General features: G+C 41.7%; 2 protein-coding genes across 2 annotated transcripts; both read left to right on the top strand.

The window, feature by feature from the left end:
- The first annotated feature begins 28487 nt into the window (after positions 1 to 28487).
- Positions 28488 to 48052, top strand: IFNAR2 (interferon alpha and beta receptor subunit 2). The gene is made up of 10 exons (XM_050900894.1): positions 28488 to 28569; positions 29867 to 30198; positions 31711 to 31807; positions 35147 to 35188; positions 35500 to 35629; positions 35821 to 35984; positions 38331 to 38503; positions 40044 to 40206; positions 41250 to 41368; positions 45988 to 48052. Exons 3-10 carry the CDS (start codon positions 31765 to 31767, stop codon positions 46675 to 46677), a joined length of 1524 nt encoding a protein of 507 aa, XP_050756851.1. The 5' UTR covers positions 28488 to 28569; positions 29867 to 30198; positions 31711 to 31764; the 3' UTR covers positions 46678 to 48052.
- Positions 48053 to 48750: 698 nt separating this feature from the next.
- On the top strand, positions 48751 to 61786 carry IL10RB (interleukin 10 receptor subunit beta). Its single transcript, XM_050911053.1, has 7 exons — positions 48751 to 48804; positions 51217 to 51340; positions 52661 to 52830; positions 55055 to 55221; positions 56893 to 57043; positions 58607 to 58764; positions 61004 to 61786. Exons 1-7 carry the CDS (start codon positions 48756 to 48758, stop codon positions 61214 to 61216), a joined length of 1032 nt encoding a protein of 343 aa, XP_050767010.1. The 5' UTR covers positions 48751 to 48755; the 3' UTR covers positions 61217 to 61786.
- Positions 61787 to 72089: the final 10303 nt, after the last annotated feature.

Genomic DNA, 72089 nt, shown 5'->3' with positions numbered 1-72089 from the left:
TTTCCTACCATTTCTCAGTTTAAAAATTACTCTGATGCTGAAAAATTACAGTCGAGAGCAGGCAGAATCAAGCATGCTGCTAATTTTTGCTTCTTTCTCCTGCTAGATTATTGAGGACAGCAGTCTAAGAATGATTAAGGGACACTGAGCTAAATTCCCGTTCTCCATAGCTAGGCAAAGTGTATAAAGAAAAGGAAGCTTGATCCTTGGTAATTCACCAGCATAACAGATGTTTAAGGTAAATGTTACCTCTCCTACACTGAAGATGCAATTAAGTAGGTTGTCAATAAGAATGCAAACAGCAGTCAAACAAACACCTAAACAGTTTTAAACATGTTATGGAAAGAGGTGTCACTAGAAATCCTGTTCACAGCTCTAAAGTCAGTGAGTAGGACATCCTAAGGGAAGACCTAGGACATTAGCCCTGCCTCTCTCATGTTGAGCAGTACCCACTGTCAGTCGGCAGGGAGGACAACTCCACCTCCCAGAATTAGAGCTGCCTGAATTACAGCCCACCCACAGATAAAGCCGAGGACAGCAGTGATGGTCCCTTACCCAGAACACTCCCTCCCGACCCAGGACACCCCGAGACAATTCCCTTTGCAAGGGAAAGGGATGACGATGCACCTCTTCTAGACACTGAGTGCAAGCTCGAGCCACTGGGCTCTGCCACGTCCTGCACAGTCTTCTCTGCACTCAGCGAGGCAGATGATAGCCTGCTCTGTGCAACACACACACTTACACATCGGCAGGGGGAGAGAAGGGTGTTTTCTCAGTGCAGTTACAGCATTTGGGACAGGAGAAACTAGGATAACTCTCCCTGCTCTACTTAACCTTTAAATAGTTTGCATTATTTATGTTACTCCCTAGAATGCCCAAGTCTGGTCTTTTAGAAGGTGCAGTAGATGCTATTCACCTGGGACCCCAAGTTCCTGGATTCCTGTTATTTTGAGAGGGCTGTATTCATGATCTTCATGCATTGAGCACTTGTCACAACATGAAACAGAGATTCAGATATTTGTTGCCAGAATGCACATTTAAACCGCTGCCAGCCTTCTCTTTAACAAAATATATTACTGCCCACCTTTCCTTTCACATGTCTAGCCCCAGTCTTGGAAGGCCTTACAGTATAGTCCTGAGGGCATTCATCACAGTGGTGGAAGACCCAGGTTCAAGTTCCTTTGGGCACAAGTGGAAGTTACACCAAATTGCTGGCTACTGGAAAAACAGCATTTGCAAGGAAAATAGTAGCTATGCTCTGAGGAAGCCAAGTGAACCATGGCTAGGAAGCAAGACTGGTAGTGAATGACAGATTAATGAGTCTCGGCTCAACATGTCAGACCAAGCACAGAGATTTGGGGACAGCACCATCCAGATCAGAGCAGTGCTAGGCACACTTCTAAGCAGACATTTAGGCAGCTCCAAGGTTAGGCAGCACCCTGGTCATCTAAGACTGTAAGTTTGGGAGCCTATGGGAGCAACTGGCGCCCAAGTCTTCAGGTGGCACAGACTGCCCACCCTCTACTCAGACTGGTCTCTAGCCTATTCGGTGAGACGCTTTGGTGAGAATGGCAGGTACCCACAGTTGTCAGTTATGCTCGCGAAAATAGAGAATTGCAGAGAGACCTTGTGGTGAAGAAAGCAAGCTAGATATATTAACAGATTAATTGAAGACCTTGCCTCACTTTCACCATTAACAAACACTTTCTGAGAGAAAAAGGTATCTAGGCTTTTTTCTAAGGGACATGGTTTAGTGGTGGACTTGGCAATGTTAGTTTTACAGTTGGACTCAATGATCTTAATGGTCTTTTCCAACCTAAATGATTCTATGATTCTATAATTAAACACAGTTGAAAGTTTTGTTGAAAGTTTTGATTGTGTTCTTTGCATGATTACTGCAAAGCGTCATTCAGAAGTCTCCTTGAGGGTAAATCCTCAAGTGGTGTAAGCTGGCATTATTCCCTCAAGAATATGGCTATGAATATTTAAAAACATTTAAAACTTCAAAAATATTTACAAACTCTTGAAGTCATCCACTCATAATTGTTGCACAAAATCTAAGCAGCAGTATGCATTGGAAGGAGAAGTCAGACATTACGGTAAAGGTTGCTAGTATTTTCCTGACACCAATCCACATTTTGCAGTGGTGCTATAGCTTCCAGATGGCGAGGGAAGGCTGAACTTTGGCAATTAAATTCAGCACTGATTTCAAACATGGAAGGTCACCTTCAACCTTTCCTCCACCTAACCTTAGACTCTGGTGACGAAAAAGAATGGGGAAAGCAGTTCTGTCTGCTCAAATGTTTTGTTGGGGAAAAAGAAAAATATTCACAGCCTAAAATCTCAGCAAACACTGAAACGGTAGCTGTAGCACAGAAACTAGCAGAGATCCAGCTGGAGCTTCACATCCTACAGATGCAAGGACAGCAGGAGTGGAAAATGCTGAACACTTCCGAGCATCAGACCTTAAACACGGCACGCTGGCAGAGCCTCTCACCATGTTTCTGTTTTTAACATCCACAACTGCTTTCTTTCAGATTCATATTCCACATACAACAAAGAAGCGTCAGGCGGAATGAATGCATGCAAAAGTTTGAATTTCTGGAAATCACTGCTCTTTAGCAATAAGGAGTGAAGAAATGTGAAATTACACAGTACACATTTTGAGGATGGAAACGGAATAATTTGAAATAGTCCATGAAGACATTTCCTAGAAGTAAATACACAGATGAATGGGTCTCTCAAAAATTATCCTAGTAATTTGTAGGTGACAGCTAACTATTAATATGTAAATTGGTTTTAGTACTTCTTTTCCGCCTAACCAGGGAATGGATCTTCTGTCCAGAGTGAGCACCATTAAGGGTTACATAGTGTCATGGCTGTTCACAGTCAGTGTATGCACCTTTGTGAGGACGAGCTCACCAGCACAAGCCAAACTTCACTCACTCACGCTGATGAGTGCCTGAGCACCAAAGTCCAACTTTACATGAGTCACGACCCTGTTTGCTCTCAGACTGGCAGCTCATTCATCCTCAGTAGTCACGTCATTCACGCTTCCAGTAGAGAATCCACCTGTGCTTTCGGAGCTGCTGCTCACGTCATGTGTGCTGGGCTGGTGCTTCCAGCCCCACGCAGGCCGTTGGGATTGTCTTGCTGGAGTTCATGCAGCTGTTTGCAACATGTTTTTGCAACATGCAGAGCTTCCTGTGGGTCTGACTTTCACAAACTAAATGCCTTCTGACCTCATATTGCTCCCATTCAGACATTTTTTATTCAAACTGTTCGCACTTTGAGTTTCACCCCAGCCTTGCTGACCTCTTCCGGTTAGCAAACTGTAATTCAGTTGCCACTATCTGTGGGTGGCGATGGTTGTCTGCCTGGTTTGTTTTGGATGGATCTTCTGTTTTCATTTCTTTGACCAAATCTCTACCTGGACTCTTAGCGCTGATTTAGCCTCCAAAGGCAACACCCTGCTGTTATAACAAAACCATTTTCACTTTCTCTTTGCAATCGGATTAAAATTATGTTACGAGTCACACTTACATGCTGTGCAGAGCTCCTCTGACATATGTAAAGCATTTCATAGTTCCTTCATTCTCCCAGGTACCCATGGTTTGTAGCTACAGAAGGAAGCACTGTTTCAAAATATTTCTTTTCAGATGTTTCTAAAAATCTTCAGGTCTAAGAGGATTTTTAACTGCTACAGCCTGCTGTTCCAGGTATTTTCTTATTTTGTCTTCATATCTGACACCTTGCATGGAAAAAGAAAAAAATCACCCATAAAATCTGAGAGGTCTGCACCATTCAGTGCTCAGACCATTGCAGACTACAAGAATTGTTCCAACTGGCTAACACAAAAACCTGTTCAAAGCTGCCATTTCCCACAGCAAGACTGAAATCCAACATCTTTTAATCTTTCTTTTCCAAAAAAAAGCTGCCACACTATCCACAACAAGATACTATCGCAGAGATTTTTTTGGAGAACGAAGCTTGTTTGCTTGCAGGCTGAAGGGAAGGATTGTTTGCAGTAGAAGATAAATTTCCATAGGAGTGGTTCCAATGCCTTCAGATTTGCACCTGCCAACAGCTGAGCACCCAGATTAAAATGAAAGCGTTGAATTTGGTCTGTAAGACCTTTCATGGATTGGGGTATTCCTCTTTGAAGGACAGTAGGTTTTATCTGGGCCACGCCAACCCAGCTGCAATCCACTGCATCATCTGTATTGGAGCTACCAGGAAAGTATAAGGGCCTCTCAGCTTCGGTATCTGCATCTCACTGGATCAGTCCTACAGCTTTGAATTCTGCATGTGGCAGAGCCCATCTATTTCAGTAAACTCAGCTATGGGGAGAGAGGAGCTAAGGCCTCATAGAGATATGTTCTTCTAGAGGTTTAAGCTGAAGGGCTGTATTATGTTTTTTAAGAACTCACTGTTTCAGTTTGGGTTTCTTAATGGTGTGTAACTGTAATAAGCTGCCACAGAACTGGTATCTTTGCACCAGAATCCTTGCATACTATTTTAAATCACAAATTCCTAAAACATTTATGCTTCTGCCAGTTCAAGATATTTATTCTGACAAGTGAGGAAATGTCAAAAGAGTTAGTAAAAACTTCTATATCACTCCAATCACTCCGCAAAATCCTGGCCCCACTGAATCCAGTAGCAAAATTACCTGTCTTCCTACTAACCAGCCACACCTCAGTAAATTAGTCTTCACATGTTATGTTCTATTCTGATTCTGAGGGATTCTATTTTAATTAAACAGAGATTTCAAGAGTGACCTCTAAACTTCCTGAAAAATCAACCATGCTGTCCTCCAGTCCAGCAATGACTTTCATATGATGCTTCTCATCTCCTGTAATAAATTCACAGATGGACCATCCTTGTCCTTCCAACGCCTAAGAATAACTCCTAAGTACTGTTCCCAGGGGATTTGATTTAGTTTACACACATCTGCTGAGATACGTGTCTTTGAGCCCAGATTAAGTCTTTGTTTGACTATATTTGAGAATTTGTGAAACTACTTGGCAAGAATGTCCTTATTTTATTCATTCAAAACATGTGCTGATTGTTGCCAGTGTGATCTGAACGCCTCCAACAGAATTGTTGTCTTTTATTTCCAACCTATTCACAGGGAGAAGGAAACCAATCACAGAAAATGGTCAGCTACATTAGCCCTAAAGCTGTGGACCCCCAGAGTCTCTATTCTTAAAAAAAAAAAAAAAAAAAAAAAATCAGTTGTTTTATTTTTGAGCAAATGCATTTCAGACTCAAATCGTTTCCTAACTAGACTAGTAATGTTTTGCTTTATTAGCCCCCTGTCTCAGTTTAATACTTGTTTTGCTCATTACTCTTTGACATGCTGTGTATCAGACGGAGGATGTTTCAGTTAAAGCATTTTATCCTTTGTGGCAGAGAAAGGACTAGGAAACTGCAAAACCTAAGCTCGCGACTGGCTCTCCAGGAGAAAGGTGAGGGTGCCAAGACCATGGATGTAGCTCGCAAAAACAAAACATGTCTTACAAAGAGTACATGACACTTCCAGCTATGTCCCGGACTGCCTCAGCAATATACAACTTAAACCTTCCTTTTTGAGCGTAAACCACCTAGTCTGTCACACAAGACCACAAAGCTGATGCCACCGAACCTGCGGTGAGAGTCTGTGCAGCCCAGCACCTCAGTATATCAGGGCTTGAGGTTACGAAATTGTGTGTTACGCAACTGCATTAACTTGTTGATCTGTTCTCCTCAGTAGGTCTCCTCTTTCCCCACTAGTGTAAGCTCTCTACCTCATGTTACTTCCATGAATTGTGTTATGACACCGACCAGAACCACATTGCCCATGAGAAGCAACTCTTGCGTCTCTCTCTAGGTAATATGGCACATGGTGAGTTATGGCCTTCTTCTGGTGGCTTATCAGGTTACCACAGGCCAGCCCAATGACCTTCCTCATCCTTGGTGTGCAAATAGTTAGCTGCTCATCGCCGCAACATAAAATGTGCCAGCTCAGATCTCTCCTAGCGGGATTATTATTACCATTATTTTCACAGAGAAAAGGGGAGGATCCAGCTGTCTGACACAAGAAGCCAGTTCTTACCCTCTCCTTCAGGAGCAGCTTGTAGTGTAGGTGGATGCAAAAGGGTATTTTGGGGAAAGACAGAATCAGATTCCTCCCCCCCGCTGTGCCCCCACCCACTCCTGAGGTAGGTGGCAGGACAGAGAAACGAGGCTGTAACAGCGTCGGTAAGGGCAGGCTCAAAGCAGTGTCTTCATGGCTGTCCTGACAGATGGGGCTGGTTACTGTTCATGCCCCTCCAAGGCAAGGACAACCCTGGGGTCAGGGCAGTAACCTCCACACTCCGATCCCTGCACTCTCCCGCTGTGGCAACAAGCCTGCTTTGGGCAGATTTATCCCACGCCTAAGGGGCTCCCCATTGCAGAGCTTTTATCAGGACCTAAGCAGCACCTCCAAGCACAGGCACAGACCAGCACCACGCTGCACGAGGTGCTGCACAAGACAAGTCAAAGCAACGGCCTCTCCTCCGAACAGCAAGCAGAGGATACATGCAAATAAACCCACAGGTGGTTGCAGTGCATCTACAGGCCTTCTAGAAAGCTGCTAGATGTTTTGTAGAACAAATGGTTTATGGTTTATAAGTCACGCTTTAAAACCTAACATAGCTGACGTCACAGGAAGCCAGCCAAGGGAAGTCAGAAGCGTTAAGACCTGCATAACCCCTCGCACTTCACCACAAAGAGAAGGCCCAGGCTAGCTGGAGCTTGTTTCACCATACTCTGCTTGCCGCAACTGTGGAAATGAAACTTTGTGTTAGCTTTGTGGGAAGAGCTCTGCCCGGAGACAGAGTTATTCTGACACTTGAGCTGATATTTCTAAGTGCAGATGCAACAAGACCTGCCCCGTTCAAAGCACAGTCCCAGAAGTTTTGGGAAGCATTACCCATACAGGGCTGGTCCCTTCTCAATGCTACTTAAAATTTTGGAACTGAGACATTTTCTTTTTGTTAGCTGTATACGTGCAATACTATGTATTTTTCCTTCCATGCAATATTTGTGTTGCATTTTCCTCTGTTTACAGCACTCCCTACTTAGGAGTGTTAGTAAAGTTCTTCCAAATTTGCTCCTTTGATGTACTTGGTTTCTGTGGGGAATTTCTCATCTCCAGCTCAATCTGGGGACCAACAGTAGTGCCCTCACATTATCCTACCTTTTACTCAGAATTAAAATCAATTTTAAAAAATGAAAAACAACTAAAAGCTCTCCCATTCCAGCATATTCTTAAGCATTCTGGCCAGGAGCTGTGTTGCCAGCAGTAGGTTGACAAGCCCCAGGCAAGACTGTCAAACGGGATGAAATAAAGCTCACTGCTTTCAAAACATTAAAACTTTTTTTATTGTACCTCCCCATCTCCTGGGGTGGCCATCTTCCCTCAGCACAGGGTAACCATGCTGCAACCGTCCCCGTCCCAGCACTCCCACCTTGCACTGGAGGAGAGAAGAGCAGTCAGTTCCCACACTCTATCCAATTTCTGTATGACTTAGATTGCTTTTCTTAGCTCTCCCTTACTATTTTGGTTTAATTACTGCTGGAACAAGCCAAATATCTGCGTACGTATCATAAAGTCAATTTTTAAATAAGGACTTGTTGCATTGAAGTCATTATTTAGTATCACTGAGTCCCCAAGCTCTTCCCCCATAAAGTCCCTCTTCTTCACTGGTAAGTGCTGCTAACAGCAGTCACACCTGGGAGGGGAGAAAGGGGCTTAGAGGGGAAACATGGACACGCTGTGGCCTTGCCAAGGCTCTCTTAAAGTGCAGCTGACAAGTGCTCACTTTTCTGCAACGGTTATGATCTCCTCCAATGTCGCCATCATGTAAGCAGAGCAACAGCAAAGGTGGCTGGGAACCCAGGCATTTTCTAGGTTTTGGGAAGACTGGGATCAGATGCCACAGATTTGGGGTGAGTTGTTATCTGCCCTTACAGTCCCTCAGTTCCTGGCCCCTGAAATGGAGGACAGAACGGTTCTTTACACGCCAGGGCAGATGCTGCAAAGATAAACCTGTAGTTCTTGTGGCAATGGTGACCCATGTGTGAATATGTGTGATGTGCCGAGCTCACTATCACACTTGCACACCAGGTAAACATTTCCCTTCCCATGTCCCTCTCTGGAGCACTAAATGAAACCTATAGCAGATGAGAGACCAGGGTTATAATAAGGAGGTGCCCATATAGCTGCAGCCAGAGGAGACATCAGAGGAAGCAAAGGACACAGGAGCTGCCAGAAGCAGAGCAAGAGGAGCGGATGTTTTGCAAGCGTTCAGCATGCAGCCATAGGGGAGGGTGTTACCCTGCCTTTTATACCAACACATGGCAGTCTCAGTGTGACTCCATGTTGGCTGTTGTGCCTCCAGGAAAGCAGAGAAGGAATGCAAACTCTGGCACACGAGACTACCCGTCCATCCTTTGGAAGAACTGATGGGAGCTTTTTGTACGCCTGCCAAAGGGAAAAAATAGCAACACAATTTACCTGGGAACAGATGGGCCTTCCTAGGCAGCCAGCCTTAATTAACCAACAAGACAACAGCCTCAGGCCGTGGCGCATCGCAGAGGCCTCGCCGGAGCGGCGCAGGGCAGTAGCCCAGCCAGCGAAGAAGCGCCAAGCCAGGAAAAGCCCTGGACTCAGCACAGCAGCGCAGGGGCAGCCGGCGAGTCAAAGATGTCACTTGCTCTTTGCTCTCCCTGCTGCTCCTCCATATCACGCTGCTGACACCGCAGCCTGGGGCCGGTGCTTGGGAGGAGAGGCGGCAACCGAAAAGGCCAAGGACGTTTCCCTTTCAGGACAGGGAGGGGAAGCGGCACGCTGCGGCGCCGAACCTGAAGGCCTGCCAGGAAAATGCCCCCTCCCTGGCTGCTCGAAAGAGGTCACCTGCGGTGCCTTGTGCCGTCTATTTTCTCAGTTTTATCAGAAGTTAAGAGTTGCAAAGTTAATTCAGAAGCGCTCAAAGGCAGATGGGGATGGGTAAAGGGAAGGAGCACAAAGGGATTGCATTCGCAATGCTGGAGGAAGCCTTCTCGCTTGACCAATTAACAATTTTCTCTTCATTTTCCAGCCCGTACGTGGTTCTTCCTCAGCAGCTCTTCCTGCCAGGCTCAAGAGCTATTAGTGAGTCCCCACGTGCCCCTTTCATAACCGTAAATGTTGCTGGTTATCAGACATGGCTGAGACAGTGCCTCCATTTCAGACTCTGCATCTGCTGGCTTTCAAACTCACACATTGACTTTCTTACTCTTGTCTTTAACCTTTTTCTCAGCTTAAGAAAGATAAATCATTTTGAAGAGAGTCTCAAAAACATCCCTTACACATCCGAATTCCTAGACAAGGAAACCAGTGTATTTTTGCTTTTAAAATGATGGCACATACTCCTTTTCTGCACACAACTCAAACTGGCTACATTTAAAATTTTAAAGCTATGCACAGAGTGAAATTGTAAATAACGAAATCTATGTGTGGGACCTGTTGGGAGTTACACAGGGTTTTGCTAAGTCTGCTGTTGGGAACTACAGCCCAAGAGCAATTGTAGGTTAAAGACAAGAGACCAGCGTTGGTTCACAAGTAAGACAATTTGATCTTTTATTTAAATTTCTGTATATACATGTGTCTGTCTAGCTCTGTATACTCAAACACATATGGAGGCTGAGGATCCCACTTCTCCCCTTATTCCCTCCTCCATTTTTAAGAAGTTTTTAAAAACTGTCATAAAAATGCTGCAGATTAGACTTGGATTATTCTGTCTATTCAGCCAGTGAATCACTGACCGTGCAGCACAGGCTGTCTATACTTTAACTTACAGATAATCCAGAAAGCAAGTACAATTCTCCATCTCTATCCTACCATGTGTTGCCGTTCTGCTGGTGCCGTATGTTTGTCTCGGTGGAGGCTATTTCTCTACGCCACATCCGGTTACGTTTGAGGGGTCACATTCCCTTTGACGTGGAACCTTTAACAGCAGTGGGAAACCATTGTTCTCAGCACAGTAATTGTCAGAGTACATCTTTTCCTATAGACTCTGCTTAGCAATACGAAAAGCTCACATCCACACAGCCAAAGCAAAACTAAGAGTAGGTACGCTAGTTTCTGTGATTATTGGATTAATCTTCACGACGTACGAATACAGTAATTTCAGATTCTCTCTTCCTTATGGATGGCTCAGGTATAGTCATAAATGGGTAGCCAGTTAGCTGAAGAATTTTTTTTTCCGATGGAAATCAGACTATTGGGTTTTCAGCTAATCTTCACATTTAACAAGTGTAAACTGCCTTTGAATGTCTGGGATTTTCTGTTAAAGCAAATCAGGAAATTTCCAATATGCTGAGTAAAGGTTAATTAGCTTCTAATTTTTTATATCATTTAAAAGGTGAATATTTCCTCCTCTTTGTTAAATGCAGCTGAGCAGAGCTCTCTTTTACATGATGCGCAGACAGCAGGGCAATGCGAAGATAGTCTTCCTCCCAATCTAAGCAAGTCAAGCCCAGTACTTGTAGGCCAAACACATTCTGGTAGGTTGCAGTCAGCCAAAAATATGAAGAAAACATCATGAAAGGAGAATATATTATTTCTGAGACCCTTTCTTTTCTTCAGATCTCTATTATTGGCCTTGCATTTCAAATAAGCTCATAGCATAAGACTATGGTTAGAGCCTTTGGACAGACCGCTCTGGTCTGGCAATATCAGGAGGGAGCCACATTTAGATGAAAAAGAAACCGTCTTTTAGCATTCCCCACAGCCAGCCTGATGTCCATACCACATGGAGGAGTTTTAGCCCTCCCACTTACCTCCCTCAGGCAACTCTTAAAAAGCAACACACAACTCCTGATCATTAATGATTCATTATCTGTACCCCTCTCTTTCTCTCTTTTGTTCTAACTGTCACAGTGTAATTCTTTGTCTATTTACTGTGTATTATTGGCCAATAACACTTTGTAGAGTCTTTAAAAAGAGCTGTTTACTCAGAGTCAATAACACATTCATCCACGAGGAGTTAATGCTCTCACATACACTAAGGGGGACAGTTTCAGAGGGCTGCACAAATCCCACAGCATTGTTCATGGGGATTTGTGCACAAACTTCTGCTTACCCCTCCTTGGAAATCTACATTTAATTCCGTTGTGTATGGTAATGAGAGTGCAGTGTGCTAACATTTCCATGGCTAGTAACCCGAACAACAAAATATACTTTTTATGTCATTGTCAGTCATTGATCGGGTAGTTGGTTGGCTTTAGTTGATAGGACAAAGGTGAAAGTCTATCTGCAGCTGAAGAATTCCTGATCAGGAGAAGTACTGGAGGAGATATAATCCAACTAGAACAATGCGCTGCAAACAACCAAAGAACATGTGCAGCAACAGCAGCACTCCCGTGCCCGGTAGCAAAGAGAAGCCTCCAGGACTACTTGTACACTGCTTGTGCGATGGATTCAAGACATGCAATCTAATCACTGGGAATCTCCATCAAAAGAGACCTTGCACAACAGCAAACCTGCAAAGTTTGGAAGGACTTTTCAGAACCACGGGAAACAGCACATGAGAAACCTGTATATCCTAGGCACGTATAGAAGACATCTTCAAAGCACTATGCAAATTTTACACCCACTGCAAAGCCCAGTACTTCATTACTGCCCCTACGCAGTAATGAAGCAGCAGTGTTTTGTCTACTCACGCCACACTTCAGGAAGAACTGGGCTAACTGAAGTTACCTTCTCCCTTCAGCATCGTTACCACACAATATATAAACCTACAAACTCACAAAGGGCTTCACAGGGTAGGAGGGCAGATAAAGCTCAGTCACAGTTTATCAGAACACCAAATTGTTGAAATAGCGACCAATACTTTCATTCAGCTCCCTCTTTTGTCAGACAGGAAGTTTAAAATAGAATGACTCAGTCTCTCTCTGGCTCAGTAGGTCCTTACCTGTTTCAAATTTTTTCTCTAAGTCCTTGTCACTAGCCAGTGGTCTCTGGGTTTGAATGAATTTCTAGGCTGTCATTTTAGACAGCCTAGAAAAAGAACCCCAGGATCTTGCCTCTTGTGTGTATTCATGGACTTTCTCCCTAATGCCAGCTGAGGCTGTCAGCACTAACCAACCAAATGGACAGGAGGACAGCAGGTTGTTCTGCTGCTTTCCCAAACCCCTAGGTTGAACACCAAACCTGAGGCAGGTCACATCACACTTATTGAGTGAGCCTGGGAGATCAACAACAATTTTCCCACCTGTGTGATCATCAGTTCTCTCAAATTCACCAGCATAGCCCTGCTTCATCATCACACACAAAGACTGTGAGCACAGCCAACACCACCTTTGGGTTTTTCCTGCTTCTCTGCATTGCAGGTGCTTGTAAAAGCTTGTAGGAGCATTGATGTGTGCCTGGGGCCAGTGCATGGAGACAGGCTGTGCGGTTCAAGGCACGTTTCTTCTGACCCTGTACAAACCAGCCCATATACATTATAGCATTGGCATTTGCAATATCCCAACTGAGCAAATAGGCATGTTGAATGTATATAGCATGATTTGGAGGGCACGAATGCTCCCCTTCTTTCCATGAGTCTACAGATTCCTTTCCCTCCAGGAACAGTCAGGATAGGTGCTCCCTGCACAGTCAGGTTACTGCCTCCTTGGAAGCCGTTCTTGGTGCCTCATTTCCTGGGTGTTCCTCTGTGTTCCCGCCTGTTTGAGAAAGAAGAAGCTGCCACTTCATTTAATGATTGCTAAGTTCTTCCATGCTCCTAGAGATGACTCATTGAAAATCTGTTTTGGATTAAAGCTACTGGAATTTTTTCATGAGTGACCTATATCACACTCATATATGAAAGGCTTTCATTGCACCTTAGAGCTGGCTAGGAACAAAATCCAACGTCACCTGTCTATTTTCAGTGTCACAGAGAAATGTATTTAGTGAACAAATAGCCTGAAAGTCAAAATGTGGTGATCTTTGAGAAAAAAATATATTTATTGTTTCAAGCAAATTATTTGTAGCACAGAGGAAAACAATATTTCATTTCCGCATGACAGCATAACTCTAAACATCTAGTAAGTACCTTAATAAGCTGTCATTTCACTTGAAAAAATTGCATGAGTATGTCTATTTCCCATCTTCTACCTTGATCCAAGGAAGGCTAACATTAGAAATTTGACTTCACCACAGGCAAACTGGAGGCAGAGTTTAGCAAAGGCTATATAGGGATTACTGTAAGAGGACTTAAGGCTTTTAGCCATGGTTTGCACCAGCAATTTAGGTATATCCCACTGGAAAGAGTTGCTGAAAAGGAAAACCAAGGGGAAGCATACCCTCAGAAAAGATAAATCTGAATATTAAATATATATACTATATCAAACTTATTTGATTTAAAGCTTCATACACATGGATTGTCCTGAACACTGTCCCTGTTACATGCCACTGTTAAACTAAACTCATCAAGCCAAAAGCTCGAAATTAATGCTCCAGGAAAGAAGAACTGCTGGAGGACCCACTGTTAAATCCCAAATACAGGGGATTTATCATTAAGCGTTTGAGATCAATTGCATCAAATCCCTCTGATAAATTCAGTGGATTAAAGCTAACACAGAACTATTAGATTTATCAATGGAAAACACAATAAAGGAACTGATAAGGGCTATTTTTAAAGAGGAACCATATTTTAACATACCTCCAAGTTAAAGCCAGTGATCTTTTTGAAGAAAACACGGATTCTGGGCATGATTTGTTCAGGTAGTTACAGCAGAACAAGAAATAATACAATGAAAATTATTTCTTCCCTTATCTTCTGAATTAAAGTATATTTTCCTCCAAGAAAGAAATACAATGTCATAACAGAAAAAGCCATGAAAACAAAATGCAACTAGCGAAACTAATATTTTCTTCCAAAAAATAGCTTTTTCTCTTGAATCCTATGAAGTATTAGAAGTAAAAAGACTATATCACATCCATTTTCTCAAAAAACATGCTGTGCATTGTTTTGAAACTACTTTTTCACAATATGTACTAACATTTTCAATGATCAAAAAACTACTAAATAATATGAGATAAAGTTTCTTTGTTTTGAGCAACACAAGAAGCCACACTTATGTGAACCACTTATGTTATGGATGTGGAGAGGATTAAAAATAAATAGATGATAAAAAGAACGCCTCGATTACAAATACATATTTATGAGACAGGGTAACTCTCACACAGACACTGAGAAATACTTTTATCCCAAAGAAGTTCTAGTGGTGTTACTTTATTTCTACCAAATTTTACATTTTATGGCAGACCTCACCTGATAGAATAGCTGTAAAAATTATTTACAAACCATAACTGGGATCAAACAGAGTTAAAGACAGAAAACTTCTCTTTGAAAGTCAGTATCGTTATTTTCATGTCACATACATAGAAGAAACTGAGGCACATATAAGTACAGATCAGCAAGAAACTTAAGAGAAAGGAACAGACCCAAGGTCTCCCAAGTCCAAGGACACGACACTGGGCTTATCATTACTACACAAAATTCAACAAATATCAAATAACCACCTTAGCTGTCTCTGAAACTTCTGGGGACCCTTTTACAACTTCAAGTTTTCGTCAACTGTAACACAAGGATAATTTGGACAACTTTACAAAGGGATTATCAGAACTGACTGCTTTGTGGTATCCGGCACCATGTTTGCAAGTATAAATATAGATTAAGGTAAAATTTATTTTCAAAGCAAGTAGATGCTAAGGTTTCTCTAAAATAAAGTTTAGGAAATGTGGTTAGTTCATTCTTTTGTAAATCCAGGAGCTGTAAAGCTTTAGCCTTTGAAAATTATCTGTTCCTTCATTTATTTTAATCCTCTCTGGATTTCCATCCATTATTTAGAAGTGTAAAGTGAGTTGTTTATGCAAACAAGGAAAATGATAGTTTTCTGATTTTATATGCACAATCATGACATTCCACTACAATGCATTATTAGCATGATAATACTTTGCACTTTTATAGTGGCTTCCATACAAGGAATTCAGAGTGCTCTGAAGAAATTGCCACTTTGGCCATTCAAATTTATATTGCCAAATGGGCTAGGAAAATATGTTTCTGCAATCTTTCGACTGCTCTCAATTAAATAAACTGTATTTAACATAATGTGAAAGCTTTATAATTCCAACTGGTTCAAAAACTGTTGCTTTCGAATAAATACTATATGCAAATCAACATTTAATTGCATAGTAGTCCCCTGCAGCTCCCTGCATGTTGCAACTTTACAGATGTTCCCAATAGCTCAATGGATTGTATAAAGAAAGATCACGATTAAGGATTGTTTTGCTAAAGGTCTAAATGCACCAGCAGGTCCTGCTAGCTTCCTGTGTACCGTCAGTCCAGCAGAGATTTGATATACATCTGCTTCTCCGAGCCATCTATCCAAAAAAGCCCAACAGGATACTTCCTTGTTTTTCTTTTTAGAATTAAGAAATACTAGGGGTTTTTTTTTTTGTTCTCTAGACAACTGTCCTGTAGCTTGGGAACTGCCAGTTAACTGCAGGCTGTCTACACACAGGAGACACATCTTCAGAGTAGGTGTCTGTGGCAAGCTGCACAGGAGCACTTCCGTTACTCTGCAGCTAGCTATCATTTGTCTGTGCACTGTGGTTGGATGCTATTTTCTTGGCAAGTCGCTGGCCGTAGAGTTACCATTATTGTCTTTGTGAAGCACTAGGTACCATTTACTTCATAACGAAACAAGAAAGCATTGTCAGTGATGCTTACGTAGCCCTCCATCCCATATTTCAGAAGAGAAGGGAAGAAAAGAAGGGGAGATTTTCAAATATGGTTGAGATTAACAACAGGTACCTGACTCATATCTGACTCTCACTGACTTCCACTGGGACCTGAGTGCCCTCTGAGATCTCCCCCATACAAAATACGTATGAGAGCTAGCTCAAAAAGGATTGTAATGTTGACCCCACCAGGCGATCACTTCAACAATGCAAAAAACAGAACGAACAATGGTGACCACAACTCACCACCACAAAAAATGCCAGTACAAAGAGTGACCAACTATCATCCCTGTGACATGGGTCTGTAGGTAACGTTCTGGCAAAGGAATACATTTCTAAGAGCACTTGATAAAGTTTCCTGTGCATTCTTTCAGTTCCTGTATCTACAGCAACAGGATATATATACACAGATGATTTTATTTTTTTTTAATCCGGGCTAATGTAAAAAAAAAAGTAATTTAATTCCTCAGCCTTGCAAGCCTGACGCAGTTTAAGAAGCAGCTTACTCTTGAGACAAAGATGTGAAGGATGTCATGGCTCTGAGTGGCAAGATGCTGCTTTGGGTACTCCTCTTGTCTTAACATCATTGCCTACCCTGTTTCTGCTGCTTTAGAAATCACACAGCAAAAAATCTCACCACAATAACACTGAAATCATCTGCCTTCCCTCCTATACACCAGTCAACCCTTCAGTCACTGAAATGTCACATGCCAGCATAATACTTTTCAGAGTATTCTCAGTTTCTTCCTGTCTCCTTGTGCTACAGTCCTCTCCCTGTATCTCCATCTGTCCCTACTGACATCTGAGTCCCCTCCCTGTCCTCACCAACACATGCCAAACTCAGTTACAATTTTTTCATTTTCTTTTCCTTTCTTTGTTTTTTGTTTAAGACCAGAATATGGATAACCCATACTCCAGATATGGCGGTCCCTATTTTTTCAATTTAGGTAGTAAGCTCTTTGAGCCTGAAACTTTGCCTTATTTCTTTATACAAAGTGGGGTGGGATGCTTACTTGGAGATGCCGTCTGTGGGATGCACCTGCTTTATTACACTACCTGCATTGCACAGGTTCAGTCTCAGCTAGGATCTTCAAAATGCATCTTACGAAGCTAACAAGAGAGACAAACCTCTGGTTCAAAAGTCTTCTGTTCTGAAAAGCTTCTGGGATTCAAAACTGGGGATCCATAGATGGAGTTTGCTAGCTGGTTTCTATTCTCAGTAAAGCCCACCAGTAAAGAGGTTGCCTTGTCCCCCAGGCAGCCAGAACTATAACCATCCATGGGAAGAATTTGGAGATTAAGGACAGCACCTCAAATTCTGGCAGCAAGGAAGAGAGTGACAGGAACAGCACATAACCCATCCCACAGGAGAGCGAGGGAGCACAGACCCACATAGGGGCTTGTGACAGCCAGATCCACGCAATATAGCATTCACTTTTGTCAGGTCTCCCAGGCAGATGTTACTGTCATGTTCAGGTGGATTTGGGCAGCTCCTTCAGGAAGGAGGCCAGCGAGAGGTGCAGCTGAAGGACAGCAGGCTGTTTTCCTGAAGCTGATCCTTTTCCTTCCCCTGAGGTGTCCTGGAAGCCCGTTGCACAAGGAGCTGCTTCTTCCAGCCCTCAATGAGAAGAAAATAGAGAGTTTTCAAATACATACATCAGCAGACTCTGTCAGGCCCTTAAATGTACTCAGGTGGCTACTTCTTCTGAAAGCAATGCAAGTTTTTTGCTCCTAAGCTGATTTAAGGAGCTGGGCTGCACAGTCCTACATTTCCTTCTCTTGCGTTTTAATTTGTTTTGTTTCCTCCTTCCTAAGCCCTATGTCTGTCAGAAGTAGAAGAGTGATCATTTCTCACGTGTGAGAAAACTAAGAAAACTACCAGCAGGAAATGGCTTACACCCACTGCAGTGCTCACTGGTATCTTGACGTTTCCTGTGCCATCATCCAAAGAGACAGAACTACCTCTGTTTAGTACAAAGCAACGACCGAAAGTTAAAATAATTACCTACAAAGAGAGTACATGTTTCTTTCATCTAATTAGATAATATGCCCAGGTGTTTAGCACCAAGGCATCTACTCCTTAATTGGAAAAAGTCAAGGACAGAAACTAATTAGCAGCATTAATCAAAAGCAGAGGTCTAATGATAATTAACAACACATCCCCACTACAAACCCAATCCCTTTATTATGAGGTGTTCCAAATTGTAAAATTAAATGAACAGAGTTTTACAATAAGTGTTTCCAATTGCCATCTTCTGGCAAAACTATGCATTATTTCCCCAAAATAAAGAATACTAATCAGACTAAACAATGTCATTTTTCACACAATGGCTGTAAGCTGTTTGTCCTGTAATTCACAAAAAAAATAAAGAAAAATCAAATTCCTAGGTAACTCCCCATATTATTGCAGCCACTGAGTGCCCAGTGGCCAGACAGGTCTGTGTTCTTGCTGGGGCAAAATGCTACCTACCATACTCAAGGAAGTGCTCACACTAGCAAAAAAAAACATACGAGGGGAAGGGAAACACACTGAGTCTTCCTAAGGTGGTAGTTTTGCTGCTGTCCACAAGCATGGGAGGCTACGGGTCTTAAAAGTGTTGTCAAAGACCTCAAACTTTTGTGAAATAAAGGACTAACGAGCTGCAGCAAAAAATCATGAGACCCACTGCCCTCCTGCAAAAGCCTCTGGAGAAGGCAGGGCTGGAGGGGAAATCCTCCCTTCTCCAGCTCTTCCCTTCAGCCCTGACACTTAGGAAACACTGCAGTTTTCCAAGAGTGTCAACACATTCAGACACATCCCAGAACACAATTTAAGTTTGACTGCTCAGTGGTTTAGGTTCACTGGTGTTCAGTAAACTGAGGCTGCACTGGATTTGCAAGAGGGAGAGACCGCTGGGTTGTCACATTAACTAGACTCCTGTCTTCCCTGGGACTCTCCAGGGTCACTCCTTCCTCCCTCCCTCCACACTTCTACCCAAACTCCTATTTTAACTCTGTTCTTTTCTGGGCTTTCCATTACAAAGCTAATAGAAATGCATCTTCATGGCAAGCTAAAAATTATCATCCCATGTAGAAACATAGTCTGCAGTTGGTTACTGCCAGCTGAGCTGCAAATTACATTATTATAATATTAACAATGATTTTCCTAGGCTCTGACATGCCATTAAGTGATTACTTACAAGAAGGAAAGCATCGAGGGAGGGAAAACATTAAAACAGTGAGGCTCAATGTTTGAGACTGTAGGAGTTACGCTTTCAAGAACAAGATACCCACAGAAAGAGAAATCTCTGCCCACATCTGTGAAGCCTACTTCCCAGGTCCACCACAGCACATTTTGCACATGGGGCCTGCAGCCCTTCACTAGCTGGGTAATTTCTAACACCATTGACTTGCTCTTTTCCCATCTACTCAAACAATCCTGTGAGGCAAAAAATCTTACCTGATTCAAAACTTAAAAGGAGTAGTCAAAACCCAAGGAGAACACCAGAAATCTTTGCACCAGACTAACATGTAGGCCGGTCATTTGCAAGCAAAACATCCAGATCCTGACAGCTTTTGTAGGCTGAAAATCCCACTGCTGGGCAATGGAAGATTTTACACTCTTTCTGTACCATTTTAAGGCCCTTTACTCACACACACTCATGTAAGTATTTAATAATCTCATTTACTTCACTGGGACAATTTGTGTGAGAAAGACCAAGGATGTATATAAATGCTTGCAAGGCTACAGTAACACCCAAGTTTCATCACCTCTATTTAGCAACCATACTGTGGTTTGCGTGCATTTCATGTTAGATGCAGTGCCTGTCAAATACTGAGACAAACTTCCCAGGGATCTAAGCCACCAGCTTTCCAGAAGCTAAAGTTTACAAAAGGGAAAACAGAAATAAAACCCCCTGAGGTACAGTCTTCACATGTCCCTCAAATCAATGTTGTTGGGATTTTTCATTCTTGTGCACCGAAGAGAGCTGCTACACATCATCCTTCTCCCAAAGGACTAAGGCAATGGAGACTGTTACTGAAAAACACCTGATACAAAATAAATCTAACTACTCTGTCAGCCCACTGCAGCTCCAATGCAATCTTTTTATTATTTTGGTATTTCTGTGTTACATCTTAGCGAAGAGACAAAGCAAAACAGGAAAAACATAAGTGTTTGTTTCATTTGGTGTGTGGACTAAGAATAATTGCCATCAATATTGATTAACCCTTGGGGACACCACTGATTTTAAAACCTGCAGACAGTGAAATCCCAGCTGATGCATGCTCTGCTTTGAGTAACAATTATTACATGTTTCTATGTTTATATTTATCTGAGAAAACTGTGAAACTAATGGTACCACACTGGGAATAATATGTTATCATATGCACCAGGACTGTGCAGTTTCTGCAGCTCTCTACCCCTACCAGGTGCTAATCAATGACAGGTTGATTAAAGTTCTTCCAAAGCTGAGTATTCTGAAAAAAACCAAACCATTTCTGAGTGTTTAGCAGCCCCAGAAAGCATTTGATAGTCTTCTAGCTCAGTGCTGGTTTTTAATGAATATAAATCACCAGAGACCAGATTCTGTACCACCCTACTGCAAACCCTACTAGGTTAATTGACTTCACTGAGGTGGCATGAGTTCATGCAGAATTTGGCTTAGCAACTCATTCCTATATTGTTTTAGTTATTGCACTACAGGCAGTGAAAACTATGGGCCAGGTACCAAATTCACTGTTAGTGTGATACCAAATCAGATCCCAACTCAGTTACGGAATATACCAAGGCATCAAAGGCTAGCAGAATCATTTTAATAAAGAGGACAAGTTGTTAGTAATATTAGCCAGGCAAATTAATTCTCTGTAATCTATCTTCCAATTAATAAGTATTAAACCAGAATTTTTTCACATGTATTTTATATTTAAACTGTACAACAATTTCATCCATGGCTTACTCCATGCCTAGAAATGGATGTTTCACTGGGGCTTTGTATGAAGGTTTGCATGGTTGTTTTCATTACACTCAGCGCTGTTACGTGATGATACAATATTGTGTTGAGTAACTGGAAGTACTCATTGCAGTAGACACTTTAACCGTAAGAAAATATTCAGTAAATGTCCTGATTTTTTTTTTGTTTGGGTTTTTTTACTTAAGACTTCTCTGTTTGTATTATAACTACCTCACATGCAGGAGAAAGTATTTAATTAATAGGACGGAAAAGGGCATGCTGTATTCAATCAAGTAACGGAACACTAACGTGATTTTAAATTAAAGCTTCAACCATTAAAAAAGAAGAGATCTAAAGTACTGATCTGTGCATCTGGCTTGCAAACAGCTATGTCCAAAGCACAGAGATGTAGTTACACGGAAAACATTTCATATATTAACTTCTTTGTACAAAAACTGTCTTCATGCAATTAGTACTACTAGTAGTAGTAAAAGTAGATTTGGATTTATTCTACACAACGCACTTAAAGTAAGTTGTAAAAATATGCAGTAATAGGTGAAAAAGCCCTTTGTTGTTACACATAGGAAAAAGTGGCAATTTGGAATTTTTTCCAAGGTTTAGACTTCAGAGACCACCATCTTTAGGAACGGAGGTGCGGTACTTCCTGAAAGGTTGATTTTACACTGGGAAGTGGCCCCATCTTCCCAACCAAAATAAGTGTCCCATCTAGAAGCATAATCATGGACTTCCATTGTGCCATTATAAGGCAAGGATAAGCACTGCTTCCTGCCCACCCATCTGGGAAGTATATATATACATGGTGCTCATGCACACCAACCCCTATAACTATCCTAGAACTGTGAAATACTGGATGAACTATACTTCACTGTACTTGCTTAAAACTTTCTTTTTAATCCCTGACTAGATCTTCAGCCAAAGTTTCAAAGCAAGTATGAGTTATATTTTAAAGTGCTCCCTTTTTCATAAGATCATTGCACTGTGTGCGACAGCCTAAGAGCGGGGCCATGGGCAAGTACTGTCTAGCACTCTTTTCCTCTGTCTGTCATATAAAGTTGCACAGCAATGTAACAAAACTTTTGTTAAGACCGCTTAACAAGCAGTAAGCTGCCAATACTGATTATCCAACCAGAAATGAAAGGCTTATTCAGACTTCCATTTTCAAACACAACCCATAGAGAGCACATAAAAGTCACTATAACACTGAGAAAATGCTTCCCATCTTTAGTTCTTTTCTTCCAGACAAAGACTATGGGACAGATTTTGGGGTGAAAACTATCTATTAGACAACAGGGAGTCACCATGCCTCTTCTACATTTCCCTAGTCCAAGGAGGGAAGTACAACATCATGTTTCCAGTTGTGATTCTCTACATAATAACCCATGTAGAGATCAAATTAAATTTTGCAGATCATGGTAAGCAAGGATTCATTCTAGCACCTGCATGTCCCCTGAGAAAATGATCAAGGTTACTTAAGGCAGCAGTTTTCAGAGAAAAGTTAGCAGGTTCTCTAGAATAAACAGTGTTGAAAGGTAATATTTGTCATTGCTGTTACAGAAGTGTCTCAAAATCCCAGCCAAAGATCAGAAATCAGCAGTAGTCACCTTTTATATGCACATGGCCTGACAGCTATCTTTACCCAGAGAGAGCTCATTACCGACATGACTCGCAATACAACGCAGGCAGGACACAGTGCAAGGCATGTAAGCCAGAAGAAGCAGAACCTGTACAGCAAGGACCTCCACAACCCACATGCAGAGGCTTAGGCAAGGAAAAGATCTGATGGACAATCCATTTCCTGCAAACACGAAACAGAATCTTTCTCTGTGCAGTTGAAATGCCACCAGGTCTACGTAACATTGAGTTTCACATGTCTTGGCATGCCTGCAGATTTTATTTCTTCTGCATGGCAGTTGTATGTAGGAACTCAGCTATATTCCTGGAGCCATTATGCCTGTTAGGTTCATGTGGAGTTTGGAGCCTTCACAGTACCTGAAACTCCACAAGGAACCTCTGGGAGCTCACAGGCACTGAAACAGCCCGTGTTCACAAAATCCTGTTATCCCTAAGTACACCTGGCTTGGATGTCCTGCAGTCTGAGTCTGTCCTCCTGATTCTGCAGCCATAAGGATATAAGCTCAGTCAGACTTCATCATACCTAAAATTCAGTTATACCCGTGTCCTGTCTCATGCAGCAGCCAGCAGCACAGACCTCAGGAATAATGTAAAAATGGGTTAAGCGTCTAGTCCTACCTTAACATTTCATTTCATCTGCCCCTTTATTCTATCCAGTAGCCCAGTGACAGCTGGGAAGTATTGCAAAATATTTCTACCCTGCATAATTTCACACTAGCAGTAAACTTTGTCTGCCTGCTCCCTTTTCCAGGTGATTTCTGAACGTGCTGAACAATGCAGACCCAACACATGCCTATGTGGAAGAAAAACATCCTGCACCCACTGTCTAACCTATCCTAGAGTCCTACATTCCCTCATACTCCAAAAATCACCAAGGGTTGTGCTTGGCACCCCACCAGAAATGTATGGCCTCTCAGGCCCTGCCACCAAAGGCAGTAGGTGACACCTTTCCCCACCCACCCAAGCTGAGGAGGAGGCAAGTTCTCTCCCCCATCAGGATTAATTGGCCTGCAAGGTGAGACACAGGGGTGACACAGGTGACACCTGAAGGTAACAGGCCACATCCTAGAGACATCTAAGACTGGAATTAGATTTCAATCAATCTTTCAAGAAACAAAAGACTTCTTAGTAAAAAGGAGAAGGATGTCACCAGTTTGCTAGGCCTGCAAAGGGACAAGGAATTTGGGCCAAAATTTAGAAATTTGCCTGTATATTACAATTTGAGTCAAAACACAGAGGTGGTAAAAACTGACTGAAATGAGTCATTTGCAAGGGACTGAAGTAATACTGGAAACCTACTCTGTCTTTCGGTTTTGCACAGTGAAATGTTTCAAAACAAATAAACATAAGCATCTTTTGTGGGGACTTGCACAGAAACCACACCTCTCTCCCACCAACAAATCTGAAAGCATGTCAAAGCGTAGGACCAACACAAGAAGACAGATTAAAGACATGCATGAATAATAAAAATAAAACTTAATGGCTCCTATTTTTAGTGTGCTGGTCCATGATATGCTGGAAGTTTTAATAAAGTACTTTTGAGTTCTGCTAAGAGAGGTCTCAGTCTTCCAAAGTGTTGATGAAATCTTATTAACACAACGTCAAAGAGCATAAATAGGTGTATATCTAGTTTTAATGCAAGTACTTTCTACAAGACTTCGAAAGTACTCCTCTTCAATGCCTTTTCCAATACTTTTTCCTAGAGAAACAGCATCACCTTCAGGCCAAAAAAGATCCCATTTTAATTTCTTTAGTCAGGAAAGACTTAAAAATTACTTCTCAAAATCTTGCACATTTTTTACTTCTTTCTGATCCTAGATTGCAAAACATGAACATACAAAAAAAAATTTATAGGCTGTACACAAATTAAAAAAAAAAAATTAGGGGGAAGGGGCAGTCTCTCCTAGTTTTGGATCCACTGAAGTTTCGGAACAGTCCACACAGTTGAGCTCAGAACAAAATAAAGATAGCAAAAACAGAAATAAGATTTAATAGAAATAGATATGTCAGAAGTAAATAATCAGGGAAAGTTATATAAAGATGCCTACACCTGGAATTGTATAACAATGTTCTCCCTAACACTATCACTAAATCAGGTGCACCAGTACTAAATGTTGACAGTAAGCATAGCAATTGGAAGACAAGCTCACAGCACCTTATACTAGTTTTAATTAATTCCCGGCATTTATATACTCAGTGAAACCCTGCCTGTCTAGGGGATCGGCCCTTACTAGAGGTATCAGTGCTGGGAAAGTAACAGGATGTAAGGAGAAGAAATTAAATAATGCAGGACATGGAAAAGTTGAGGATATCTCAATTGGCTGTGTGAGATTAAATGAGTGCCCCGTGAATTCACAAAGAAAATAAGAGCACCTCAGTCCTGTCTTTCTACATCTTTCGTTATTCTCTCTTCCTTTGCAATGGGCCAGTTTTACCAACAAACATATCAGTAGCCAACTACTATAGCAATGATTTTGGAACCTGAAATCCCCAGTAACGATAATACAGTCAAAAATGTCAACATGGTGTATGAATGGCAGAAAACAGGATGTTTCAGGGTGTGCAAGCAGAAGCAGCTATCAGCAGCAATTAGGTCAAGCCAAACAAGACCCACGTGCACACTAGGGGTTTCCTTCATATCAGGGAAAAAAACAGATGTACCAGTGCATAACTTCAGGATAAATACCAGCTTGTTGAGCTATTTTGAAATGATCACTTGAATTATTTTCATGCTACTGCCTGTCCTGGGGTATGGCATACACACATGATTGCCTTTAATAGTAAAAACTATTGAGCACAATTAGGCTGAGCAGCCACAAGAGAGGAGGTGTGACAATGGTCTCTTATTCCAAACAGGTTGGGAACTATCATTCTGTGCCGCACAGTGTGGGGACTGCCATGTGTGTTTAGCTGCTGTGCTTACTCCTCCAGTTCTACAGCAGCAGTCGCACCCACAGACCTGCCCACAGCTAGCAATTCTTTGGCTTGTCTGGATACCACAGTAGCTCCAGAGAGGAACGGGATGATCTTCTTGTCATGTCCCAGGCTGGCTTGTTGTGATACGCTCAGAATACTTTCAACCTCTGAACAATCTCCGTAAGCTTTGGCCTGCGCAGACAGCGATGGTCTGACCTTGTGTCGGTCTGGACTGGTGAGACTTTCCTTCCAGACAGCCCTGCATTCAAAAACTGACATATCCTAAAGTTAAAATATTCAGAGATACCAGAGATCATGAAGTTGGCTTTGAGCATGGGCAAAGGATAACACAGATACCAGCACACAACTGATATGGCAAACCTCAATTTTATTGTAAGAGGTTTACAAACAAGCTTACTCAGCAGTCACTGCACGGATGTAAACGGTTCCCTGTAGCCACTAGCTGAGGACCTATAAAAAGGGAACCTGATCCACTGGATCTTCTGCTACACCTTTTCCGAAAGGCTTCCTTGGAAACATTTTTCAAGGTTTTTCTGGCTTTTTTGCCAATCACTCAGGCTGAAGGCTGGCATCCTTACTTCTCCCAGCAAAATTCTCCCTTTAGCCCTACAAATATTGGCAAATAACAATCTCCCATAACGTGGTCTCCTTTTTGCTGGCTTCCTCATCACAAGGTAGGCAAGCAGGTGAAGGAGTCCCTGCATCAAAGGCAAAGCAGCTGACTCCTGCATGAGCCAAAGCTGCTGAACTCTTTCCCCTCCTGCTATTGCTCACTTTTAAGCTTCTTTCCCCTCACCACTCTCTCTCCCCCCCACGCAACGGAGCCAGTGACTTGAAGGTTGCTTCATCCCTCCTGTACCTAGGCCAGACAGAAGATTCACTGGATGACCAAGTGACAGCATTATCACTGGAGACAATGGGGAAGGCTCACAAGAAAGCTGAAGGTCTCACTTTTTGCTGTATTTAAAGAAGTGGAGAGGCAAGGAATGATCAGAAAAAGGGAGAAGGAAATGTAAACAGAAAAAAAGCGCAGCTAAATTTCAGCGTCTTCAGCACAAAGTGCTGAGAGACCACGAGAGCCCGTGAATTCATTGGATAGGCAGGAAAGAACAACAGAGTTTGGAGGAACTTCTGCAAAGGTGGCAGGAAATTAGAAAGAGGTTTCACTAAAGATAATGCTGAAAAAGCAGTCAACAAAAAATAGAAAGGCTCATGGGTAAAACAGCCTTAAGAAAAACAATGTCTGCTGGAGCAAGTGAAACAACAACAACAAAACAAAAATTAGAGTTCAGGAGACCTTTATATTTGGATAGGCAGAAGCTTGAGTGAGCCATGGGAAGGCAGTGTCAGAGGTATAAAGCAGATGTAGGCATACCGAAAGGCACGCTACTATTGTCGCAGAACTGATCAAGGCAGAATATCATTAAAATTTCAATTGTCCTTCTGATTTTCATTCCAGACTCTGCTTCCAGGTAAATGTTCTGCCGTTCAAAAAGTTAGTTTGGAACTGGGTGCTGGTTTTGGCTGGGACAGAATTAATTTTCTTCATAGTAGCTACTGTGGGGCTATGTTTTGGATTTGTGCTAGAAACAGTGTTGATAATACAGAGATGTTTTAGTTACTGCTGAGCAGTACTTACACAGAGTCAAGGCCTTTTCTGCTTCTCACCCCACCCCACCAGTGAGTGGGCTGGGGGTGCACAACGAGTTGGTAGGGGACACAGCTGGGACAGCTGATCCCAACTGACCAAAAGGATATGCCAAACCCTATGACATCATGCTCAGCATATAAAGCTGGGGGAAGAAGAAGGAAGGGGGGGACGTTTGGAGTGATGGTGTTTGTCTTCCCAAGTACCTGTTACACGTGATGGAGCCCTGCTTTCCTAGAGATGGCTGAACACCTGCCTGCCGATGGGAAGTGGTGAATGAATTCCTTGGTTTGCTTTGCTTGTGCACACGGCTTTTGCTTTACCTATTAAACTGTCTTTATCTCAACCCACGAGTTTTCTCACTTTTACCCTTCCGATTCTCTCCCCCATCCCACTGCGGGGGAGTGAGTGAGTGGCTGTGTGGTGCTTCGTTGCTGGCTGGGGTTGGGCCATGACAAACTGGAATCGAGAAACACAAATAGTGGTGCCACATATAATACTCACTCATGACACAAATTCATGCAAAGACATACAGTGAATTTAGCCTGTTTGGAGTTTCTAGTCAGAACTGGGACTTTTTCAGTTTGCATCTCAGATCCAAGGTTCATGAAGTAAAATGGAGAAAAACTGTCTTCACTACTTTTGAGCTATTAATGGGTTAAAGCAATACATATATTTAACCAGAAAGTTTGTAGAAGCCTAAAAGATGGTGATTGGAAATCTCAGGTTTGCTTTGCCTTGTATGGCTTAAGGAGATGCAGCATAACCTCATGTCCAGCCACCAAACAACTCCCCAAATTACACGTGTCTCCATCAGTGAAGAAACAGAGGCCGACGGACAAGGAGGTGTAGTCCGTGAGGCTGCAGGTGCATCGGGACACAGCCACTAACCACACCTGGTTTCTTACCCCTCGCTCGCTTCAAGTGGATACCAATATCTTCTCATGAAGATCCCTCACATGACATGATACAGGCTATATTTAATACATTACTGCTGCTTCCACTATCAGAAAATACTTGGACAGAGGACGCCTCATCTATCGGGGTGCCCATTAAAGCAAATATTTTGTAAAACACTTAGCAGCAGCACCACGCTCCCTCAGCACTAAGCACAAGGAGACCGCAACCGAGGAAGGGAGTCAGCAAGCGCTTTTGCAGCTTTCCGCCCAGACTTCCTTCACGACAACAAGCATCAAAGCCCGGGGCGGGGTTGGGGGGGGGGGGGGGGGAGGAGGGGGCGAGGCGGGTAAAGGAAAGCGAAACAAGGGCAGAAACCTCTTTGCGCGAGTGTGGGGAGGGAAGCTGTGCTTCGCCAGGGTAGCCTCCGGCAACCGGCGAGGCGCAGACCCCGCTCCGGAGGAAGCGGCGCCTTAAGGCCGGGGCCCAACGGCCGTAACGGTCACTGCCCCCCAAAGTACGCTGCCCTACCTCCCGCCGGGCCGGGCCGGGCGGCGGGGGCGGGGCCAGCCTGCTGCGCAGCGGCCCTTCCGCCGCTTCCCGTTCGGCGCCGGCGGCCGGCATCTCTCCCTCGGCCTTCACAGGGGAGGCATGGGGAGCCGGCGCGGAGCGGAGACGGCAGGGATACCGCCTGCTGCCAGGTACGGTTGGGAAGACGGCGGCGTTTCCCCCCTCCTTTCTCTTAGTGGGTCGCCGCCCGTGGGGCAGGGGTTGGGGGCGCCCGTCTGTGGTGTGGGCGTTGGAGCTGTTCCGTTAGAGCAGCCGGAGCAAGGAGTGGGGCGGCCCGTAACCGCCTCAGGGCCCGGGCCGGCCGCGCTCGGCGGAGCGCCGCGGTGTGCTCCCCCTCTCGGCGAGGGGAGGTGTCTGTGGGCGCCAGGCCTGGTTTCCCGAGCTGCGGTCGGCTGCCGGGATTTCCTGGAAAGGTCCCTGGTTTCTGTTGGGCGCGTTGTGGAGGTCGCTGTTGGCCGAAGTCCGCGTCCCCGCAGCACCTTCTGGCGTAACATCAGCTGAATCGCACAGGAAAACAGCGGGTTGTTGGGATTGTTTCTTCGGCAGTGGCACTGAATGCAAAATTGACCCTAGCGATAGCCAGTGAGGTGCATTGTAGCTGGTTTTGATGCAGGTAATCGTGTAGCTCAAGGCCAGAAATTTGTAAGGAAAAATACACAACGCTAGACTCTCACAGAGCTTGTTGTCGCAAGTGCTGTTTCGTTGTCCCTCCCTGGCGTGCTGGAGCGGCACAGGGCAGCCAAGGAGTCTGTTGGTATGTTTTATTGCTGCGTGTCCCACACTGGTGCCTCCAGGGGCATGTCCAGCTCACCAGGAGCACTGCTGGCAGTGTATGGAAAATGGACTTCTGGTTCATGGACTTGGATTATTAAGGTTGAATGATCTCAATATCGTTAGAAGTGACTTATCCAAAGTCCCTCAGCAAAGCCAGGAATAGAGCGTGGGCATAACATTACAACCCACAGCGCAATTCCCTAGTTCACACGGTTTTAGTAGTAAAGTTGATCCATACATTGTATTACCGGTGTAGGTTTAGAACATTCCTCTGCTGACTTCTCTTCCTGAAACATCTCCTGTGATCTCTCTCAATATTCCAATAAGTAGATTTCTAGAAATAAATATACCATCTGCTTGTTTCAAAGAACAGGGTGTGCTTTCTGCTTTACTGATGTGGAGCTTTTCTGAAATACAAGCCAGTGACTTTCAAAACTTCAAAGCCTGCTTTTTTTCTGATTGGAAGCATATACAAAGCAACCTGGCCTGAACTCCAGTTAAAAATGAGCTGCCACTGAATATGATGTGGAAGTGTGAAGCTGAGTTTTGAAAGCGCTGGGTACTTCAGGCAGCTCCCAGGGGAGTTACTGTGAGCCTAGGCTGATGAGGTGAGTCGGGGCTGGACTCACTAGTATTTCCATGGCTTCTCTCCAGGGATTGCTGGAGCTCTGAAGAGGAAGAGTAACAAAACCTAACCAGTGTTCTGACAGAAATGGTTTTCACCTGGAATTTCCCCTGGAATTTCACTGGCATTGGTAGATCTGCAGAGGACATCCAGATTTAGACAACCATGCAAACTCGGAGATAAAGCTGTTTTGTCACATTTTTCTTACATATTCTAAGGTGCTAAACACATAACTTGGCTTTGAATATGCATTGTATAAGATACATGTGTTGTTCAGCATACAGAGCCATACATGAGTCACTTCAGATTCCAAGAGTGGGACAGTTGTTATTTGTGACACCATGTACAGCAAGGATCAAAGGTATGCAAATACATCTGTTGCATAGTACTATATATGGAGTTCTTTGAACATGTTGTGTGATTAGTTGCAAGGATTAAGACATAAAGGAAATGTTTTGCTAAGTAAATTCAGGATCCTCAAAGTTTTCCCCTTAAGAGAAACTTTTGAACAGCCTGAAAAATCAGATCCTCCAGGTGTAACTGTTCTTTAAAGTGACTGTGAAAGTAACATTGTTTGGCATTAGGTTTCTATGTGACTTCTGAACGAAGCTGGTAACCTTGTTGAAGTAGAAAGATTTTTTTTTTTTCCTACTTGTGTAGTCTGTAAGCTTGATCTGAATGAGAAAGTCAAATTATTTTATCTTGTCACATTCACTAGTGCCAAAACTAAATGGACTTGATAGATATGTGTGACTTAATCGCTTTCTAGTTTGCTGATATCAGTGATAAACTTAAATATTTTGTAACTAGTAAATCTTATCTTCTTATCCATCATTTTTAATTTTGATTGAAAAGAGGAAGACTGGTATTTTATATCTCCTAAATATTCCTCATGCTTGAATGAATTAATAAAATGAACCAAACTGAAATGAAAAGAATGTTCTCTTTGTCTGTAGAATTATGATTATCAGTTGCACAGCTACAGGTTCTCAGCATTTGAGCAGAGGAAGATTGACATCTCAGATAAGGGTTTTTTTAATTCATCTGATTTTAACATAGTGTGTTAAGTTTGACTATAGCATGCTTTGTCATGATTTTAAATTTTAAGCTGTTTGTTTTGCAGAGAAAATAATTTAAGTTGTATTTAAAAATAATTTTAAATTAAAAAACAATTTATTTGTATTAAAACTGAGGAGAACATTCTTTGGAAATAGTTATACCCTTGCCCAGCCGTCTATAGATTCACAGTTGTTCCTTAGTACTTTGCCTGTAATTCAAAGCCAGATCTTGCGAATATTAATGCTATGAGGATAATAAATAGAGTAAAATAATAACATCGAGGAGAGGGAATATTTTAATAGAATTTATGTATTAAAAAATTGTAACATAAACTTCATAACTTCCTTATAATTAATAATTTTATAATTTATTTTTTCCTAACCTCCCTCTTGATCTACCCTCTTTCTGGAAACATTTTTTACAACAGTGATGAGTTCTTGTAATATTTCAAACAAAGCCAAGCAATGTTTATTTTCATTGTATTTAATAAGTTGGAGTGAGTGGCATAGAATTTTCAGATGCTATCTTCATGCAAAATTAATACAAATAATCATACAATGCTTTCTGTATTTTTTTGAAATGGTAAGAGCCCTTTCCGTGTGAAAAAAGGAGAGTGCTATTGTATAAAATTGCCTGTCTAATCTGAGGATCCTTGCCCCACCCCACCCCCGATAGCAGTAACTGTTTCAGTACCACTGCCTCCCCCCAAACACTGAAGAAGTTAAAATAACTCTTTGTACATAGACCTCGTTTTACTTGCAAGTAATTTACTAAGATGATTTGCTGAATGTGATTGTTTTTAATGTATTTGCAGATATGGAAGCAAAATGTTTATTTTACAATCAGTAGGTTATATTTCTTAATCACTATGAAAACACTGATGGATGGACCAATGCATTTTTATCAACTTGGTAAGTTGCCTGTACCTTTATATTGTAAGAGGAGTAGTACTGCTAATTTTTCACTAACACTCCTTCTGAGTTACTCAAGTAAGATACCATCATCTTATTACAGAGCTCTCCCTGGAATAATTCACAGAATCAAGAATTTAGTGTATTATATTCTACATACTCCATTGTATACATAAACCGTGATTTTCCCATAAGACAGAAATGTTTTGAACCAGCATACTGCATTCTGTCTCTCTAAATGTCCAGTGAACTCTTAGTTGGATGTGTTGTTTTTCATTTCTTATTCTAATTTTTTTCAGGACTCCTTGGTTTCTGGATTAGCAGGCACAACAAACATAGTTTGTTGGCTGAGCTGTAGTTGTAGTGAGAAGCTGTTTTGATAGGATCATTTAATTCTGTAAAAAGAAAAAGGATAAGATGATAAAGAAGATTCCTCATTCAGTTTACAGACCATCTTTATTTCTCCAGTCTTAATTTTTCCAGTTATTTGGTCTAAGATTTTTTTTCTTGTCTGTGTCTCTTACGTAAGTGTAACCTACAAAATTTTGCAACTTTGCAACTATCTTTGCTAAACATGTTTGTTGAAACAAAGTTCTGAGGCAGTTTGAACTCTAGATGAGTGGAATTTGATTTTGATAGAGGAGAGGCATTTAAGAATTGCAAATAGGGACAGAATAGAAGAACATTTATGTCAACAGGAAATACATCAGCAAGACAGCTGACACATGTGAGGTGGCTGGCATAGGAGAGAATGGCAAAAAACTATTTGCATCTCCTAATCCGAAGGGCTTGCTCCAAGGAAGTGGGTCTGTGCACTGACACTATCTGTTTCTATAATGGGAGTAGCCTTAATGTGCTAAAGGCTGTGTGCCTGTTGGGAAAAGGGAGAGTTCCTGCCACAGACGATTACAGATCTGAGCTTGTGTTCAAGGTAAAGAATAATAACTGTTAAAGTATTGCTTTGTTATTCATACCCACTGGATGTTTTTTCCAGATAGGTGATCTGTTACTATATGGCAATATATCAATTGTTCTACTTTTAACTGCACTTCTCTAAGGGGATGTTTATTATTCAGTAATAACATAGAAGAACAAGTGCAAAAGGAAGACGTACAAGAGAGAGGGTGCCTGTGGTTTAAATGGCAAAATTAAGCTTGAAAGAGATGAGTTTTCTGTCTTGCGGAAATATAAATTTGCTGCATATGCAACTCAAGTGAGCTACTTAATCTCTTTGCATCTAGTTTCAGAAGGGATGCTGGGAGCATAGTTTAGTATTTGTGAGACAGATGTCCGCAGAGCCAGATTTATAAGGGATACTTGGCTAAGTATCCATCCCAAATGATTTCAACAAACTTAGGTGCCCAAGTGTATTTGTGTGTGCTTCTCTGTGTGCCCACTGCTAATTAAAGGGCAATTTTTAAGGCACTTCTCTGCAGCCATAATGATTCTGTGCAGATATCTCTTTAATTAATTGAGTAGGAAATCTTTCCTTTCCTCTTCCAGTACTCTCTGCAAAAGTAGACAAGGATCATAAAATAACTGCATTAATCCATTAGGAAATTCTCCTAGTGTGTCTGGGACAAGGCAGTTCCCAGTGACCCACTACTATTCTGAATCCCCTCTACTTTACCAGGAATACGTATTCTGGTACTATGTTTCACATAGTTGGGGATTGGACCAGATGACCTCCAGAGGTCCCTTCCAACCTCAACCATTCTGTGATAGTCCTGTCCTATACATCATTTGTAGATCTCCATAAAGATTGTTTTAATTTTTTATGAGGTATGTCCAAGATTTCTTTTCTCTTTTCATGGTCATTCTTACTGTGGCACATCTTGTTGACACGTCAAGTAGTTGTGTTATAATTTGTCATAGTGTGGCACCTGAGAACCTCAGTTGTGGACCAGAGTGCTACTGTGTTAGTTGCTGTACAAATGTAAAGTCAATTACATTTCTAATGCTACAGAAGCTAGCATTTTAAGTGAGATGAGGAGAATAAAAGAACATGTTAAGACAGTATTAATTAGCACAGTTCAGCAGAGGTAGCAGGCCAGCGGTGTTTTGGATCTTGTCATATTTTTGGGTAGACAGTTTAGGTGTCAAGACAAAAGAGAGTTCATGGAGAAGACTTTTAGGGAAAATAATGAAGTCATTTTGCAGATACTTCCATGGAGTTCGTCTTAAGCATGAGAAAAAGTATGCATGTTTGAAATTAAACTAGTAACTTCTTTGGCCACCTGAGCATGGCAGTCAACATCTCATCAGTAGGAAGACAGGCCACGAAATGCCTTTAAAATGAGGACAGGAAGTTTATATTTGTTGCACTCAGAAAGCGGAAGGGAGCTAAAGGATCTTGAGAAAAAAATTAGAAGGGTCAGAACAATAATTTCAAGAGTGTCTTGAAGCACCATGCTGAAAGGATATGAATGATGCAAGACTGGGTTGGTCAAGGAAAAGGATTCTGGATACAGTGAGAATCTGGATGCACGAACAGTCTCTTATATGCAAGAAGATATGGGGACCTCTAGAATGTCAGTATCTGCAAGAAGGCTGGGTTCAAGAGATTACTTGAACAGTAGGCCTGACTGACGGCTGAATGTAGCCTTAACCCTGTGACAGGGGAGGAAGTGTTGCAGCATTTGTTGGTGTTTTTTTTTCTTTTCTTTTGGAGGCAGAGAATAGAATGCTGTAAAGACCCACAGGGAAATGTTACAGAAACAGGACACAAAATAGAGAGGGAGTTACAAAATAGAGCCTGAAATAGAGAGTTACAAGAGTTAGCTGACTGAAGACAGTGAGTAATATACGAAAATTGTTAAACTACAGCCTTGAGGACTCCCCACATTTAGCAAAGAAGGACATCTGTGAAGATGATTCAATAATGTTCTTCAAGCAGTAATAGTATCTTTTCCCAGACCAGTTTTAAGATTCTTGTCGTGACTTAAAATGGTGTTTAATAGAGTGAGCTACCTGAAATATAGTCAGAATTCTCTAAGACAATATTTGATAAGAACATCTTAAGTACATTTATTCACACTAAGTCTTGAACTTCATCTGGCAGGGATCAGCATAAGCCTGAACCACAGTGTAGTTATGGAAGAACTAGCTCCTAGGAGCCTCAAATTAATGACAGAGGTCAGAAGGGACGTCCCATACTCTGAGGAAGGAGGGAAGGGTAGAGGAAAGTAGTAAGAAGAAGATGTGAAAAAAAAGAAATGGTTCCACTGATGGAATACTGAGTATTGTCTCTAATTGTTGCAAATTAATATTTCTAATAGTAAGCTAATAATCAGATATTGTAGACATACAAATGCATTAATACATAGTTTCATTTTCCAGTGTACATCAGCATTCTGTCTACAGCTTGTTGCAGCTTGTCTGGTAAGAATTTTTATTATCTTTCAAATGCTTTTTCTAACACAGTTCAAAAAACTTGCATATTCTCACCAAGCATCATTTTAAACCTTAAAGCTTTTTGAAGAAAGAACTTAATAGAAATATAATACAGGAGGACAGCCCTTTGCATTGTTGTTTCTATTGTGCTGAACTCTGTTCTGTTGTTGCTTTATTTTGGGGCAAATATTGGGCTGCTCTAATTGGGTTTATTTATTAGAACTGCTGCAATCTCACATTTGTTTGCAATTCATACTGGTGGGTTGTTTGGTTTTGGTTTTTTTTTTTCCCCTTTCTAGAAGGATTTCTGGGAGGGCCACCTCACAACCTACAAATGAAATCTCGCAATTTTGAGCACATTTTGTCCTGGCAGGCAAAAAGTGATCCAACTGTGCCAACATACTATCGTGTGCTGTACACTGACCGCAGGCAAGTCTTATTTTATTAGGCACACATTTTACTTTTAAAGTTTATCGACTCAAAATGCTAAGGCTGGGGTTTTCTTGTTTGTCTGTTTTTCCACTCAGAAATGCTTTCCCCCCTTTCCCCCCAATGCTTTCCTGTATCAGAGAATCCAGATAGGTTATTTTGATCTTTTTTTAACTTATTTTGATTTACAGGAGCTGGAAGACTGCTAAACAATGTTCAGATATTACACAACTTTCCTGTAATCTGACAGATGATTTCAAAGAGATTACCACTGTGTATTCTACATTGGTTCAGAGCTTCATAGGAACTGAAGTATTCAATTCTTCTGTACTTCATTTTGCGCCACTTACTGACAGTAAGTTCTCTGTCTGCATTTGCTCATTTTAATAGTTTTTATTCGTAGCTGATATATAAATGATGTTCTGCTAGCTTTACAGTAAGACACTCCAAACTTGGTCAGTAGCTTATTCATTTATCTAAGAGAATATGAATTTGTATATAATCTATCACATATCAGTTACAAGACAGAATATATAGATAGCTCTCTAAAATTAGTGGCTACAGTAGTTCTGACAAATGGACGAGGCTCTATCTAAATATATATATAAATATAGAGGAAATAGCGTCGCGTCAAGCATTGACAAGCACAAAGTAAAAATCTCTAAGTGCGTAAGATACATAACTTAAAAAAAAGCAACATTGTTTTTATGTCTTCAAGTAGTCAATGTTAAGAGTTAGAGAAATACCATGTCAGCATTAAGTGTAGGGGAAGAGATTTACTTGTTTGTTCATCAACCTGCTGTTTTCCCTTTCCTTGCTTAAAGAAGATTCTTATTAGCTGTGACATCTTCTAATGCCAGAGGTGGCTTCACCCTTAGTTGTGCTTAGTATTCAGTTTTGAAGTAACAGAGACAGAGATTGAGGAACAATTGGAGGACTATGGAGGAAAAATAGGTCATGTTACCTCTGAATTCAGCACAGAGGTAGATGCTGCTGTGTCCACTTATAGTCTCAGAAATGATGAAAAATTGGAGGGGATGGGGAGAATAGCCACTGATGGATAAAAAGGATAACTGAAGGATTTGAGAACATCCCTCTGAGGTGGAGGCCTTCAGTCTTTCAGCAGTTAGTTTAATAAAGAGAAGGATCAGAAGGTGCATTGAGCACTAGTTAATACAATGGCAGGCTTCTTCAGTCTTGTGAACAAAGCATAACAGCATGCCCTGACTGGAAGCTGAAGCTAGATGAATTTTAGCTAGGAACAAGAGGCATGTTTTGAATTGACCACTGGAACAAACTGTCAGGTGCTCTGACTGATTGTCCATCACTGGCAACTTGTAAATTGAAATTGGATGTTTTGCTAGTAGTTCTCTAGTTCAAACCATAAGCAATTGAGTGAAGTCATGTTTTCCAGAGCACGTGACTTAGATGAACCCTGTAGTCTTTTCTTATTTTACAGTGCCTGAATGGGAAAGAATCAGTATTCTGAGATATTTCCCTACTGGGTGTAGTTGATATCTACCTTCAAATACCTCCGGTGGAATCTCACTCCTGTTGACAGATGGATTTGAGTAAAGACAGAAAGGCTTCATAACAAAGACCCAGGAGAACAACCGCATTTGACTATAACCAGATTTAAGCTAATGTTTATTTGTAACTTAAAAGATGAGAAAGGAGTAAGTGTGCAACGATTTGACTAGGACATGCTTTCCTGTTTGAGAGCAGATGAAAGCTCACATTTGTTCTAAGTATTAAACTTTTTTTTTTTTGCTTTCTACCCTATTTCAGGAACAGTAGTTAGCAAATGTATATTGCTTTTTTGAATTTTGCAGAGGTTGGCAAACCAGTCTCCACCTTGATCAAAATGTACATGCTTCTAGAATAGACAAAAGTGAAATACAAACTCTAAATTTTCATGGTTTTTTTCCCCCATAATGTACTACATGGAAATGGAGGATTATGGAGGTAGTTTGTTCTCACATCATTTTCCAACATTCCTACTTCTTTCCTGTGTTGGAGGAAAGAAGATCTTAGTCTTGATTCACTACGGAAGTTCCTCTGATCTTGATGGATGTGTAGTTTTGGAGACAGGACACGATTAGTGTGCATGGCTCTTCAAACACATACATGTTCTGAGGATCTGAACTTGAGAGGTTACTTTGAACTCCGTGGAAGTCTCACAGAAGTGTAACTATGTTTTCCTAGGTCCTCTGTCCTACTGTCAGTAGAGTTTTTAGTCTTTGGAGCTCAGCTGTCAAGTTTAGACCTATAGCCTTCCTTGCAACCAGTATGAATATGTGCAGGGCTACGCACCACTGAATTTCTACAAAGATTCGTTCCAGAGAGTGATTAGAAGATGATGATGAGCAAGAAAGTAATCAGCTTTTCCTATACATTAACCTCAGCTTTCCTCTTAAACAGATAAAAAGCTGACATCTCTGTGGAGCTGAAGCAAAGCCTCTGTCACCTTTTTGCTTCTTGCCTCCCTTCCACTGCTTTCTGCTTTTAAAATCTAGTCATGTGGGAAAAGATCATTTGACCATGGAACTTAACATTGCAAGGCCTTGTGGATTTACAACAGTGACATACTCTGGCATCTGCTTAGTCAGCTATATATCCATCACTGAAATAGAATTGGTACTGAATACATAGTGTATATTTTTTTCCATCTTTTTTTTTTTCTCTTTCTTTTTTTCAATAGCATGCCTGGGACCACCAGAAGTTAATATCAGTTCCCGTCTAAACAGCATAAATGTCACCATAAAGCTGCCAACCTCTCACTTCATAAAAAATGAAAAGCTACTGTCTTTAATTGATATTTATGAAGAGCTTGATTATGGTATAACACTGAAAACACTTGATGGAGAGTATAAGGTAAAGAACTTTTTGTTTTATTTGTGCTTTAGAGGAGAAATACAGAAAGCATAAAATGGCTCTGATTGTTAGCAGATTCACAGAAGCAAATACGTGAATACTGAGATACACTTAGAATACTTATACTTGATACTTAGAAGACAACAAAGAGAATGGCCAGCATAATCTTAGCTTCCTTCTACTGCAGAGTAGCAGGCCTGGAAGAGGAATACTAGTTATCCTGTATCCTTACTTGAAATAAAGCACAGGGCACTGGCTCAAGTGATTATTCTTTGGGAAGACAAGGAAGGGACAGTGTAGCAGAAACTACTAGCAGGTGTATGCACAGCTGATAGGAAAATATATTCAGAAAGCAGTTCAGTAGTTTTCTGTCAAACTGGAAAAATGTATCCAGTTAGTTTCTGAAACAACCTATTCTGGGTGCGGTACTATTTAAATTCGGGTTTTCTGTATGTTGAAATAGAGAGGTAGATAGGCATGATTAGAACTTAAAATGATCCTCACAAAAAGGGAGAAATAATCTTAAAATAATAGGAGATAATTCAGTAAGGACCAATGCAAGGCATAACACTTAAGAATAATTGTCTGTGTAATAAGTAGAGTGGTAACAGCTACACAGGCAGCAGTTTTGCCAGAAAGGGTGAGAGCATTCTATAATATTACAAGCTAAACATGACTCACATGTTGCTGAGAGATAAAAAAAAAAAATCATATTTTCACATATTCAGTAATTGTAAAGCCCACCTACCCCACACCAGTCTGGGGTTCAGAAAAGGTACAGACCAGTTGAGCAGGATCCAAAAAGGAACAGTGAGGACTGTGCAGCATCCTGATGCATGTCGTGTGAGGAAATGCTGGAATAATAGGGGACCACTTAGTGTAAGCAAGCAAATCACAGTTAGAGGCAGAGTCTCTGAGTATGTAAACATTTACTACAGAAAAGGAGGAAATAAACCATTCGCTGTGACCAAAAGCAGTGAAGTGAAATTGGCAGTTGTGCAGACTTTAGGTTAAACTTCAAGAGACACATTAATACTTGGGCTGGCAAAGCACTGAAATAAGTTGCCTAACTAGAGTCTGGACTGCCTGTACTGGAAGTTTTGAACAGCAGGTCAGACAGGTACCTGTTGGGAATTTAATCTGTCTAACTCATTCTGCCATGAGTCACAGAAGGACCACAACTTGCCTGCCATGGGTATTTTTCCCCTGATTCCTGAATCAGAATATCACTTGCAGTTTCAAATCTGTAGAATCTATGTGAGGCTACTTCAAGGGGACATATAGTGACCAACAGTTGGAGACAGAGGCAGTTTATCTTTGATAATACAGTATTTCACAAACAGGCATAAGATAGGCTTCTTGACATCCAACTAGAACTAGAAATGAAGCAGTTGTCTAGGTAAACCACTGGGTTACTATGTCAGTCTTCGCAGTTTCACGTGCTACTGCATTTCTCTGAAATAGCCATAACGTTTTATCAGTGGCTGGTGATCTCTTTTTAGGCAAATAACTAACTTTAAAACATTGTCGTTCATGGCAGAGGCCACGTGAGAAAACCACTGAAGAAATTTTTAGTACTGTCATTGAAGAATTGTATCCAAATAGAAATTACTGTGTGTCTGTTATGGTCACTGCATCTCTAAACCAACATTCCATCCCATCAGACTGGAAATGTATAACTGCAGACTCTGTCGCTCAACAAGGTAACTGTGCTGTGGTGCAGGAATGGGTTGTCTGACTTGATTATGTGCAAATGTTTTCTTTTTACGTAGGAAGATTTACAAGTCAATTCTAAAAAAAGTAAGAGAGAAAGTACCTTCTGAGTGATAAACATTGTGGGGATTTTGTCGTGGTTTAACCCCAGTCAGCAACTCAGCACCACGCAGCCGTTTCCCCCTCCCAGTGGGGTGAGGAGGAGGAAAGGAAAGAAAAAAAAGTAAAATTCGTGGGTTGAGATAAGAACAGTTTAATAACTAAAATAAAATATAATACTAACGACAGTAACAATGAAATATAATAATAATAGTAATGAAAAGGAATATAACAAAAAAAAGGAAGCGGGGGGGACAAAAAAACCCAGTGATGCACAATGCAATTGCTCACCACCCACTGACCGATGCCCAGTTAGTTCCCGAGCCGCGATCTGCGCCTCCCGGCCAACTCCCCTCTGTTTATATACTGGGCATGACGTTCCATGGTATGGAATACCCCTTTGGCTAGTTCAGGTCAGCTGCCCCGGCTCTGCTCCCTCCCAGCTTCTTGCACACCTGCTTGCTGGCAGAGCATGGGAAACTGAAAAGGCTTTGGCTTAAGATAAGCACTACTTAGCAACAGCTAAAACATCAGAGTGTTATCAACATCATTCTCACACTAAATCCAAAACACAGCACTGTACCAGCTACTAAAAAGAAAGTTAACTCTGTCCCAGCCGAAACCAGGACAGATTTATAAGTGAAATATAAAAACCCATCCACTTTGGGGCTACAAATCTATTGTTAATCCTGTGAGCCATACAAATCTCCACTAACTGCATAAATAGTTATCAAAGATGGTGTAATTTCTTTTTTAATTCCTGAATCTAATTTGAGATTTGGTCTTGTTTTGACTTTGGACCAGATGACCTCCAGAGGTCCCTTCTAACCAAAATTACTCTGTGATTCTAAATAGCTATTCTGAATGTGAAATATGAAATGCAGTCATTGGAAACGTCATTCATGTATGTTTGTTTGTTTGTTTTCATTTGCAGATTATCATACAGTTGCAATCGCAGGTGCTGTATGTTTTTCACTGGTGTTAGCTGGTGTCCTGAAGTGTATGCATGCAGGAGGTTATATTCTTCAAAAAAAATCACTTCCACATACCTTGGTATGTAATAATTCTCATATTTAACCTTCCTGGTTGGAAGGAGGAAGTTTACCATCTGAAATTTCTAATCCCATGCATTAGGTGCAAGTTATGTAAGTACATATAATGTTTTAATTTGCAGTTTACCTATGTCAAAGATAGTCTATAGGCTGCTAAATCTTGTTTGTTCTGCGGAACAAATATTCAGTCTTTTTCAAAACCATTTCTTGCTACTTCTGTGACAAGTTACTAACAGAGGTAGAGATGTGATCATCCCACCCTACTTGGCGCTTGTCAGGCCGCACCTGGAGTATTGTGTCCAGTTCTGGTCCCCACAATGCAGGAAGGATGCAGACAGGCTGGAGAGGGTCCAGAGGAGGGCCACGAGGATGAGCAAAGGGCTGGAGAACCTGCCCTGTGAGGAAAGACTGAAGGACTTAGGTCTTCTCTCCAGGGAGAAGAGAAGGCTCAGGGGGTACCTCACTACAGTATTCTAGCACTTAAAGAGCGGCTACCAGCAGGACAGAGGCTCTCAAGACAAGGGGCAATAGGTGCAAGTTGCACTGGGAGAGGTTTCATCTCGATATAAGAAAGAAATTTTTTACAGTGAGAACAATTGATCAGTGGAACAACCTCCCCAAGGATGTGGTAGAGTCCCCATCACTGGAGGTTTTCAATATGTCATTGGACAGGGTGCTAGATAGTCTCATCTAGGCTCCTTCTCCCATGAAAGGTTGAACCAGATGGTCTTTTGAGATCCCTTCCAGCCTGGGCTGTTCTATGATTCTATGAAGTTAGAGGGGGCAAGCAGTAGTGAAGGGGAGACCCCCACCAAAGTAACTTTAAATGAACTCTTTATGGTACACAGAAGCAGGCTAGGTCCTACAGCAGAGCACCCAGCGTAGGACAATTAACTCCTTGCCCTTTGAAAATTACCTTACGTAAATCCTTCCTGCAGCAGACAAATTTCTTCTGTCATCTGAGCTAGGGCAATAACTCCAAAACAAAAAACCTACTCCAGTTCTTAGGTGAAGTGCATAGGGAGAAGACCTGTTCTCCACCAAGAAGGATGCTCTGAAAACATTCAGGAGCAATGTGTATCCATTGCTCCTTAGCAAAGCAGTTTCTGGCGCATTTTGCCTCTATTATTTCACCCTGCAGCATTGTACTCCTCTCTAAGAACAAAACCAGTTACGCCTATAGTATTTTTCCATTTATTACACCAAAAATCAGAGCATTCCGTGAAGATTTGAAGATAGCTTAGCCAGGTCCCTGGTTGCTGGAGTTTAAAGGCATTTTGAGAGATTCTACAACTGAAAGCAAATATTTTAAACTTGCCTTCAAGGTCTTTTCTTTATCACGTTTCCATAGGAAAGCAAGCTGAAAAGACAAAAGGTAGCTTTAAGACCCAGTTGGGTATGGGCATATGTCATAGTTTAACCCCAGCCAGCAACCAAGCACCACACAGCCGCTCACTCCCTCCCTCCCGTTGGGATGGGGGAGAGAATCGGAAGAGTAAAAGTGAGAAAACTTGTGGGTTGAGATAAAGACAGTTTAATAGGTAAAGCAAAAGTCGCACAGGCAAGCAAAGCAAACCAAGGAATTCATTCACCACTTCCCATCGGCAGGCAGGTGTTCAGCCATCTCCAGGAAAGCAGGGCTCCGTCACGCGTAACGGGTACTTGGGAAGACAAACGCCATCACTCCAAACGTCCCCCCCTTCCTTCTTCTTCCCCCAGCTTCATATGCTGAGCATGATGTCATAGGGTTTGGAATATCCTTTTGGTCAGTTGGGGTGATCTGTCCCTGCTGTGTCCCCTCCCAACTCGTTGTGCACCCCCAGCCCACTCACTGGTGGAGTGGTGTGAGAAGCAGAAAAGGCCTTGACACTGTAAGCACTGCTCAGCAATAACAAAAACATCCCTGTGTTATCAACACGGTTTTCAGCACAAATGCAAAACCATTGCCCCATGCTAGCTACTATGAAGAAAATTAACTCTGTCCCAGCCAAAACCAGCACAGCGTATTGTTCCTGTAGCGATGCATAAGAATGGCCTAGAGTTGGGAGTTTTGGCCTCATTATCCGCAGAAGATGGGCCAGTTATTTAGGCAGATCTGGAGAAGAAAAGAGTCACTGTTAGTGCTCTAAGACTTTTTTTTTCTAAAGCTATGCTTCATGGTTATTGTCCACAAAAGGAGTCAAGGACAGCATGTGAGAAGTGCTAAAAGTAAAAGCTCAGTAGCCTGGTAAGAGCAAGATCTGGATGGTTGTTGGAAATGATCTCACACACAACAAATAAGAACTTACTCTCAATTCATGTCAACAGGGAGACAAAGGACAGACCATCAAAGACCTTTGTAGAGATGAGACCCTGCTTTGAGGAAGCAGTCTCTAAAACGTGTTGTTTCTCAGGAAACCTGAGTCTGCTTTGTAACATCAATAGTAGCTTCTCAGTCAAAGGAAAAATCCTCTTTACTGAAATCAGATATACCTTGCAGGTCCCCAACCTTCCAGTTTCACAGGTATCTCATAACTGCATCCCAGTCTATGGTATGTGTGGATATGTCCCTGCTAGAAAAGTGTCCTAGTTGTTAGTTCCAAAACTGTTACTAGCAAGTTCAGGATCACTTCTCTGGGTAGCCTGATGTCTGTCTTCCTTCTCCAGTCTCAGTAATGATTTATTACTGTATTCTGTTATAAACAGGCATTAGTGAAAAGAATGCCTGATAGTGGAACACTTAGTAGGAAAAAAGGATATTTATATGCAAGTTATCTCTGACAGAATCTAGAGCTGGCATAGTATCTTAGAAACTAACTCTTGGACCAGGCTGTCAAGATCTACCCGAATATTGGAGTTGGATGAAAACAAAAAGCAAAGGAAAAGAAAAGAAACAATATAGCTCTGGAAGAAAACTTACTCGGGGTGTGGGTGGGGGGGAGGATGGGCAGGTACACAAGGCAGACAGTACCTGCATCACCTTCCAAATGCTGAGGTATTCTTGGTAGTCACAGATAGTGATTGGTAAAAAAAGTCCATGATTAAGGAACAGTGCTTGTCGTGATTTAACCCCAGCCAGCAACTAAGCACCATGCAGCTAGTCGCTCACTCCCCCCTACCCAGTCGGATGGGGGAGAGAATTGAAAAAAAGTAAAACTCGTGGGCTGAGATAAAGGCAGTTTAATAGGACAGAAAAGGAAGAAAATAATGATGATAATAATATGACAACAATAATACTAAAAGAATTAGAATATACAAAACAAGTGATGCACAAAGCAATTGCTCACCACTTGCCGACCGATGCTCAGCCAGTCCCTGAGCAGCAATCCGCCCCTCCCAGCCAGCTCCCCCAGTTTATATACTGGGCATGATGTCATGTGGTATGGAACATTCCTTTGGCCAGTTTGAGTCAGCTGTCCTGGCTGTGTCCCCTCCCAACTTCTTGTGCCCCCTCCAGCCTTCTTGCTGGGTATGAGAAGCTGAAAAATCCTTGGTTTAGTATAAACACTACTTAGCAACAACTAAAAACATCAGTGTGTTATCAACATTATTCTCATACTAAATCCAAAGCACAACATTGTACCAGCTACTAGGAAGAAAATTAACGCTATCCCAGCTGAAACTAGGACAGTGCTTAAGGAAGAAAGAAAGGTGATGGTAATATATCACTCAAATTGTTCCACTATTTTGAATAAAATAATCTTTCTTTTGACTTTTTCTGTGATCAAGTGTCATGTTTTAGTGCTTGAGAAAGCCAGTCCTGAGTCAGCTAATTTTTTATTTTAGTAGAAGAGACTGAACTGCCACTAAATTTCAAGCAAAAATATCAAGATTCCGGGGACTTGTTTCTATCCATCTTTGCTTGCTTTCTTTTATTTTTTTTATAGTCTCTGACTTCTTTTACGTTTAATTCCATGGGTTTTTTTCAGCATAAATAATTTCCATTTTCTACAAGCATAACCAGAGCAGATTGGTATCAACTTTTTCTAAGACTTTTTTTCCTCATGTTTCTGTCCTTTGCTATGTCATTACCTTCATATGCCTAGGATTGCTGAACATGACTTTGCCAAGTAGTGTCTCAGGTTAATTTTTTTTATTGCCAACATTTTCCCCCAATGCTTCGAATATTCAATAATCCTCAGAAGTGCAGAGTAAAACAGAGAAAATGGGACTTAGGATGTTATATAGTTCATTGCTTCAAATGGTACATTTCTAAAGGACATTTAAATTGATCATCCATGTAAGGCTTCTCTTTTGCATGGTAACTGCAAGAGCTAATAGAGAGTTGCAAGACTCACCTCAGGTTTAAGATGTATTTCTAAAATGAGCTTTTAGTCTTAGAAAGATATCTCAAAAATTAGAATTAAAACATTTCATACCTGACACTGCTTGGCACTAGTGTCATTTCTTTGAGGCTGTCCAATGCTGTGTGCCTTGATTTGTAGTGAAGGCTGTTGTATTTACAGGAATGGAGAAGAGGGAACAATCCTAGATGCCCAGAACTCTGCAGAAAAAGCCAAAAATGTGGTACAGAAGGAATAATTTGTTTGACAACTTCATGATTGGGGGTATTTTTTTCATATTTTTCTGTGCGTGTGTGCAAATTCTGCTGATTTTTTTTAATTGACTTTGCTCTTTTAGGTATTCATCAGGACGTTAGCCTATTCACCTTGCACATTTGAATCTGAAGAAATAGCCTCTGTAGAGATCATTTACAAAGAGGTTAAAAAAAAGGCAAATGAATCCAGTGGTGGTGTCAGTGATGAAGATGACAGCGATGACAGTGACAGTGATGCCATAAGTAATCATGACTATACAAGGCGTGATGTCATAAGTAGAGTACCTCATTCCTCTGACACGCCAAATGTATTTGTGCAGTACTCCACAAATAGTGCATGTGACAACAGCAGCAGCCAGGCAAGTGAAAGTCCAGACACTGACCCAGAAGATTTTGAAGAGCATGAGATGGACATTGAAGAAGACAAAGACACAAGTCGTGAGTTACTTAATCCTTTCTCTGAGGTAAATTGTAACTATTCTTCTAGGCGAAGGAACAGTGCTTGCTTTACCATTAACTTAAAAACTGTGCTGTTGGGAACCTCCGAAGAGAATGTGAATAGTTCTGCAGCTCTTCTTTCTTCCCAAGAAGATGCAGTTGACTGGCAATGTACTCGTGCTTTTGAAGCAAAACTCCTGGATGACACGGAAGGTGTGCAGAAACCATACTGTCATAATGGCTCTCATGAATGGCAAAATTCCTCTCCGTCTTCTGATGAAAGTGACTCATCAGATTCAGATATGGACCAAAAAACTGAATACATAAGAAGATGAATAAGTGAGAACCACTATTATTTTATAACATACAAATCAATATTGTCCAGCTTTTATTTCTGGACTCAACATACAGATCTTGTCTTTTTCTTTTTTAACATTCTGTGAGTATATGCCTGAACACTGAAAATATGCAACACTCATTTTTAACAAATATTTCTCTGATCTCTCCAGGTTGCTCCAGGTATGGTTCAGGTTGGGTTATCCACAGAGAAACAAAAATGACTGTTCAGATGCAGCAGAAAGAGTAGTTATTGCATTTTGCAGTCTGATAGTGAATTATACCTTTTAGCTGTTACAAAGTAAATAGTTTTTATAACTCAAGTGAGAATTTAGTTTAGGGAGTTGAGTTGGCTGGTCTCTCAACCAGACCACTTTTTTCATTTTCTTTTTTTATTCTTTATCTCTGTTGATGGATTACTCTGAAACCTGTTTTGCTGGATGGATTGCTGTATTCAAGTCAGTGAACTGGTTTCTACATTTGTGCAGAGAAAGCTGATCAAGTGAAGTAATGGGGGCAGAGATAAGAATACTCGGCTTAGAAAAGAGTTCTCCTTACTGTGAATCAAGGCATGAAATACACCTTTTTATACTTTTTTTAATATAATTTTGTGCAATTATTGAATACTACACTTCTTAAAAATTTTTTATGACATATAAAATTTACTGCTGTGTACATTTATACTTTAACATTTGTGCCTCATAAAAAAAAATTTCCTATCCCTGTCTCAGTTTTTACTGTGGCTCCTACATGCCTTTGAAAAGCTACGTGAGTTAGCCTGCTAAGAATTTACTCCTTATGGGAAGGCATTTAGGTGTCACATAGCTGAAGAAACCAACTTTTTTCACCTCATGTTGATCTGCTTAGGTACTACTTTTCTGCCCACAAGCAGTTTCTGGCTGCCATGGGTGGCAGTCATTCTTTTGGTCAGGATAGCTGAGAGTAATTTGTAAGGTGCGGGAATATATTCTGCTGCTGCAGTAGTGTTAAGAACTAAGTAGGTGTAAGTACCTGACAGCTTGGATCTTGATGAGCTGATTATTTGCAGATTTATGCATCCGTAGAATCAGTGGATGAAACTTCCACTCACACGGACCCTGTACCGCTCTGCTGTTTGTACAGTGTGGTTGGTGTGCACCTCTCCACAGTGGTAGAAGCCAGGGGAGTCGCTCACACGTAGGCGAAGGCAGTGGGACTGTGCCCATCCCAGGGAAGGCCAAATCTGCCTTGTAGCCTCATTTAATAACAGGAGGTGACAAATGGGCCAGAAACAAATGTATTAAACCCCCACAAAGAACTGGTATTTTCAGTTGGCAACAGTAATAGCTTGAGAAAGAACCCTTTGTACTCTGTGAATAATAAAACTGCTCCACCCTTCCCCCAAGTTTATGCTGGTTTTGATAAGGGACGCTGAATGTTGTGGCAGAAGTAGTGGCATTGGCATCTTTGGCGCAGGCCAGATCCTGAAGTCAGAAGATAAACCTTTCCCCAGGTAACATTTGTATTGCCTGCAGCAGGAATTTCCCTCAAGATCAGGTCTGACACTATGCGTCATCTGACGTCTGTTTATGCGTTATTTATTTATCCACTTTATGCTGACCTCCCATCTCCTGCCTTCCCAGCTGCCAGCCTGTATGCTGAAGATGCTCTTCAGAGATTATGAGTATCCAAGCGGCCAGGCATCACTAATATATTTTAAAACACAGCACCGATGAACAGCTTTCCAAACCTGTGGGTGGGGAAGGTTCAGGTGCTGGGTATGCTCTTTCTGGAAAGGGGAACGCAGCCGTGGCGAACGGGGGAGGCTTTGGAAAAGTTGGGGCGAGCCGACCGGGGCGCGGGCGGATGTCCCCCCGGCGCTCGGAGGCGGTCAGCCCCGTTGGCGGAGGGTGAAGCCCCGCAGCTCGGGGCGGCCGCGGTGCCCGCACACCGCCGCCTACCGCCCCGCCCCGCCGCGGGAAGGCGGAAGGGTTCCGGGGCGGCCCCGCTCCCCCGCCTGCGAGGGCAGCGCCCCGGTGCCATGGCGCGGCGGCGCCGGCACCTCCCCCGGTGAGCGACGCCCGCGCCGGCAGCCGCCATGGCCGCCGCCCTCCCGTGCGCCCTCTGGAGCTGCCTCCTGCTCTGCGGTGAGTCCGCCCTGCGCCCGGCGAGGGGCGGCGGAGGGGCCCGGCCCGCCCGGGCGAGGGATCGTCCTCCCGATCACCGCCTCGCAGCGGGGGGCCGGCGGCGGGGCCGGGGCCCGGGCCCTCAGTGGGGCGGCGGGAGGAAGGGTGGCTAGAGGCGGCCGGCTTCGTTCTCCGGGGCCGCGCTGCCCCGAGAGCCCGGCGACCGGCGATAGCGGGGGCCGCAAGGAGCCGGCGGCTGGCGGCGGCTCCGCGGGCTGCGCCGCTGCCGTGACGAGCCGAGCGGCACCGACAGCGAGCGAGCAGCCGGCCGGGTGTCCTCCGCCGCGCCGTAAGGGGAGTGGGGAAAGGGCGGCGGCCGCCCGCCCTTGGCAGGGGGCCTTGGCTGGAGGCGCGGAGGGCTGCCGGGGCGCTGGCGGGGGCCCAGCTCCCGCTGCCCACGCGCTTTTTTTCTTCCCGAAGGCTGTATCTGTGCTGAGAAACTGGAACTGTCCTTTTCGGTTTTGGAGACTTGTGCAAGTCCCGGTGGTGAAACGCGCGTGTGGGAGCGAAACCACGCTCTTCCGGGCGCGGTAACCGGGAGCTGCGGGAGCGCGGGCGCAGCTGCGCCTGCAAAGCCCGGCACAAAACTGGCCGCCTCTGGCAGAGCTCGTCCTGCTCCGGGCACGGCGAGAGCGCCCCGAGGGCCGCCACCGACGGCCACTGAAAGTGGCCCGGGCCGCGCGATTCCCAAAGCAGGCCGCATCTGCGGCTGTGATGTGAGCTGCGTACAAACCTTCCGTTTACAAAGTAGAAAACCACAGAAGTATTTTCTCATCTCTTTGGGTCCACAGCGCTGAATGAAAAACTGTACGTGGAGGCTTTTCAAGTAGAAAACGCTGTCAGGGAAGCGAGCCTTCAAAGGCATCATGCTCTTTACTGGGAATTTACAAGCCTGCCTCAAACCTTTGGAGGGAGTTTCCTCAAAGTGTGGGCAGCACCCTAGAGAGGGTCCTTTGTAGCGAGGACCACGTCGTGTGGCAGAGGAGAAATCGGGTGCCTTGTATTAGCCAGATTTTTTTTCAGCTGGGTTGTTCGCGCTGAGTCCTTGCAGTCTGCTACCTGCACCCATCTTCCTTAGCGTTCTGCGTATCTGGGATTTTGCAGGTAGGAGAAGATGTGGGAGCAGGAGGCTAGAGGTGCCTGCAAAGGGGCAGAGCGTGTGCAGGGGCAGAGACCTCTGAAGGCGAATGCCCGAGGCGGGTCCCGGTGAGGGCACGTAGGCACGGGGACGGCATCTGTCAAGGAGGTCTGGGTGCAGGGGAGCAAGCAACTTCTGCTTTTCCGATGTGAAGCGCGTTTTGAGTTGATTTGTTGGGTGCGAGGGTAACGTTGTAGCAATTGAGTCTGTGAAATAGTTTTTATTTAAGCAGGGTTTAGATTTTAAACTCTGGTCTGCTAAAGGTGGGTAACTGACGCATTCATTTCATGTATTTATGCATCAACTATAGACATATAAAATAGGTTATTTATCTTAGAACATGTCATTAGGTTTTACTCCTGTGACATTTAAGCGCTAATCTGATCTGACAGGGTTTGTTTGCATTGATCATTTGTGTTGCAATAATGGGCCAAAATCTTTTCTATTTTAGTTTCAATACCAACAATTATTTTAAAATAGTTAAATCATAATAGTAATGGACTGTTCATCGATACTACTTAGGGTTTCCTTTATTCAGTTTCAATAAAGCAAAACGATTATGTTTTCGTCACTTGTGAAGAGTGCCAATTAATGACATGTTTATCTGTATGGTATATTTAATAGCCCTCTTGCCTTCGAAGGTACTTCTTGTTTATCTCTGTTTTTCAAAAGGGGGGCTTAATAACAGGGTGAGTAAAGCATTTTAAATGGCAATGCTAATCCATGCAGTGAAGATATAAACATGCTTATGGTGGATTTTTTTTTTTTAATTATTTCAGTCTTATACCCAGGTCTGTGTAGAAAGACTGTTCATGTTCCTCTTCAGAAAAAAAAAACCAAACCAACAATCATTCCACACATCCATGTTATTTCCATAGTGCTACTGGAGCACTACTTAGAAAAAATTGATTTTGACAATCTCAGTGAGAGTTCATGCACATGGCCTGATGGGCCCTAAGTCTTAGGCAGTAACAAGTCAGTCATGCATAATAAATTATGATATCATAAAGACGGTACTTACTGGAAATCATTTATGCTGGCTCATTTGTTTTTGTTGCATAAGCTCAGAAGGAATGATAGGCATCAGGATTTAAATTAATTATATTAAAGTCTGTTTTTAAAAAAGTGTCTGAGGCAAGGAAGAGAAAGAAGGCTGTATCTAAGCTTTGGATGACTGAGAAGTCGCTGGAGGAACACACACTAAAATGTATGTTTGTTTTTGATTGCTCCCACAGTATCTGGAATAGTGCCAAAACCCCAAAACACAAGAATTATGTCAATTAATCTTCGTAGCACTTTACAGTGGGATGCACCTAGTTTTTACAAAGGGAATATAAGTTACACTGTCCAATCTCAGAGGTAAGTCTGGGGGAGCTGTGCTTTCTTCAATTCATGTTTTACAGCTGCGTGTGTTTGTTTCCTTTTTTATAGGAAGATCAGTAGCTGTCCCTTTCTTTTAGCTTGTGAGAGGCTTATCTTCTGAGCTAAATAACAGGGCAGAGGCATTTTCTACACATTTCACACCCAAGGTAGCTTTGTACATACTTTTTTTGGAACCAGAAACACATTTTAACGTTGGCTGTTATTAGCTCTGTGTGTGTGGTTTTTGTCTATCATGTAGCTGTTACCTGCGATTCAAGAGACTTAGTCTCGCTGAGCATCAGGACCTTATCTGATCTTTCACTCCAGCGGCATTTTGTGCTCTGCCACCAATGCAGCCAGCTTGCCTGCGCCCTCAGTGGAAATGCCCCATGAACTGCAGGCTGGTGGCTCGTCCATTCGGTGCCTTAAACTTAGGATGCGTTTTCTGAGGTCTCCTTTTGTCGGTTTTGGTGGGTTGATTTAGCTTTGATTTGGTTTTGCCACTGTGTCCTTCCGAGTTGGTCTTTCCTATTGGGAAAAGCGGTCTGTGTGGCTGTCCCAAGGAAGAGGGCCGCTTCCCCAGCCCAGCGGTGAGCTCCCTGCCTGCCTCCGTGCTTGACAGGGAAACCATGTGATGGGCCAGAGGTCTCGCGTTCCTGCTGAAGGTTGAATTCTTTGGCCAAGACAGGGTAGGATGTGAAGTGGAGATGATGCCACCCACAGGCACATGCCTGCTGAGGAGAAGTCCCCAAACCGAGGGTACGGGCTGTCGTAGTCGAAAGAAGATTTTTCTGGGTTCTGGTAGCAATTACCTGTTGATCACTACGTTCCTAGGTGGCCTTTTGATGCAAAACTGAAAGAATATCATATATTAAACAGTTCCCAGTCAGTTCTCAGGCTCTATTTTCTCTGGCTTTTCCTTATATGCATATCTTAAAGACAGTTCTGAACAAAGTCCGAGTTAGACAGCAAAGCCGTGCATAGCGATATTGTCTTAATACTTGCAGACTTGTCTGATAACTACTGTCTGTTGAATCAAGTTTTTTAACCACTGTCAAGAAAAGGGCATCTATTTACTGAATCATAATTTTAATCTCTAACTTCATCATGGATTTATAGATGCATATAAAATGCTTAATTTGTGTGTACACACTAGTAACGATGTTTCGTATACACTGGATCTGATTTTTCTTGTTCATGAGTCAGAACTGGCTGTATTAACAAACAGATATGCCACTTTTCCAGTTAATTGAGAGGAAAGACATTTAGTCAGTTATAATTTACACATCATACACATTTTGTTTCTCTTCCATACAGCATCAATTTCCCTCAAGACACATATGAAAATGTGAGCACAAACTTGAGACTCACAGAGTGCAATGTCTCTTCTCTGTCTGCATATGGAGACTACATTTTACGGGTCAGAGCGGAGTCAGAAAATAACCATTCAGACTGGGCGACCATCAGATTTAAGCCAATGGATGACAGTAAGCCTTTTTCTAATCTTCCACAAAAAATATTGCCTGCTATTAATGCACCTTTACAATTTGGCTCCATAAGAAAAGCTATAGCATGCAGATCATTTTTAAATTTAATTACATTGAACTATAAAATCTTAGTTGTAACACCTTCAATTTTTGAAGGCAGAAGTTGCTATCAGAAAGCATAGTAGGGTCACTGTTATAGCTAGATGTTAGTATTGGTACTTGAAACCTCTTTTGAGGAGGTTTTACAAAAATGTATATTTTTCCCTTAAAAGAAGGATAATTTCTATTTTTTGGCCAAGGAGAGCTTTTCTTCAAGGATTCAGACTTCCTGTATATCTAAATAAGTTCAACTACTTTCTTTTTCATTGCTATGTCAGGCAAAAAGCTTTCTTTTTATTTTTTTTAATTAAAAAAAGAAAAAGCAACACTTTCACAGAGAAAGATTAATTTTTAGTCAAGAAATCTTCATTGCACAATATTGCCATTCTCTTAGTGAAGCTTTACAGTCTTTTGTGAGAGGTGATTTAGACATTGCCTTGCATTAGAGTGCACAACAGAGGTGTTAATCATGGTGCTGTCACCTGAACTTGGGAATGAGAGTCGTTTTTACTAATGAGCATCCTTTGTTTTGTACATTCTTACTGCACTCATAAGCAAAAACCAAATTATTTTAGATTATATGGTTACTGTTACCCAAGACTTTTTTTGTCCTCACAGCTGTTAATACAAAACCATGCAGGAAGCTTCTGTTACACCTCATCTCTGAGAAAAACTTTTAAAAATCCTTTTTTTTTTCCTTGTTCTGCCTCCATTTGCTTGAATTTCATCATTCTGTTCCTTGGATTTCAGAGTGTAATTTTACCGTTTACAGCCTTGTTTTTCAAAATGCTTTTATTGGTTATCTCTCCAAAAGCATAATGTTGATATAATTTAATCTGCCTAGAACAGAAGCACTGATACATAGCATGCAAAAAAATTTACAACATTGCAAGTATAAATTACAGCCAAAAGAAAATGTAATACAAAAAGTATGGATGGAATTTCAGAGTATAGAGCAAACTTGTAAATTAATAACAGAGTTGTAGTTTGACATATATGTGAAAGAGCCCGTGGCCTTCAGAGCAGACTTGGCTTTGGAAAGGCAGCTTATTCCTGAATGGGAAAATCTGGGTATAAAACTACCTGGAGAGAAAGACCTGGGAGTACTGGCCAACTGGCCAAAACTCTGAGGAGGACATGAGGATTTTTAATATTGTCATAGCTGATCTGAGCAGGGCATCATGATAAAAATATCTGATATTCCTTTCTGTGTTATTATTTCTGCTAGTGCTTTTTTAATAAATTCCACACTGTATTGTAGGAACAGCCTAAGAAAACCAGAGTAACCAAGACCCTCCTCACATTATTTTTTGTACGTTCAACAACATATTCATGAGCATTACATGAATGTATGGTCCAGCAAGCAGGGTTTTTTTATTTTTAATTATAGAAGTACATATTTCTAGAGGAAAGCAAAATTGTCTGTATATTGAGTTCTTCCTTTCTTAGACACTTTATAGTGTGACTGTAGCCGGGCAGAACTTTAGTACAGGTAGCCAAGGCAGAGTTGTTTGCTGGAATTATAGGAGACTTTAATGGAGAGCTCATTGGCGACACAACGTCGTTGATAACTAAGCTACTAATGAATAGCTTAGGTAGTGGCACAAAAACATAATAAGGACAAGCCATTTACAAAATGCGAAAATATAATATTCAGTCTAAGGAGCACAATCGTGAAGACATGCAGAAATAATTCGAATGTTTCAGTTTTTCAAAATGATCACAATGAAAGAAACATTAGAACACTTCACTAGAGGGTCTACTCAGAAAAGACAGATGTTGTGACAGCTTGGCCCAGAAGGAGAAGTGAGTAATAACCTATAGAAATAGTCCTTCCTCTCCCAGGAGTCACCACAGCTGGCAAAAGAGAACTGAGTTTATTTAGGTATGAGAAATGTAGTCTGCAATAGTATCTGTTATTTAACTGCAAAAATAAATCCCTTTCAAGACCAGTTCTATAAGGAAAGGATTTATTTATGCCTGACCTATGAAAGGAAATAATTTTATCTATTAGAAGAAAGTAATTTAAAGCATGCATTGTCATGGGTTGTATAAAAATGTCAAATTGAAAACAATGTGAAACTGAATTCCTTCCTTTCTTCTCTTCCACCATTCTAATACATAGCAGTCATTGGGCCACCTGATGTAAAAGTGAAGTCAGAGTCTGGGTCCCTGCATGTGGATTTCATAGGCCCTTTTGCTGAACATGAACATGACAAATGGCCTCTAAAGCAATATTACGGCTCGTGGAATTACAGAATATGGTACTGGAAGAAAGGCAGCAACACAGAGGTAACTTCTGCTTCCTGGGTATTGTGACTCCATGACTTTGATACATGCTTTTCGTGGTAAAATACCATACTGATGAAGTTCTGAAAGCTAAGGGTAGTGAAGTAAAAATGTATCTCTACTAATTACAGTGTAATAAAGTCTAGTCACTACAACTGCTACTCAGAGCAAATGGCAGATAGCTGTGTAGTTAAACAGTAGCATGGATATAATTTGCTCTTTCCATAATTAGAAATAACTGCTACATTATGAGAGTTTATTCCCTCAGCTTAGTGATGTGTTTATTTGCGATGCAGTCTTCCCCACCAAATCTCTGTATTTCACACATACAAGCAAGGGTAAACTTAGAAGCTGTAACATCAGCGGTACCTGTGATCATGGCGATTAGCTGACTTAGATTCAAATCTCATGTCATTCAAGTATTTGTGCTCTTCGTGGGACTTTGGGCTTTGAATACCACCAGGGATGAGGCCTTACCTTAACTGTGGTCACCTTCACCTCTTCAATTTCTATCAGTTGTAATTCACTTTCTTCCTCTCATGGACAGCCTCTTCCACAAACAGATGTGTTACTCAGCTCAAGAGACTTCTCCGTACAAAATGCATGGAGAAAGATCATAAATAATATATTAACTATAGGGTCATGGGTTCTATTACAGGAAAAAAGGAAGCCCTTTACTGGAAGATACCAGTCACAGCATAATTAGTGCTTTGTACATCAGTACAATTTTCATATAATAGGACTCCACTACATATAATTCTGATTTGTATTTGTTACCCTGCAAAATTCTTTGGCATTCAATTTCAGAAAATGAGGGATCGTCATTTCCCAAAAAACAGACTGGCTTTCAATTCCCAGCCTACAAGAAATGAAGGTATTTCTGCATATGGGGTGCAAACTTAGGCGGTTTACCAGAGAAAGCAGGACATTCAGGTAGAATCTGTGCTTGTCACACTTCAGAGCAGAAGTCTGGGAAATTTCATAGGGATCAAAGAAGCAAAAGACATAGACTATATAACTTCATAAGTTGTTTTTTGAAGTGGATGCTTGCTCAAAATGTTGAAACCTAGCTATAGAGTCTTCTCACCCCTGAGAAACAATCTGTTACTCCGTAATGGGGCATGTAGGGATTCCTATACTCTGCAGGGACCGTATAGTTACAGGGACATAACCAATCATGCTTCTAAACAGCAAGTTGCATCTGCTGTCAGTCACCTAATAGCTTTCACAAGCCTTTTTCTTTCTCTGTCTTTTTTTTTTTCTTTTGGGTCTAGATCATCCATCCTACTTGTTCTGTCTCAAACTAAATTATGTTTGCGTGTGACAGCACTCTTAGCTGATCTCATTTGGTTAAGCAATTGTTTCTCTCTGCAAGCAGATCTCACTTATCACATCTCTGTAGTCCTCTTTAGCCTAAAACTTCATTAATGCTGCTAGAAGCAGCCAGAAAGTCAGTGGTGTGAATGGTCTCACACTCTAACCATAGGTGATATCAATGTAGAGTTGTCAGTTATGTGACACAGGCAGGGCATTTCATTCTGCCTTTAAAAGCCTTATTCACATTGCAGCTATAACTGCTAGGATTTGTCATACTAAGTGTAATTTTAATTCCTTAGCTAGTCCATTCACTGGACTTGTGCTTTTCAAGTTTTTTGCGTTCTTCTCTGTTATTAGGTAACTCACATAGATACTAAACATAACTCTGAAATATTATCTCAGTTGGAGCCATGGACAATATATTGTATTCAAGTGCAAGCAGTTATCCCCGAGTGGAACAAAACAGGGGAACTGAGCGGAGAGCTTTGCGAGCAGACAACCCACAACGGTAATACCTGGTGCATTCACAATGGGACACGCGCTGTAGGGAACTGGGAAATCTGCAAAGCCATTCAAAATGAAAATCAGTGTAATGTGTAAACCTTCCAAAAATGGATGTGTTTGTTACTTTGGTATTGTTTGGTGGTTAATACGTGTGTACCTTTGGAGTGGAGGAGTTGGAAACGAAGTGAAAACTACAAGCAATATGCTACCGATGGCATGATGCTTTACTTCACTGCAGAGGCCTCTGTGTTCCTCATACTCTGAAAATCAGAGTTAAATGGAGCATAGGCTCTTCACTGATCACACTGTGTGTCTGAATTTCTTTTACCATCAGCTGTATTCATTATCCTATGAAAACCTTTGTTCCATATATTTGTAACTGAGAAAGGAATTGGACCCTGTGTTGCAGTCTGCTTCATCTGTGGTGGTATTGCCAGTGTCTGTCACGAGGCTAGGCCATGATGCTCTTTCGTTGTGAAACACAGCAGTTATTAATCAATAATATAAACAAATATTTTGTTTCGATACTTTCCTTCTCATTTTGAAGGCAGTTAAGTACCAAAAGCACTTTCCTTTCCAGCCATGCCACCTTAGCTGCTGTCTGTGGAGCCCAGCAATAACCACCACGTGGTCTGACCCTGTCATCTTAGCAAGGAGCTTCATGTCCCTAGTTAAAAGAAAGGATGGGGTCCTAGATACTGTCTTTTTCACAGGCATAATGTGTATTTCAGCTGACTTACACCCTCAGATAACGTGTGGAAAATCGGAGACAGAGACACAAGTTGATGGGGAAGCCATCTGGGGGAAGCCTGGGGAAGCTACTGGGCTAACCTGTTTCTCATGTGTTTTTCCTCATAAAATGTTTCCTCATATGTTTTTCCTACATGTATATTATCTGTATGCACTGCAGCTGAATTGCAGGTGGGTTTTGGTGGTGGTGTTGCTTGTTAGGTCATGGCTAGAACAGTGCTTAGTAAGCGTAGGTTGGTTTAAAACATTTATACAGTGATGTATGGATACATCTTCATTCCCATTGCCTGTTGTGAAATCCCTGTGCATGACATAATTTTTTTAAAGGCTCAGTAGTTTAGAGTTTTACCGATTTTTGTCCCCTGCTGTCTTTACTTGCTGCCATTTTTACAGATTTCTTTAAGAGAAAAGTGGAAGCCTATACTCTGGTAGTGTTATGTGCCAACTCCTACACTCCTGAAACACCAAAGAGTGTACAATAGCTTTCTACATGATATCATCTTGTGTATGGTTCTGTTGGTCTTTTTTCCTTTAATCATTTGCCTAGTATTGCATGTAGAATCACCAGTATGTGTAACTGTAAATGTCTAAATAGGATGGCTTGTGAGCTTACTTTATTAAGAACTTCCTCAACCTATTCAGACTAAAAATTTAAGAGCTAAGAGGTATTTTCCATCTGGAAACAAAGACTTAGGTTACGATTTTGTAATAATTTTCTTTTTTTTTAAATTCCATAGAGAGAATGATAATTTGAAAAGAATATATTCAGAAATTAGTAATCGCAGTTGTAATTTTTTTTTTTTCTTGTCTCTTGCAGGTGTAACTCCTGTGTGGATAATTGTGACCATTCTTATAGGATCAATGTTGGTTGTTGTAATATCTGTTCCTGTTTGTTTCTTTTCCTTTTTGTATCTATATCGACTCACCAAACATGTTTTCTGCCCTTCATATATTTTCCCACAACACTTGAAAGAGGTTTGTTTTCTACCTAACACAATTAAAATCAGCCTTTTCAGCAGAACCGCCTGCTTTTCAAAGGCTCTCTGTGCCAAAACCTTTAGAGCTTCTTTTATTTGCACCTGATTTTTAGCCATCTGTAAAGTGCAGACTATTCTGAGGGGCTTTTAGACTATAAGGAACAATGCTGGTTATCTGTTGCTACATAGTTGTTGTGTATGGTAAAATTCGCTCTTCTGCCAAACATAAAAAGCCATTCAAATAAGCGTAAATGATGAAGTCATGAACTTTGGAAAAAGCTGACAAAGGAAGGTACTTTTCAGCGGGAGAACGGTAGTGGAAGTTAGTTCATTTAACATTTAATTTCTGGCATTATAAGGTCATAAATTTTGCATGAATGTTACCTCAGTTTTTTCATCAAGTTCTGTGGCGCTGCATAGACATAAGTAAGAAGCAGTGAAATTAGACTTCCTTTTGAAGTATACCGATGTATAATAAACTCTAAAATACTGTCATTTTGAACTGTTCTGCACAGAATGGTCCAAAATATTTAAAAGCTGAACAATTTAAAAACTTGGCATAGACTTTTATTCCTAAAGCAACTGCATAATTTGTAATATGAAGCTTTATATGGCTTAGAAACAGGATGTTTTCTTTCATCTTAAAGTGAAAGTAACAGGTGTTAACCATCAGTTCCTCTTTTTAGATAACGAACAACTGAGGTATGTCTCCCCTATCTCATTTTAGACTTAAAATTGCACATTTGTTCTCCTGAAACGAAGTTCTTTCACAAATATAATAATGACTTTTAACTTAAGTAAAGAATGTAGTGAAGTCTGAAAATTCAAGATAAAAGGAGAGCAATGAATGTTAGCCATTACTGTTGGGGAATACCACTGACCTTGTTACCCGTACAGCAACATAAAAAGGCTGTATCAGAATCTCCTCCAAGAAACAAGGCTATACAGAGTGTTATGTATGCAAAGTTAGCAAACTGTACTCTTCTGAGTTTCCTGCAGTTTCTCTGGGTCTTTCATTTTGACTCGCTTAGAGTTCAGCAGACTAAGGCTTTGCAGCTGGCTTAGCGATCGTCTTGTGCTTTAAGTTGAGCATGTGCTCAGCACACAGTAGTTTGCCGAACCTGGAGCTCAGCTGTCGGGAAGGTAGCATTGCTCTGATCAATACAGGATGTGGTCAAATTCATTTTGCTTACAGGTTTCTCACAAGAAAGGGAGGATTTTCATTTTGTGCTAGTGAGTTATAGTGGTTAATCACAGAATCAAAGGTCAGTCATGCTTATCTAAAATGACATCAAAGGCAGTGATTTCACTACATGAACATTTGAGATTGCAGGTTACTGACAGAACATATCAAATTACAGTTTGCTAGAAAAAGGTCTAATAGTAATGATATTAGTATTTATTTTTGTAATTACAGTGAACAGGACTCCTGATAGAGCGGCTTGTTTCTCATGTAAAATGCACTAAAGTAAGACAGGGGTCAGGTCACAAGAACAAAATGCAGTTGTACTCCTCCAGCCACTGCCAATAAAATGAACTGCCACTTCAGCTGCCAAACCGAGTGGTTGACATGTTATTACTGTGTTGAGTAGGTGTGCTGTTCTTGTGATGACATTCAAAATACAGTCATGACATCCTGCAAAGTCCATGTTGATTCTTGAGGCTGGTTCCATCTTATCAATAGAACAGGGAGTGGGAGGAAGTTGTGATATTTCAGTACTAAAATTAAGTCATCTTTCTCACTGAACTGCATAGCCCCACAATTCTCCCTCCCTCTCCTTTACTTGACTAAATGGTTATGGTTTATGTTGACATTTAAAGCATCACTATTTCATGTCTGAGCAGACAGCTCTCTGAGATGGCAGGAACAATTCACATCTCTTGGAGCTATTTGACAAATCTCTCTGCGAACTCCTTCACCTACAGTCAAGTCACCATTTTTAGTTTTTGTTTCCAAACAAAACCTAGGTATTTTATTTTTTTAAGAAAGTTTATATTCCAAAGAAGTCACTAATCCCTGGGGTATCTTCTTGCAAATAAAGGCATTTCCGACTTGCTTCCAAGCCTTGCACAGGATGTTAAAGCGAGCAGAGAGGTTATTATGTTGTCGCCACTCTGCAACTTCTAAGGATTGAGAAAGCCAATTGATGTGTGGAAAACAATATAAAACATATTTCTAAGCAAACAGGATGGTATGGCTGGTGCAGCCTAATTCTCACTTCCTGTTTCCTTTGCAGTTTTTGAGCAAGCCTCCCAGTGGTTCGCAGTTTTTTTCTCCACTCCCACAAGAAGAGCATCTCTGTTATGACAAGCTAACTGTCATTTCAGAAGAATCCAAAAATCACAGTGATGAGACTGGGGATGAGACCAGCAAGACAACAGAGCATCTTCAGGACTCTGAACAACAAGATTCTGATTCAAGAATAGTACCAGCTTCAGAAAAGGCCTAAATGTACTCCTCATACTTCACTCAGACCAAAAGAAAAGCAAATGGGCTGTTGAGTTTATCTTCTTATTGCTGCATTCTTAAGACAGTAAAAATTCATATACGAAGATGTGTACACAGACTTTTGACAGAATCATATTATTTTTTCAAAGTACAAGAAACTTGACTATAAATGAGGAATTAAATGATACGTAATTTTCGCCACTGTTTGTAGTGGCTCACTGTTAAGTTGTAGCAATACCTAGGACTGTATTATGACATTAATTTAAAAAGCAATTATCATATATATATATAATACTAGTTAATTTAACTTTGATGAACTATTTATTGCAAAAGGTAATCAAAATGGCATATTGTATAAGGTTTGTAAAAGAAAATCATATTTTGTAAAGGAAGACCTGATCTGACTTTTTTTTTTTCCCCCATGAGAAATTGTGTGTATTTCTTAAGGATATCCCTAGTGGCATAGCCTTTCTATTGAATATTTTTTTACCTGATGCAAAACTGTGAAGTTATTATGATGGTATGAACTTGGTATGAATAAACCAAACACAAATATTCAGTGTGGTTTGCATTGCAAGGTGTTACTCATACTTCATCGCTAAGGATAATGGGAACATAGCAGTGCACTGCCAGATAGCCCTCTATGTTCAGGTATTGCTCAGTCCCCTGAGCCTCTGCCCTGCAGTTTCTACGGCTAATTAAATTTTGTCTACCTAATCCAGAGTCCACTGAAGTCTGTGGAAAACTTTGCAGCTAAAGTGGGAGTTAAAAGGTAGGTTCATGTTATTTATCTGCCAATACATATTCTTAATTAAAAAAAAAAACCAGTAAATCCAGGTTGATGTGACTCCCATGCTACATAATACCATCTCACCTGCATAGCCCTGTTCATGCATATGGAGGTTATGTCCACACCAACACAGGGGCATAAAGTGTGACCTTTGCACTGTGCGCTAATTTTGTGAGTGATGCAAATTTTTTTGTGTGTATTATTACACCAAAATGAGAGTGAAAAATTAAATTCTGTCAGCAAAAGTAACTTGCCATGAGTGAAGTTGTGTAAATCATAACTTGATGTGGGAATTGCAAAATTTTTGGCTGTGGTTTCGAGGTTTGTTAATTAATGCGTAAATATTCACTTCTTGGGAATAGTTGCAGGAAGAAGACAAGGAGAACAGGCGTTGACTCTTTGTACCTCCCAGCTATATGTAATCTGCACATGTTTTTCCTGCACTTCTTAATTTCCATCATTGTCTGATTTGATGTGGGATATGGAAAAAATGGGGGAGCATTTTCATTTTGGTTTTTTTAAGGCATTTTGTTTCATTGGTGCTTTTCTTCACCTCTCACCAAAGCTGCTCTGTTGAGTGCTGATCCTAATGAAGGCCAATGTTCTGTGTCTGGTACACTTCTGCACTGTAAAAATTCAGCTCCCTGTGTGTTCCTTATCCCTCCTTCCACAGTAGCAGCTTCTTCTGTATATTCTTTTGTTGTTGTTGTTGTTCCTTTTTTTTTGGCTTTCAGAAAGGCAAAAACCACATAGCATAGCTCATATGATCAATGCATGTGCTAGCTGGCTGGCCAGCTGCTGTCAGAAGAGAAGAGGATTGAGATTTCCCTGCCTTTTCCTCACTCTTTTAGTAGAGCTGCTTTCATCTATCCGGCGGCTGATTTTCATGGAAAAGCAGGAAGTTACTGTCTATCAAATGTGGCTGAAATCAGTCAGCTGGTTCAAAGGTTATGATGAGGGCACAGATAAGGCAGTCCCCATGTGCTCTCCCACTTCATTACAGGTTCATTGGTAAGCCAAACTGGGGGAGAGAAAAAAAATAATCTTTGCTATTCGGAGATACAGTCTTTTTAGATTAAAGCAGGAAGAATGTGTGCAAGTACATCGTCTCTGAAATTTTGAGAGCTTAGCTTCCCCCATTTAAAAAGAGGAAGCGTTTCCCCTCCTGTCTTTGCCAATACCAATTGTTGTATTATCACATGAGAGGAGAGAGAAAGGCTCCATTCTCAGAATACTGCTTCCTCTTTCAACACATCCAAAGACGTGGGGAAAGGAAGGATTTGTCCTGACCGCTTTGTTTAACTTCTCTTTGATGTGGAACGTGGTGTCTTTAAAGAAACAGCTGGTTTAAGTTCATGTGAACCCATCTTTAACCTACTGTCTATATCATCGTCAAAAAGCCTTTATATAGTGAATTCCAAAATTAAAAATATATTAAGATTCAAACTGCACCACAACTAGCATGAAATAGGAATGAATTCCCCAACTCTGCATGTCAATAGGTCGCCAAAGTTCCCAGAAAGTCCAGAGACCTGTACGATCCTAGCAAAGGTTCAACCCTCAATCATACCATGCTCCAGTTGTCTGAGGACATCAAGCTGACAGAGCTGTTAGACTACAGCATTGCTATTCTAATGCAGATAACTTGGTAAATAAAGTTAGGAGATTATATGCCACACAGAACAGAAATGAAGGCTCCAATGCAGAATATATTTAATAAAGATCATCCTGATAGGGCAGGAGACATTCTGTGAAATCCTGATTCGATTATCTGGTGCCAGAAGTCTTACTTCATGTAGCGCTAACCTTATAGTCAGGGCATCCTCTAACACTGATGTCTGCTTGCTTGTCTGCTCTCCCTTCAGTCATATAAGCGTCCAGCATGTGCATTTGTGCAGTGTAGCAAAGCATCGTTTGTATTCCTGTTTATAAAGGAATTCAAAAGTAATGTTAAATAATGATTTGACCTTGTGGAGGACTGTGATTAATGCTTCATTGCTGACTTCTCACCTCAGGTTAAATCGCTTAGCTGCATTGTCCTTATACTTCCCTCAGCTCTTAAATGAGGATTATGGTATGCCGATACCGCAGTGATGGGAGAGACAGAAGCCCCCTGAGTAAGCAGACGGACATTGTGTGCGTAATGACAGAGCAAGCAGGAGAGGGGTAAGGCCTGTAGCTAACGCGTACAGCACCTGAGAAATCTCAGCAAGGCTGTTCAACGCACCGTGAGGAGGACAGGGGAAGCTGTACGTTCAGTGACTGTTAGAAGACAGATTTAGCTTGCTGAACCAGGCAAGGCATTTCTTGAATGACTCCTATTTTCTTTGCTAAAGTTCGCTCTTCTGACCTCAAAGGAGGGTTTATGACCAAAAGATGGTGATAAGCTGTACTTCAGAGCTCCTACATGTGGTGCTCATTGAGACCTGACTTGCGGTAAACATGGAGCGTGTTCACCTCCAGGCATGATCCACAGCAGTTGAAGGAACCTGCCACAGACAAATGAGGTTCTTCCTCCACACACAGAAGGAACTTTATGTAAAATTTCAGGCACATGATACGAAGCGCAAATATAGAGCAGTGCAACACGGACAGGAAGAATTCACAGCACTATGAAAAGGGAAAGCCCGGCTCATTTTTCACTTCTGACTTCTCACCTCTGACCACCTCATTTCATATTAACCTGACTAAAACCCAGCTAAGCCATTAATGTCTACAGCTTTTACTCACACATTGCTAAGCAGCTGTTCTTGGGGATTTCGGGTTTTTCCAGTGCTTTGTTATTTAATGGGCTAAGACCCAGTAAATCAGTTTTAGATAAAAGGACTAAATGACAAGGGGTGATGTATTCAGGAATTCTAATTCTAGCCCCATAAGGCCAATGCGCCGGGCTCTCCCAAGACAGTAGCTCCTTCAGAAGGCAACTGCCTGGGATCCTTCTCTGGAAGAGCATCTCTTTCTGAGATGACTACAGAAAAAACCTAGGCTACTTTTTCCTCTTAGGCAAGGTTAGTCCATACATATACCTCTCGGACATCTTGTGTATTCCTTCTTTCTGCTCTGCAGGGAAGTCGGGAATCTAGTTGTGACTGGCACTGAGGCCAGGCATGGCTAAGGTCAGATATCGCAGTGACACTTGAGAGGAATTAAAGCTGACTCTTACTTTTAAAGGTCAACCTTTCATAAGAGCTCCTAAAAGCAGTCCAGATTTTTTTCTTCAGACTGACCTGCAGTTTGGTTTGCTTCAGAAGTCTTCCTGTTCCAAACTGAGTCCTCACAGGAAAGCATTTGTACATGAGAGCCCTCTTCTTCAGCCACAAAAGCCACAGCTTCACTGAGATGTGTAAAATGAGCCAACAGGCCTGAGGACAAGGTGCAGCCTCTGTCTGGAACCAACTGGGCTGCACGGCCCCGCAGGTACCCCAGGCAGTACACGGCACCTAGTGCCTCTTCAAAGAAGCAATAATTTAGAGAAGAGTTGATCTTGAGCTAAGCTGGTGGAGAGTACGATGAAAATGAATCAATAAAATAGGTGAACTTCTAACTGTGTTATGATTTAAACTGCAAAGTACGGAAGTATGCTGCCAACTCTGGCACAGCGTGCCAGGGGTTTTGGCAAAGTGATGAGTAAAACACACTGCTTTGAAGACCTGGGAGTTATCAGAAAAATATTTTAGACATGAAATGCAAAGCAGAGCAGGATGATTAAGGAATGGAGAAGTGGGGAAAACTGAGGGAGAGCAGTCTAGGCTTGTGATGAACAAAACAAATTATAGAAGAGGGCAATAAGGTAAGACAGTAAGAGAAGGAACAGGAGTTTAGCAGGTTCGGATCAAGGGAGTGGAGTGAGCATTTCAGGGAGAAAGGGACCACTGGAGCCCACGGCCAACCAAGAGACTAGGGATGCAATCGCCCACCAGCTCCACATTTTTCTTTTATCTCTCCTTATTAGTAACTTTGGTGTCTTCCCTCCCCAGTGGGAGGCATCAGGGAAGGCTGCCTGGCTGCAGAGTACGAATCCGCACCTGCTGGCTGCCCGGCCAGAAAGAGTCCCGCTGAACAGCATAGCCAGAAAGGCTTTCAGAAACTTTAACTCTACATCCATGACAAGCTATAGAAAAAGCTTTTAAATAGATTCTTAACCAGAAATACAACATAAGAATTTGTGATATTAAGTTACCCATTTTTTTCTGAGGCAGGTTGGGAAATAACCATTATTACTTGACAAAATGTAATTTTCTAGTAATCATCGGTTATTGAATAAGTGGTATGGAGTGCCTGTGCAAATCGAGGCTCCTTCCCTTGATATTGCACTGTTGTGAAAAAGAAAGGCAAAAATAGCTATTTTACAGAAAGTACTATGAATAATCGACAGGCTTAGCTGACTGTCTGCATGCAATATACTGGAAATTGCTCATTTGCGCTTCCTAATACGGAGTCTTTTCTTATTTCTTCCTCACAAATTGGATTTCCTTAAGTTAATTTTGCATGCTTTCAAGCAATTACTGTAAAAGACTGAAGGCATGGAATGATAATAATATCAAAAAGACAAATGAGAAACCACTGGGGAAATCTTACAGAGGAAATCCTGGCTGCAGCAGCACCGGTGTGCATTCACTAATACTAGGATTTCACCATGGAGAAAGCACCAGACCAAAGAATCTGTTTAATAACTTTCAACTCTTCCATTTTCCCATCAACTCTGACATCGCGTCACTCAAATACTACCTCTCATTTCTGCTCCCTTCTCTCAGCTCCTGTTGTTTACATTACACTTTTTAAAACTAGATTGCAAGGTCCTCAGAGCAGGGACTTTCTCTTCCAATCTATGTGAGTAATGCAGTTACAAAGACGATGTACATCACAACTGGAGCTTTGCACATGGGTTAGATTTTCAGACATGCTGATGTAACGGTACAACCAGGCTCTGAAACTCACCCTAACCAAGCACAACTTGCTGATCATTATGAAATATTATCTATGAAGATGAAAGTTGTAGATGTATTATAGTTAGGCATTTTGAAGATACTAGATAGGTCTTCACAGGCTGTAAGAGGACAGGTTGACAGCAAGCTTTCCACGTCCTTCCAGCCTGGTTGATGCAAATTATGACCCCTCTGTCCTTCAAAACGTAATGCGCTGTTCTGACCAGATGCCTGTGTTTTATTTACCTGAGTTTTCTCATGTGCTGAAAATATTCAGCTGTCTCACGGCTAAAAACATTTCTGATGATACACAGAATTATACCTGTCCCAAAACCAACTTTGTCCTTGTAGATCTTAGGGTGGAGGGTCAAAACAAAAGGGCAAGAGCTGAACCCAAGAGTCTTTCTAGAACTTCACGAGTGTGAGAATAAAATAGTAATGCGGGAAATATCCTTTGAAATACACTTAATAATAAAGTCCTATGCTGTAGCGCTACCACCTTTATCGCTCCAGCTCTGAGCCTGGCCTTGCCCATTGTACCCTGCTCCTTTCCAAAAAATGATAAACTGCTGCCTGCAGTGCAGTATGTCAAGAATACAGCAAAGGTGAGACCAGAAGGGTGCACGGAGCAGGCAAAGGGTATGTCATCTCAGCACCAGCATGGGAGCTGCTGTGAGAAACAAACGACTTCAGCTCTTGTCTTTGCACTGGAGCCTCTGCAGAAGCGGGGACTGGGGCCTTCCGACTCTCATGCAGCAAGAGCCACTCTCACAACTCCGGAAGCCTCTCCTGGAAGCAAGACCTTGCTCACCTTTTTCCTGAAGAGAAAGGGCAGTTTGCTAGAGCAAGTAATAAAAAGATTAAGACTGGTGTCAGGCGGTGTCCTCCTCACCCTAGAGGACTCACTTGCTCCTCTGCTGGTGGCTGAACCCTCTAACAGGACACCTGGACCACGTGGAGGAATTCCTTACCCCTTCAGAAGCTGCAGAAGAAAAGGAGGTGGGGATTGCAAGGCAGAGGAGAAGCACTACCTGGAAGGTTTAAGTTAGCTGGTAAGTTCTCATCTCAAATTATAACCCTGTCCTGGACAATACCAGCAAAAGTCAGGGAGAAATTCACACTATGGTACAAACCTGCAAAGATGCAGAAACCAGTATCAGAAACCAGAGATGTAACAGCCTGTCATTGGATCTTTGCCACAATAAAAGCCACAGAGCAGCTGGTCAGATTGAAGTGCAAATTAGAATGAGAAGGGATATTGAAATATTTTGGAAAACTTGAACTGATATTATGTAGCTTTCCCCGATGTGAAGTACCCTGGTCCCAATGAGATTGAAGTCTCAAAAGCAAATTGCTTGTAACACATGAAGGAAGAACTTGCATCGCATAGATACGTACCTGTTTACATTGACAGAAGAGTTTACTTGTGGAAAATTCCTCAACTATAGCCTTGCCATAGTTCATGCCATGCTATTTGGAAGCAGGGGGGGACATCTACTTTCATGTGCGCACAGCAGACCAAGCACACTTTGTCCAAGAAATGTAGAAATAGAGCCCAAATGTCCAAACTCAGTGCTGGGAAAGAACCAGGTGGGGTTTTTAATATATACTTCACTTGTAATGTTTTTAGCTTCCGAAACTATGTAGAAAAACTATCACTCAGCTGCAGAATATCAATGTATTAACAAAAATTTGATGTAATTCCTTTCAGTGAACATCAATGAACTTTGTGCACAAGGCAGAAGTGGTAGGTTATATTTTTACTTTAGTAAGATTTTTTCATAATATCTTAAAAGATAGTCGCAGACAAGTTAAGGAAAACTGGTCTAGGTGAAAGGAGACAAATGTGGGGCTTATAGTGGGTCATAAACTATAAATGAGTCAATGCCTCGCTGTTGTGAAAGAGGCAAATGCCATACAAAATACACAAACTTCACTATAGTCCACGAAACACATAAAATAATCCTTCCAGCTATTTAGCACTAGTAGGGCCATGTGGAGAGTGATATCCAATGCTGGGAAAAGTTAGGAGGAGGACAAAAGCATGCTTTGTGACGGTAGATGGTATTATGTGGTCTGGCAAAAAGCAGTCTGATGGTAACATAATGACAGCCTTCAAAAATGTGAAAGGCTTCTGAAAACAGGAAATGAATCATCTATGCTATATGGGCATGACAGACATGAAAGCGGTTACAAGACTGCAACAAGGCAGACATGAGGAAAAGTTTTCTAATGATGAAAACAGAAAAAGTATAAGAGATATTGCCTGAGAAGTGGCATATTAAAAAAACCAAACAAACAAACCAAACAAACAAAAACTAAACCCAAGTGTTCATTAGGAAGGGGGTAGATACAACTGATCCTACCTACCCTGGGGCTGTACAATGAACCACTGGACTCCCTAAGGTCCTTCCTTCCTGAACCTATGTTTCTATGCTTTTCAAACAAGATGAAATACTGTATTTGTTTCTTTTATCCTGTTCCAGAGTTGACATGAGAAGAAACAAGCAAATGATTTCTCCTTTGTCTGTCAGCCAGTTGAAACAAATTCAGTGGAGCCAGCATGGCTTAGTTTCCTCCATCACACGTATGTTTTAGTACTGACATTGAAGACCACAGGAGCACACATTGTCTTCCCTTCTGTTTGGTTGTCTGCGTACTGGAGTCAGAGCTTCTCTTCTAGCAGATTGTGTCAACACCAGTTTCTGTTTCTTCTATAATATCAGTGAGGAAGTTGCATTCAAACTTATATTTATTAGGTTACTAAATACTTCTACCAGTAATAAACCAGTGAGCTAGTTGTAGTTCATGATCTAGACTGCAAAATTGTTACGGTGAAGTGTGGTTTACATAAATAACTTGCCCTAAAAATGTTTCCCTGTAAACTGCCTGAGCACAAGGTAACAAATTATCATAGAACAAAACTGACTCAAGGTCAGAAATGCCCTGCAACAATATATCCCTCTAAGCATCAGGTTATATCCATGCATTTATCTTGTACAGGCTCAACCATAATGCATCACTTATCTCAGTAATAGCTCACTCTTCATGTGCAGAATGGATCTTTTTTTTTTTCCTGGCAAGGCTTTCATAGCTGAGGAGACTTTATCATGATCAGCTCTGCCTAACAGATGTTTTTAACCAAACTCATCATTTTAGTATCACAGTACCCTATATCTTGCAAGAAAATATTCTGCATAATTCCTGGAGCCAACTCCTAACTTTAAAGGGCATAGTTTTCCTCCCACTAAGACTGGAAAAACACGTACTAAGTACACCTCTCGGCTTTTAGCACTTGATGACCGTGCTAGCCAAGAGCTGGCAGTCACATACTCTCAGCCACCAAAAAATTTTCAGTTGTCCAAAGCCTTCCTCTCACCATGTAGCAAGTGCTGCTGCCACAGCCCATAGCCTTGGGCTCCCTATCTTGGTTTCAAGAGTGTGTGGGAAGCTGAGAGAGGCCATATGAACCACTCTGATAGCAGCAGCCTGCTCCTACTCACCCTTCTTCCAGGTGTTGCTCAGATCTCTGCAGCAACAGGCTGCAGGCACAGAAGCAGCGTGCTTCTTATAGGTGTCTGTGCAAGCGTTCCCCTAAGTGCCTGTGCATCAGAAAATACGACGCTTCCAGGAAACAATCAACCTTGTGCGCATATGTTGTACACATGATCTGCACATGTACGGCAAATCCAGCACCACCTGGGAAAGGGTGGAGCGACCCTTGTGGGACAAGCCTGCTGCTTATACGCAATAACACCCATCTTATGATGGGAAAGAGCTGTCTAGTATCGGCTCTGTTTGACCCCGTGAGACGGTGGGTGTCTTCCTCAGCTGGAGAAGCACAGCATCAGTGATGCACAAAGTGAAGGCCTGTTTGGTGTCAGCCATTAACACTGTGAACATAACAATAGGTCATTTGGGTTCCTTCTCGAGGAGACTGCCAACCTGGAGAGCCCTAGTTGTTGTTGTGTGGCCAGTCAAGAACCATATTAGAAAATTACCAAAGAATTGTTCACAGCAGACTAACAGGAACGTGACAGCCACTGGAAAGGCTTGTCTCCTGATAATGGCATTCCTAATATTTACGAGCTAATAAAAGGTTGTCATTTCACCTCATTTATCAAAGAGCGTTGACAGTACAATAGCTATGCTGAACGTTGCTTTGAGATCCTCTTGTTGAGATTTCAAAGGTACTTCAGCAACACTAATATACTGACTTTTTTTTTTTACAGCTTTGGGAAAAGGATAAATAACAGCCTTTGCCTTAAAGAGCAATCAGTTTACACAAAATCACACAGCAAGTTGTGGTGAAGCTGACAATATTTCACATATTATGTCCTACTTTGTTACTTTCATCACAACACACTTTCTCCTCATTGTCTATTGACTACGTCGTATGACAATCATGACAGATATGATGGCCTGCACCGAGTGGTACTTAATAGCCTATTATTCACTCAGTTCTGTTACACAATAAATACACTTCTGCATTATATATTTATTGCATTGCATATTTATTGATCCAAATAAATTAATAATAGAAACCAGAAACTAAAATTACATTGATTGTTTAAACACTCCATAAACTATTTTTTCTTTAAAGAAACTGTGCTATGTACAGGCACCTGTAGCATACTAGGTAATATTAGACACCGTGTGTTTCAAAGGACATGGTTATCCACAACTTCTTGTCCACAGCCTTCACTGTAATTGTATCAGCCTCTTCTCAATCATCAGGTTTTTTGATAGGACAGGTTTGCAGCTTCTACATCTCTGAGTTGGCTAATGCTGCATATACATTCATCCATTTACAGGAACCAATAGCATCTGCATTTCTTAAGCACAGTTAGATACTAATGGTACTGGCTTTTAACATGCCTAAGGTTAGTAGACATGCTCAGAGTATGTGTAGCACCTCATAGCAGAAGAGGCATCAACAGCAGCTAGGAACACTTTTATCCAGAAGTATGTCTGGAAGGATTGTTATCTCCTTAAGCAACAAAAAATGTAATGTTTATAACACCTAGGATGTAGAGGGCATAGACCTTTGCCTATAAGAGTTTCAAATCCTCATCCCTGAATACATAAACCCAGAACTCCTGTCTGCAAAAAGTGAGCTGGGTCCAAGCCCCACTTCAAGGACTGTAGCATGCATGCTG

This window comes from Gymnogyps californianus, chromosome 1, assembly GCF_018139145.2.
Source record: "Gymnogyps californianus isolate 813 chromosome 1, ASM1813914v2, whole genome shotgun sequence".
Classification (NCBI taxonomy): Eukaryota; Metazoa; Chordata; class Aves; order Accipitriformes; family Cathartidae; genus Gymnogyps; species Gymnogyps californianus.
Note: the sequence above shows the minus strand (reverse complement) of the source record. Positions and strands in the feature narration are given on the sequence as shown.

What these genes read in the sequence shown, in the direction of transcription:
- IFNAR2 (XM_050900894.1), top strand. Translation starts at nt 31,765, where the DNA reads ATGAAAACACTGATGGATGGACCAATGCATTTTTATCAACTTG. An exon ending in GTGCTGTACACTGACCGCAG is followed by an intron (nt 35,630 to 35,820) that starts GCAAGTCTTATT and finishes TTTGATTTACAG; the next exon opens with GAGCTGGAAGACTGCTAAAC. An exon ending in TTTTGCGCCACTTACTGACA is followed by an intron (nt 35,985 to 38,330) that starts GTAAGTTCTCTG and finishes TTTTTTCAATAG; the next exon opens with CATGCCTGGGACCACCAGAA.
- IL10RB (XM_050911053.1), top strand. Translation starts at nt 48,756, where the DNA reads ATGGCCGCCGCCCTCCCGTGCGCCCTCTGGAGCTGCCTCCTGCTCTGC. An exon ending in TACACTGTCCAATCTCAGAG is followed by an intron (nt 51,341 to 52,660) that starts GTAAGTCTGGGG and finishes TCTTCCATACAG; the next exon opens with CATCAATTTCCCTCAAGACA. An exon ending in TCCCACAACACTTGAAAGAG is followed by an intron (nt 58,765 to 61,003) that starts GTTTGTTTTCTA and finishes TTTCCTTTGCAG; the next exon opens with TTTTTGAGCAAGCCTCCCAG.